Consider the following 72089-nt stretch of genomic DNA (forward strand, 5'->3'; position numbering starts at 1 on the left):
TGTCTACTGAGAAATGTCATCCAGCTACGTTGAAGCGGGTTTACTCAAGGATCATGAGGACAGTGCCTCATGATCCCATATTGGCCTAGCTTATACAATTGAGTCACAATTAGTTGGTAAGGCACTACCTTTTGAATAAGGCATCGTGCTCTATCCCGATTGAGGGGTCTCTCCTAGGGAAAGCCATTAGCTAAAAAATGGGCTATCTCTTTGGCCCACTCTAGAACAACATAGAGTTTAAAAAGCAAGGAATTGGGTAGTTCATCCTCCACTCTAACCATTGCACGATTCTCCATTGGGGATGCACGGTAAGTGATCGGCATGCACATGCTGTGACCTTTCTACATGCTCCATTGTGAAATCAAACTCTAGAAGGATTGGGAGCCATCGGGTTATCCTTCTTGTAGCACAAGGCTTATTAACCAAGTAGAGAAGTGCCTGATGGTCTATGAAAAATATGAATTTATTTACTAATAATGATGGTACTTCTTTATAACATAGACCATTAAAAGTACTTCTCTTTCCATGGTGGTGTAATTTTGTTCAGCATCATTCAATTGGCAGCTTGGCAAAGCTAACAAGGAAATCCATGTTATGCTCTTTTAGTTGTGCTAAAACAAAGCAAATTATGAAAGATGAGGCATCTATGTGCACGTGGAAAATAATATCCCAGTTGTTTGGGAAATCTTAGAATTGGTATGCTTGTTTCTAGCGCTTTCTTGAGAGTGTCATAAGTCTTTTGATACTCATCCATCCACTCAAAGATGATAAGTAGCTTGCACAAGGGTCTTGCCATGTCAGCATATAGGATTATAAATCGTTTATAGTATCTGATATGTATCATGAAACACTAGACACCTTTGAAGTTAAGTGCCCCACTTTGTGGCAAATGTAGTCTTATGTTGATCACTTGGGTCTATTTCCACTTAGTTATAGCCTGAGAACTTATTAAGTAAGCTATAGGCCTCCTTGCCTACTACTCATTCTTCCAGCACATGCTCGGTGTGAATGGTAACAAGTAACGGTCCTTTACCGTGGCTACATTGTTAACATAAACCTAGATCTTCTCATTTTTTGGGTGCTATGACTATTAGGGATAGCCATTCCATGTGCTTTATCTCAATAATGATTCTTGCTTCAATGAGTTTGTCAATTTTATGCTTGACCATTCTAGAGTATTTTGGATTCATTTGGTAGGCCCTATGCCTTGATGGCCATGCTCCTTCCACAATGGGAATAGTGTGCTTAAAACCACGGTACTCTCTTCATGTCAGTATATTTCCAAGCAAAGAAGCCTTGGAATTATGTGACCATGATAATGAGGTATTTTTCTTCTTCTTGAGAAGAAGTGGGTGACCGTATGGTACATCTGAGAAAGCAAAGTGTACCATACAAAGTGGGTGATCATATGGTACACTTTGAGAAATCAAAGAAAACCCCTGATGGGAAGCTTGGAACATCTTATGATGGGGACCAATTGAGGTTAAGGAGGTCAACCTAGTAGGACTTGATGAGGATCTCAAACCTATATACATTGGGAAGCACCTATCTACGTTCTTCAGCACACATGCACTCTCTTTGCTTTCTCAAAGTGTACCATATGGTCACCCACTTTGTATGTTTTGAAATGCTCAGGCACCTATCTAAGTTCTTTAGCACACGCACTCTCTTGTAGGGTGTGCTTAGCTTATTTCCTTGCCCTCTACCATGTCATATCTTGTACATATTCTTGTTGGGAGGATGTCCATAGCTACAAGAATGTGCATCCAATTTTTTATGTCTTCCAGCTCAGAAAGTAGGCAAACTCCGAGCTTTTGTATTCCTCATCCAACGTTTTGTGACAGGTTTAGCACATGTTTAGCTCAATGGTGTTATTGGTGGTTATGGAGTCTTTGAAAAAAGCTCCACCACTCATAGGATGAGTTTTCCATGTATGTAGGTCTACTTTGATAGTTTCATTCTTTTTCAAAACGTAGATGTGGTATGTGTCCCAATCATGGACCATTCGGGCCTCTCTCCATGAAGGGTCAGCCTAGAATGCAGTCATAGAAATTAGGCTGATGGGAGAAGTTCATCACCACAAAAGAGTGGCAAAAACTTAGGTTAAAAGTTTTAATTCTTAGATTTTGCAATAGTCCCATGGGCTTTGTTGGGGCTCTGTCAGCAAGCTTGACCATTAGGTTGGTATTGTCAAGTGATGGTTGCCTTCACTTTTCCTAGCACTGCTTGGTAATGATGGTGACCACAGCCCCTCCATCTAGGATGGTGTGACTTGGCTGTCCTTGTATTTTATAGGGACAACATTCATGTCGTCACTTTCAAAGTAGTGGCCTAGATTATTCTTCATTGATACCTTTGGAAAGGCTTGGTGAACTGCCTCTTTCTTGGTGGGTGAGTCCAAAAATCCTACTTGACCTCATGTTCATGTAAGGGTGATCAGCTTAGAGCATTCTTCCTACTAACAAACACAAGTCCAACAGTTGTCCTACATAATCTAGATTCAGCTGAATTTTTTAAGTTTTTATCTTTGTTAGACTTGTGAACCTGTGTTTCCAATTGAGAACGTGTATGGCTAGTGGGTGCATGTTCATGTAAGGGTAATTAGCTTAGAGCACTCTCCCTACTAACACAAGTCCAACAGTTGTCCTACATATTCTAGATTCAGTTGAATTTTTTAAGTTTTTGTCTCTGTTAGACTTATGAACGCGTGTTCCCAACTGAGAGCGTACCCATAACCAAAAGCATCCCTATTAGACTTGATTTTTGATGGACGTCATGCACATTTTTGGGTATTTTGGATTTAAAAAACTTGCAAAAATAATTCTAAACCTTCAAAAACTACGTAACTATGAAAAACTTGCAATTTCCTATCCCTTCCATCAAATTTGGTGGACAAGGGTGCCTGTCAAAAGGTAACCCTGAGATTTTCTACAATCCTAAGATCACGAAAACAATGTCTAAAAGTTTCAGCCCCACCAATACCCTTCTAGTTCCAACATTTCTACAAAGCACATACATGGAAGAAGTGTTAGCCTTAAGTCCTAACTATCATCGTTAATCCCAATCCAAATATTGTGGTAGCATTAATTCTTGTGTCACTATCTTTGAAAGACCCAATCTATTTTTCTCTCTATTTGATCTCATTCTCTCTTTAGACACACACAAGAAAACTCTCTCTCTCTCTCTCTCTCTCTCTCTCTCTCCTTGCCTCTTCACTTCTCATAGTTCATCTAGCACAAGTCACTAGTCCCATCCCTTCTGATGTCATATTCCACTTCACTCAAGAATGCAAGTTAAGCAAGACAAGAATCTCCTTTAATCAAAACTCTCCCTATGCACCTACCTCACACATAGACTACTGGTATATAGGATCACACGTATGCAGCTATGTAGGATGAAAGATATCCATGCTACGTGTGTAGGAGTAGAGTGCAAGTGGAGATGGAATCTCAAGCCATGACCATGGTGCAAGGGAGGAGAGAGAGTGAGAGGGAGCACAATGGAGAGAGATTGCACAACATAACGATGAAAGAATTATGATAATATTTCTACCATGTACATTGCTTTTGTAGGCACAAGCCTCATCTTTTGACCTAGACCTTAATAAGTGCTATTCACACCCTGATGGGGTGTTCACACCAATGGACACACAAGTAGACTCCGAAAATATCCAACAAATGCCCCTTTGGAGTGAAGGAGTGCCATCTAAGAGAGAAACCTTTGGTATGATGATTTGGGCTCTTAGACAGCAACAAAAGAACTGCATGATGCCAACACCTGAAACTCTCATGTCATGCCTAATACAAGAGCTTGACCATACATAATGCCTATAGTAGTCTATCTATAGACAATCCCATGGCTCTTAGTAGGGAAAGTAAGATAAAAAGAAGTCGAGATATTTATAGAAACAAGGCTTACAAGAAGAAACCCAAAAGATTCAGATTTTGGGAAACATCCCAAGCAGAGAACCCATGACTACAAAATATTCAGATTTTGGGGGACATCGCAGGCAGAGAACCCTTACCTCATAACTAGAAACAGATAAATTGTTGGAAGTAAAGAAGCTTCCCGGTGCTTTGCTAATGAAGATTTGCTTTCTTGTAAACGAGGTTTCCATGCCAATGTGACTCAAGGTCCATGCATGGTTTCTGAGGTAGATGCGCTTGTTGATGAAGACCATATGAATAGCTCCATGAAGGAAGGATAGGATGTAGCCCATGTGATTGTCCCAACAACAAAGACCAAACAACTTTTTTGACCTTTCTGAATGTCATGATTGAGTAACAAACTTTCTATCGCATCGAGCATGCTCATGGCTGAGTCTAACATAGCACTTAATGTAGAGAATATGTTCTCTTCTCTTACCAAGCCACCAGTTGAGAGATCACTAAAGATTTCAACGACATTGAACGAAGCACCTCTTTGTGCAATTTGTGCCTCCTCGTTTAAGAAAGGAAAATAGGAAGGAAAACATAGATAAAACTTATGATCCATGTGAATTGCTTACCAGTGAACCATGATACGATGTCAAAGGTGTTAGGCGAGGACTTTTCAAGGGCGTTATAAGCTGCTGGCCCGCTTGTGGGTGACATGACCATTGCAAAGGAGGCTACATTATGTCAAAAAAAATACAAAGGTGCTACCAGTTGTGGACTATTCTAATACCTTGGTGATGGTAACAGAATTAGCAGTAGTGTGATGTTTTGTGAAGAAGACTTTAGCATCAGCATTAGCAAGATCGTCAAAAGCAGTAGAGCATGGTAGCATCAAAATTAGTAGTAGTGACAAGGTGGTGAAGACATTGACATCATTAGCTTCAAGAGTGGACAAAAGTAGCAAAAGTGCACCCTTAATGATGATGATGATGATAGCTCAGTTCAAAAAATATCAATGCTAAATGGAAGAAATAACGCAAGTATGATGGTGGGGCATTCCAACAGAAAACACGAATGCCCTAAAAATGCAAAAACCCTAAAAATGCAAAACCCTAAAAATGCAAAAACCCTAAAAACGCAAAACCCTAAAAATGCAAATGTGGTTTAGCCTAGCTTTGATACCATATTGGCATATAGGATCACACATATGCAACTATGGAGGATGAAAAATATCTATGATATGAATGTACTAGTAGAGTGTAAGCAAAGAGAGAAGATGGAAGCTCAAGCCATGACAATGGTCCAAGGGAGAGAGAGAGAGAGAGAGAGAGGGGAGCACCATGGAAAGAGATTGCACAACACAATGATAAATGAATATGATAATACTTTCACCATGTACATTGCTTTTAAAAGGCATCAAACCTCATCTTTTGACCTAGACCTTAACAAGGGTTGTTCACACCCTAAGGGACTAGACTCCGAAAATAGACCATCATCAAGCTTAATCTTTACATTCTCATGTAGATCGAACACTACTGGGTTCCTGTCGGAGCTAACACACACAAGCATAGTGACACTTGTAAACCCATGGAAGCATTTGACCATGAGAGCATAGGATCGAGCAATAGCAAGAAAGAAATAAGAGTACACCACATTGTTTAAGTTAGGGCATGATTAGTCCAATAAAAGGCTAACAAAATAACCCATATAGAAGTTGATAAGTTAATACCTATATATAAGTTGAAGAGTTATATATGGTTCATATTATCCTTCGCCCATAACTCAAGTGAACCTTAGTCTAGTCACTCATTCTTTTTTCTTTAGCATTCTATATACATTAACGATTGCATAGGCACATCACGGAGCATAAATAGTGTTGTCATAGGTGCCTGAATTGATGATTGCCATTACAATGAAGATCCATTCTAGTAGAGGGGACAGGCAAGGCTAGGGGAGCCTCTTTTTTTTTTTTTGGGGGGGGGGGGGGATTGCTTACAAGGATACGGGAAGCCCCAGCTCGATGTAGAGATTGCTTTTCTCATGTCTCGTATCAAGTAAAAGCCGCATTTTATCATGTAGGAGCGGTTGCATGGCTTATGTTTATCAATCAATTTCACGATTGTCTTCCGGTTTTCAGACAATCCACGGGATTGCTGAACTCGTACACCACGTGCAGTCCACCTTACAGGCTTACTAGCCTCCATTTATCACACTTTCAGGAAAGCATTAAAATATTATACTTTACACCACACAAAAAAAACTTGCCCTGACATGCCTATAATAGAAGCATGAAATTGAAACTACGCATTAATTAATGCAGAGTGTTAAAGATGAAGCTCATCCTTTCCTTATGATTTTGCATATATTTAGTCCAAGCCTAAGTTAAATGGAGGCTCCCCACTTATTTGAAGCTCGCCGTAAACACCAGAAAAATTTTACTCATCCACACAAATTTCACAAAACAACTAATAAGATGAGCTGGGCGGCTCATGGAAGTGTTCGATTGTAGGGCATCTCTGACCCCAAAGCTTCTCTTTCCTTCCTTTCTGCTTTTACCTGCAAGGGAAAATCACCTGAATAACTAGACAGTACAAGAACTCAAAAAATTCATCCTTGTCCGTCCAACAAACTGGCAAATTTCCCGTCCATGCCTCATGGCGGGTCACCATGGTTTCCCCCCACAGGCCTAATTATCCTGAAAATTATCCCCGAACAAATAAAAAAGCAGCAAAGATTTGTGTAAACTCACCAATTTGAGCATATCTTGAAGATAGGATTTAAATGGGGTTTGCTTTTCCTGCAAAAGCATGTTTGTCAATATGTATGCAGACGCCCTTGCTAGAGGGACACTTATCCAAGACACCACAAAACAAGGTGCATGCACAATTTACAATAAAAGAAACCATCCTCAGGCAACAAGCATGTGTATGTGTGCATGCATGCGTGCATGGGTACATGTGCATGTGTCCATGCGCACACTTGGCCACTCACACATGCATGTTTCCATCCTCAAGAAAAGGATACTGTGCGTAGCTGTGTATGCAGGAATGCATACACGCATTTTGTGTGTGCAAGTCCGCACACATGAGCGTGGGCTTGCGTGTGGATGCATGCATGTGTGTTTCACTAGCTAAACATGCATGTATGTTCTGCCATGGTTCACTTGTTTAAAGTGTATGTGCAAGTGGGCATGCACGAGCGCAGGCATGTGTGTGGATGCATGCATGTGTGTTTCACTAGCTAAACATGCATCTATGTTCTGCCATGGTTCACACATTTATTTTTACACATGCCATATAAACGAACAGAAGTTCAATTTTCACACCTGCAGATCTTTTGAAAGGTAAGTATGCTTAAGTGAAAGGTCTATAGCACGTTTGAGACGTTGGTTGCGTGAGTCAACTACAGGCTGTGGCAGGCGTGTCAATGCTTCCTTTACATCTAAGTCATGGAGGTCATCGTAGAGATCATCGTAGCGCAGCCCTACAACGAAAAGAGCAGAACACAAATCTATTAGTGCAAAAAGGACATCTCTCTATGTGCACACATGCATCAATGCCTGCACGCTACAGAATGGAAGCCAATGTTTTTCAGAAAACTGCCAGGTTAGAGAACAATGTGTTTTAGCCAGGGTAAGGTGCACTGCTGCTGCCGTTTCAGCTGAATACAACTATGCAACAAATTAACTTGATTTGGAGCTCCCAACAATACAAGAGAAATGGCCAGTGTGTAAGTAAACGACCACTCCCTTTTCCAGCAATGTGGAAACACTGTTTCTCTCGAGACGTCGTTTCTGTTTCTGTTTCCACTTACCAATTCCTAATCTCCTCTCAAGATTTGCCCTTCTCTCTAAGTGCTGATTTCCTCGTCCTCTCCTTCAAATTGTAACCACCCTACATTTATCCTCTATTTCTATCAACATTTTCCCTCGTTCTTTGATTTTACAAGTTTAGCTCTCATGTATACTAAATAAACTTTAATGGCTTGCTGTTTCCTACCTGTTCTCGTTTCCTAGTTACTGGCCATATCTGTTGTGTATATATCCACTGTCACGACCCTGAGAATTTTGGCAAGATGGTCATGTAAGATGTATCCCTGGCTCTGTGCTGGAAAACCCTAACCCTAACCTTAGAGGACCTGGAGGGTGTGGGCAGAGCTAGTGAATACCGGGCATGGTGGTCGGAGTGCAGGACATGTGATAAAGTCCACCCTTGGGGTCAAGGTGACCCCAGGGGCATGAACTTTGATTAAAATAATCCCATGTGTGGAAGGGACCAAGGTTTTATTAAAAACCTTTTCATGGGGACTAAGGTCCCATGTAAATAAAGGGGGCAACTTCTTTTGGAGTTTAAAAAAACGTGGGCCTCTAGTTTTTTTTGGCCACGGGTGTGCTTTTTCTGAAGGAGGGCTGGCGGGCTGAAGCGACAGCATATGTTCTCTTTCTCTCCCTCTTTCGCTTGGCACACGGAGGACTGGACTGCTCATACACGCTGGCTTCCTCTTTTGCACAAAGTCAGGCTGCAGCTTAGAGGCTGGTTTCTCTGGACACACAGGCGGCCAGAGTACGCTTTTTGGAGGGTGGCGTGATTTTGCAGAAGGGAAGGGCTGGTTTCTCTGGACACACAGGCGGCCAGGACTGCAGAGATGGACATAGGGCTGGTCCGCAGGAGGATAACACTGCAGAAGACCATGCAGGCCTTTGGCAGCGCATAGTGTACAGCTCCTTTCACCCATAGGTGCACAAGTGTGCTGGTCCTCCTAGCAACAGGGTTGTTTTGAGACCCGTTGAGGACTGTTTATGGGCTGTTTTGCTTGGCTGCAAGTACACTGTGTACATGGGTTATTGGCTGCAAAGTACAAGGTCACCTGGTTATGTTTCTTGGCATGGAAGCGACGCAAGCTCTCATGGGTGCATACCCATGGAGCAGATTGCTTTCTTCCTGCTTGGAAGCAAGAGAGGGACTTGCAGTTTTGGGCATACCTATGTAACATGGTTGTGGGGCAGAAATACAGCCAAACATATTCAGTAAGAATTTGAGTATGTGCCGAGAATGTTTTCACGTGGAAACAGGACATGGGTTTCATGCTAGGCCAGACCAGATGTTTAATGGGGAAACAGGTCACCCGATGTTTGCTGACACAGGTCTTTGTTTCATGTGGAAACATGTTTTTGGGTTTCTCCAGGAGATAGGTCACATGCAAGCAGCGGTCACGGGAGTGGACACATGTTTGGTACAGCCTTACTATTGATTGGACAGGGGACAAGAAATCCATGACTGAGATGGATAGTACCCTTGGAAGGTAGAGAGGGAGTGTACAGGTGTGTCTACTGTATGGTATGCTATGCTGTGATGCGAGTTCTCTTTTGGGAAACAGTTTGGAGTCGTCGTCATGATGCATGAGCACTGGATGTGTCAGGGTGTGATGTTGTTCATAGGGTGAAAGGCTATGGATGGTTGAGGCAGCCCTGATCATGGGAGAAAGCTTCGGTATGCAGACTCAATGTGTGGGAGTTTTTTGATGTGAACAATGGCTGGACTTGTTTGTGGATGCCGAGTGGATATGAAGCCATGACGCAGAGTCTTTGCAGGCTTCACGAGTTCTACTGTGACGGCTGAGTTTCCAGCCTTATTGTAATCAAAGCTCTTATAATCAATTAAAGAAATCCTGCAAAGGGCGCCACCGCATTTTGGGTCCAATCGGTGTCCTTGTACTCTTTGCAGGAGCACTCTAGTTCCCCCTATTTGTTTTCCTTTTCTTGGTCCTCAAAGGTGTTGAAGTGTTTTGTGTGCAAGTTTGTTTTTGCACTGTCCTTTGGTTTTGTCTGAAGACCGAGGCCGGTTTACAAGGTTCCGTTGCTGGGTCATCGTCGACTTTCTCAAGTAGGCGAGCCCGTGGTTACTCTAGTCGGGACAATCGCCAACTTTCCTAAGGGGGCAAGCTCGTGGTTGTCTCACGAGAGTCACATCAAAAGCTTCAACATGTGGAGAGTGAAAGGAAGTGCATGAGGCAATTCAGGACTGTGTGTCTTTGCCTGTATGAGGTGAAAAGAAAAAGCTAAAGATAAAGCTCAGGAGAAAAGACACCGAGGACAAGAAGTAGTCGGCCAAGAACAAGAAACAGTTTTTAAGTGTTATGGTGCAAAAGATGGTTTGAAGGCTATGGCTTTCGACACATTGTCACCGGTGGTATCTTCACGGAGGCTTCATGGGTTCGGAAGGCAGCTTCTTTCTATGTTTAGCAGTGGTGATCTACTATGCTTCATCGAGGACTTGTGCTTACCACTTGGGTGGAGTGCAAGCAGGTTTTGGGTGCCTGAGGATCTATCAGATGAGGCTCAGACGGAAGCAGAGGAAATTGATGAGGTTCTTATTCCCGAGTAGATACCGGCACATAAGGAAAGAAAGGTACATGGTAAAGTTTCCCGTCGCTATCCTGTGAAGTTCAAGAACTGTTCACCAATGGATGCGAAGTGGATGGAGGAGGGTGACCTGGAAGATTCACCTCAGGTATTGCAGCTTTATCTTAATGCCTTTGAATTGGAGCCGACTCTTGCTACGGCTCACTCAGGTTCAGCAGAGCTGGGGTCTGGAGAATTGCCTGATGTTCAAGAGAGGGGTAGCACCTCCGCTCCCTTGTTACAGACACGCTCAGTTGTCATCTAGGAGGACATCTTTGTATTCACCCGAAGGTACTGATAGCTGGCAGTACATCTACTTATGGAACTTCTATGATATTGTGTACTAGTCACATGAGATGGTACAGTTGGGTATGGTTCACAGTCGGCCGCACCATCAACTATAACTCCAACTATGGATAACTCTGTTTACATCTATGGTTAACAGAGATGGTTTTTGCCTTTGGAACTAAGGTATGACTGAGGAAGATTGGGACATTGATCTTTGTCATATGGTTCTGGCTGTTCTTGACCACAAGATCGATCAATTGGATATTGAGATGATGCTATTTGTGGAGTTGGTCTCCTTTGGAATGGCATGGGTTGGTTGAGCTCAAAGTCTGCAGCAACTTGAGCTAACACTTCGAGACTCTATGGAGAGCATAAGTCTTGCGAGTAATCCTAGAGTTGGTTTGGTTCATAGATATATGGATCGATCTCTATTTGTGCATGTAAGCATACACTTTTTGAGGTATTATTGTATTCTGGTGCCATTGGATCCTAGTACCCTTGAGAATACATTGGGAATACTTTGGATTGTGTCGTGTGAGGCATGTATGTTGGTATGATACATCAAGTACTTTATCATGTTCATGGATGAACCATTGGGTGTGGCTCCTGCGGGATGGCCATGAGTAGAGTGGGTAAAGCATCAAGAGGGACATATGTGGAATGAAACCGGCCTCTGGTAGAAACCAAAGTGCGGTAGACTAGCAGTCACCCTTCCACTTGTAGTCCAAATATAAAAACAAATTTAATTGGAGCTAGAGTGCCCCAAAAACTGTAATGAGAACGACACTTGTTGGCCCCAAAGCTTGGCGCCCCTTTCGGTATTTCTTTATTCAAATTCAAAAAAAATGTAAAGCTGAGTACAACAAAGCCAGCCAGGAGAATACACCTGTACGTCCAATCTGGCAGCCCACAAGACCTCTTAGCACAGAGGATTCACACACAGATCTGTGTCCCACAAAAGCAACACTCTGTGTTTCCCTCTGATCAGCCAAGACCATTCAACAGGGCAACCATGAGCATACATCTGGCATATCCCATGAACATGGTTCCACAACTCAGCACAAACATACATCCACTGTCCAATCTCTGTTTCCACCCTTTCAATATGCCATACCCCTCCTCTCACAAGGGGCCAGATAACACAACTCTGCAACAGACATAAGCCAATGGAAAGAAAGAAACATGGACAAGTTCAGAGCTTACCAAATCAGCACGTGATTCTGCACTCGTGAGGCCAATCGTACCAGCCTGTACTTTCCTCCTTGCAATCACTTGACTGATACACCAACTAAGCTCTGAGAAAGCTTTGCCTGCAACTGGAGATGCACTACCTGCTACTGCTCAAAAAACTGAACAGATCTGAAACAGGCTGTACCTGTCCGTACAGGTCAGTAAAACTCTACTGTACTTATCTGTACAGCCTCTGCAGCCACCTGTACCGTACAGGACAGCACTTGCACACCAACCGCCTGCTGTATATTCCTGCCAGCGCAGACTGTACCAGCGCCGCCAGACCCTGCACCTGTCCGTACACCTGTACCAGTTGTCCGTACAACTATACCTGCAGCACAGCCGCCGCCAAAGCCTGCAGCACAGCATGCACCTGCTTTCAGCCCCTGTCAGCGCCGCCTGTACCTGCAGCAGCCGTACCCTGTACGGGCAGCCACATGGACTGTACTTGCAGCTGTACAGGCACTTCTGTACGGAAAACAGCAGTCAGCACTCTTCTATGCAGTCGACCAGCTTCTCCTCTTCTCCACGCTTGAGACTTGCACGTAGTTTGCACGCCTTCCCAAAAAAAAAGCGAGAGAGAGAGAGAGAGAGAGAGAGAGATGAGAGAGGCGTGTAACTCCAAAAGTGGAGTGGCCTCTCTCCAAAATTATCCTAGGCCCCCAACTTTAATATTTATTAAAGTTCCCTAGGGGCCACCCATGAATAAAACATTAAAATTCATTAATGTTCTGGTCCCCCTTCACACCTTAAGATGTCCACACATCATTCTCTTTGTCCGGGCACCCCAAATGTGAATCATTTAATATTTTTGCTCAGTAACCACCATGCCCACACTTGTGCTGTTCCATTTTCACAGGGTCATGACATACCCCCCTCTTGAAAAATGGCAAGCGTCCTCGATTGCATTCTAGTGATACAGTAAAATAGCCAAAGTGAAATATACAATATGGCAAGATCAGCGTCCCAATCTCTCTAAGCCATGCACATGTAACATCATTCACTGCAAACCAATGGAGTAGTAGTAGTCCAAGTTGTATACCACTGTGAACCATACACAACCACAACATCCAATGTGACTAGTACACATATATCATAGAAGTCCCATAAACAGATGTATTGTCAGCCATCAGTACCTTCGGGTGAGACAAAAACTGCACCAAGTGACCTCTAGATGTCATCTGAGCCTGTCTGTATCAAGGGAGTGGAGGTGCTACCCCCCTCTTGAGCATCAGGAAATTCTCCAGACCCATGCTCTGCTGAACCTGAATGAGCCATAACAAGAGTTGGCTCCAACTCAAAGGCATCGAGATAAAGCTGCAAAACCTAAGGTGAATCTGTTAAGTCACCTTCCTCCATCCACTTCGCATCCATCGGTGAATAGTTCTTGAACTTCACAAGATAGCGACGGGAAACTTTACCTCGTACCTTTCTTTCCTTATGTGCCAGTATTTGCTCTGGAATAAGAAACTCATCAAGTTCCTCAACTTCCGGCTGAGCCTCATCTGATACATCCTCAGGCACATCCCCACCGAAAGGTCTAAGGAGACTCACGTGAAAAGCATTGTGAATCCTCCAGTGATCTGGTAGCTTCAAACGATAGGCCACCTCACCAATCTTTTCCATTATCTGAAAAGGCCCATAACAGCGCATGCTCAACTTAGGGAATAAGCGCTCTTTACCCTTCATCTTCTTGAGCCTAGCCTTTTCAAAGCGCAAAAGAACCCAATCACCCAATGCAAACTCTAAAGCACGTCCGTGACGGTCTGCGGCTTTCTTTTGCTTCTGCTGAGTTTTCTGGAGAGCCAACTTAACTCTCCGATAAGCTTCATCCATATTCTCCACATACTGATCAACCTCAAAGATCTTATCCTTTGTGTGCAAAATGGGTGGTACCTTCTTCCCTCCTTCCACAATCTCAAAAGGCACCTTGCCCGTCGAGGTATGGACAGTGTTGTTATATGCAAACTCCACCAAAGGAAGATACTTTTCCCATTGTTGCTTGTGCTCTGACACATAACACTTAAGAAGATCTAACACTGTAGAGTTAGCCTCTTCCAATTGACCATCTGTTTGTGGATGAAATGAAGATGAAAACTTGAGAGTTGTACCCATGTTGTCAAACAACCCTCTCCAGAACAAACTCGTCATCCGTGGATCACGGTCACTAATGATAGACGTAGGCAAGCCATGATACTTGAAGATGTTCGCCATGAACAACTTCACCATATGATCCACTTTGATCGTCTTACGCACGGGAATGAAATGAGCCTGCTTACTGAACCTGCAAATGATAGTCCAAATGCCATCATTACTCGTTTGTGTCCGTGGAAGATCAAATATAAAATCCATGGCAATGCTCTCCCAAGGTCTATCTGGAATAGGTAAAGGCTGTAATAACCCTGGTGTCTTTTGACGGTCAAACTTTACCTTTTGACAAACGATGCATTGCCTAACAAAGGCATCAACATCTCTTCTCAAGGTTGGCCAATAAAAGAAAGTCTCCACTGCTTTTACCGTGGCGTCAATACCTCTATGACCTGCATACGGTGGAGCATGACTTTCAATCATAACCTTGAGCCGCAATTTCCTGGTAACACACAGTCTACCATGCATCAACAACGCATGAAGGGACGAAGCAATTTCAGCAAAATACCGTATGTACCGCCTGTAATAGGAACACAATCCCAAAAAGCTGCGTACATCATGCACGGTCCTCAAATCTGGCCAATTAAGAATTGCTTCCACCTTCGATGGATCCATACGGACTCCATGCTTAGACACAATATGCCCCAAGAAGTGTATCTCTTGCAAGAACTCACTCTTCTTACCATTAATAACCAGCCTATGGTTCCTGAGTTCTGCAAACACAATGGCCAAATGCCTTCTATGCTCCTCCTCAGTTTGTGAATGCACAATCATATCATCAAAGAATGTGCCCACAAACGCTCTATGAGGCTTGAAAATCCTGTCCATCATTCTGTTAAATGTGGCAGGTGCATTTGTCAAACCAAAAGGCATAACCAAAAACTCATACAACCCAAACGTGGTTCGAAATGCTGTCTTATGCACATCCTCGGGTCTAATACGTATCTGATGATACCCGCTTTTCAAGTCAATCCGACTAAAAACTGTGGAGCCCTGTAAGCGGTCCAAAATGTCATCGATCCTCGGAATGGGGAATCGATTCTTGATGGTATTCTTGTTCAGCGCCCTGTAGTCAATACACATGCGCCAAGAACCATCCTTCTTTTGCACTAAGCGTACAGGTGAGCAAAAGGGTGATGAGCTAGGCTGTATCAACCCTTTATTCAACAGCTCCTGTACCTGACTCATAATTTCTTCCTGTTGGGCTGCACTAACACGGTACGGCGGTCTATTTGGTGGAGTACTACCAGGAATTAGATCAATGGCATGATCTTCTGGCCTCTCCGGAGGAAGTTCCCTTGGCAATGACTCGGAAAAACAATCTTGGAACCCACATAAGAAATCAATCCTGTCCTTATCTAACATAGACAAATTAGACTTAGACTCGTCATCTTTTGCATCCTTTACATAAATCAAGTACGCGGAAAGATGCTTTTTCATTACTGATGAAATTGCCGAAGCTGATACAATAGGAACAGATTCCCCTTTAAGTTTTACATCCAAAACATGTTCTTTCCCTCTATGAGTCAAAGTGATCGTCCTATTGTATGTATCCACCACCGCATGTACTCTGTGGCACCATGGCATACCCAACAAAACATCACATCCATCAAGTGGCATGATGAAAAACTCTTCGCTGTCCACATAACCCTGCAAATGAAGCTTGAGCTTTCCAATAATAGGAGTGACGGGTTCTGCATACCCTGGACAAGCCATGTTAGCCTCATATAACGGCCCCATCTCCTCTGCACGAATCCCCAATCGGCCAGCCAAATCCGGTGAAATAAAGTTGGCTCTAGCACCTGTGTCAAAGAATATCAAGGCATTTTGATCTCTCACTTTGCCCCATGCCCTGCACAACTCAGACTCTTCACCACCTGGCTGTTCCCCAACAAGATCAGGAACTAACCCTGCAGAAGGTTTTGGTTTCTTTGACTTGGGCTCCCCTTTATTGTCAGAGTCCTTTTGGGACTTTCTCTTGGGACAATTAAAAGACATATGTCCCTCTTCTGTACAGTAAAAACATTTCCGAGCATCCCTCAAAGCCTGTCTCTCCTCAGAAGTTCTCTTGGGCATTGGCAACTTCTTATACCGCGTCTCTGTAGACCCTTTTGCATCACGCGAAGCATGCCCTAACTTTTCAAATTTCTTGCTCGAGTTTTTACTCCCTTTAAATCCAGATGAGACTCCAGTGAGTAACGCATTAGCTGTCATAGCATTCTCTATCATCTGTGACATGTTCGTTACTCGAGTCTTGATGCAATAGTCACGCACTTCCTTGGGCAGCCCACAACAATACTTCTCTACCTGCTCAGACAAAGGCACTGCACGGTAAGAAGTAACTGGGAGTAAAGCTTCCCAAAATTTCTTATTGTAATCTTCCAGATTTTCACACTTTGATGCATCCAACTTGTGCCATGCTGTCATTACATCCACCTCAAAAGTAGATGTGAGCCATATGGAAGAGAACACCTGTTTAAATTGTACCCAAGTAGATGGTGCTATGCCCTGCAGAAGAAGAGTAGACCACCACTGCAATGCATTGCCTTTGAGAAAAGTTGCAGCTTTTCTCACCTTAGAGGACTCCGTGTAATTACCACCAGAAAAAGCAGCATCAAACTGCTGTAAAAAGGTAAGTGCTTTTAACTTATCTTTGGCTCCACTGAATGTATCAAATTTCACAGCAGCTCCCCCTTCCTTATAATCCTTCGCCTTACCCATAGGTGTTAGATTATCGTAAGGAAGTGGCTTCACAAGATTGCTACCCCCAGCATTCATGCCCATCATAGGGTCAACATTTCCAATTCCCACACCTGGCATGCCATACATTCCAACCATGTTTCCAAACATACCATTATGCATACCGGGCTGCATGCCCCCATACATATTTGCTTGCATTCCAGGTTGCACCCAAACATGTTTCCTTGCATTCCGGACTGCATACCACCATACATATTCCCCTGCATACCAGGCTGAAAATTAGCTCCAAAAGTCCCTGGCATACCCATGCCTCCCTGAGGATAACCCCCAATCATAGATTGGAACACAGAGCCACCACCAAAATAACCTGGATGCATAGTCTGCTGAGGAATAGATACTCTGTGAGTTAGCACCAAAAGCATGCTCCATGTTCGGAAACTGTCCAAAAGATGGAGCCTGTGGGAAGGCAGCACTATGACCCTGAGGAAGGTTCTTAGAACACACCTTCTTCTTCTTCTTTTTGGGCTCAGAACGGGATTTCATAAATTCAGCAAACTTCTCACTTTGTGTGAGCTACATAAACACATCCATAACACCAGCCAAACGATTTTTAAACTGAGCATCATCTTCCTCTTTACTAGGCATATCTTCTGGCTGTGTTACATCCTCATATTGCTCATCATCTGCAGCCTGTTCTCCTGCAAGATTATCCTCAGATTCATTTCTCTCAGGAGAGGTCTCTTGCTCTTCCTCTTCATGATAAAAATACTCATCTTCTGTATCAGACATGTTGCTGAATTTTTCAGCAATGACTTTCCTCGAGTCAACCACGAGCTCACCCCCTTAAGAAAGTTGATGATGGGTCCCGGCAAACGGAACCTTGAAACCAGCCTCTGGTAGAAACCAAAGTGCGGTAGACTGGCAGTCACCCTTCCACTTGTAGTCCAAATATAAAAACAAATTTAATTGGAGCTAGAGTGCCCCAAAAACTGTAATGAGAACGACACCTATTGGCCCCAAAGCTTGGCGCCCCTTTCGGTATTTCTTTATTCAAAGTCAAAAGAGATGTAAAGCTGAGTACAACAAAGCCAGCCAAGAGAATACACCTGTACGTCCAATCTGGCAGCCCACAAGACCTCTTAGCACAGAGGATTCACACACAGATCTGTGTCCCACAAAAGCAACACTCTGCGTTTCCCTTTGATCAGCCAAGACCATTCACAGTAGGGCAGCCATGAGCATACATCTGGCATATCCCATGAACATGGTTCCACAACTCAGCACAAACATACATCCACTGTTCTCTGTTTCCACCCTTTCAATTTGCCATACCCCTCCTCTCACAAGGGGCCAGATAACACAACTCTGGAGCAGACATAAGCCAATGGAAAGAAAGAAACATGGACAAGTTCAGAGCTTACCAAATCAGCACGTGATTCTGCACTCGTGAGGCCAATCGTACCAGCCTATACTTTCCTCCTTGCAATCACTTGACTGATACACCAACTAAGCTCTGAGAAAGCTTTGCCTGCAACTGGAGATGCACTGCCTGCTACTGCTCAGAACTGAACACATCTGAAACAGGCTGTACCTGTCCGTACATGTCAGTAAAACTCTACTGTACTTGTCTGTACAGCCTCTGCAGCCACCTGTACCGTACAGGACAGCACTTGCACACCAACCGCCTGCTGTATATTCCTGCCGGCGCAGACTGTACCAACGCCGCCAGACCCTGCACCTGTCCGTACACCTGTACCAGCTGTCCGTACAACTATACCTGTAGCACAGCCGCCGCCAAAGCCTGCAGCACAGCATGCACCTGCTTTCAGCCCCTATCAGCGCTGCCTGTACTTGCAGCAGCCGTACCCTGTACGAGCAGCCACGTGGACTGTACCTGCAGCACAGCATGCACCTGCTTTCAGCCCCTGTACCAGCTGTCCGTACAACTATACCTGTAGCACAGCCGCCGCCAAAGCCTGCAGCACAACATGCACCTGCTTTCAGCCCCTGTCAGCGTTGCCTGTACTTGCAGCAGCCGTACCCTGTACGGGCAGCCACGTGGACTGTACCTGCAGCTGTACGGGCATTTCTGTACGGAAAACAGCAGTCAGCACTCTTCTATGCAATTGACCAGCTTCTCCTCTTCTCCACGCTTGAGACTTGCACGTTGTTTGCACGCCTCCCCAAAAAAAAGCAAGAGAGAGAGAGAGAGATGAGAGAGGCGTGTAACTCCAAAAGTGGAGTGGCCTCTCTCCAAAATTATCCTAGGCCCCCAACTTTAATATTTATTAAAGTTCCCTAGGGGCCACCCATGAATAAAACATTAAAATTCATTAATGTTTTGGTCCCCCTTCACACCTGAAGATGTCCACACATCATTCTCTTTGTCCAGGCACCCCAAATGTGAATCATTTAATATTTTTGCTCAGCAACCACCATGCCCACACTTGTGCTGTTCCATTTTCACAGGGTCATGACATGGAAAGTACTTAGTGGATGTATTGTTTGGATGCATTGAGTGCTTTCATATGCTCATGATGTATCACTAGTCGTGGGTCCTGTGGGATGTCCATGGGCGTAAGGCTTGCGAGCAACCCTTAAGAGTGTTACTTTAGAGTAGGTAGAGCATCTCGAGGAGCATATTGCTTGCGAATGCATATGTGTGTCATATCTGGAATGACGCATGGTTTCGTTTTTGGCTAACACAAGTTACGTGTTTCCACTTGGTTTTAGACTTTTGCTGCAAATTCTCAAGGAACAAGCAAGCGTTGTTTCACTTTCACGTGACGGTGTGGCCATATTGTGGAGGATGATTGTTTTATCACCCAGATGCACTGGAGGGCCATTGCTTTTGTCATATGGGGCCTCTTTGCTCATAAGATGCTTTATTGTGCCATTGAGTGCAATCGAGGACGCTTGCCATTTTTCCAACAGGGGGGTATGTCACGACCCTGAGAATTTTTGGAAAGATAGTCATGTAAGATGTATCCCTGGCTCTGTGCTGGAAAATCCTAACCCTAACCTTAGAGGACCTGGAGGGTGTGGGCAGAGCTAGTGAATACCGAGCATGGTGGTCAGAGTGCAGGACATGTGTTAAAGTCCACCCTTGGGGTCAAGGTGACCCTAGGGGCATGGAATTCAATTAAAATAATCCCATGTGTGGAAGGGACCAAGGTTTTATTAAAATCCTTTTCATGGGGACTAAGGTTCCAAGGGGGCAACTTCTTTTGGAGTTTTAAAAAAACGTGGGCCTCTAGTTTTTTTTGGCCACGGGTGTGCTTTTTCTAAAGGAGGGCTGGCGGGTTGAAGCGACAACATATGTTCTCTCTCTCTCTCTCTCTCTCTCTCTCTCTCTCTCTCTCTCTCTCTCTCTCTCTTTCGCTTGGCACACGGAGGACTAGACTGCTCATACACGCTGGCTTGCTCTTTTGCACAGAGTCAGGCTGCAGCTTAGGGGTTGGTTTCTTTGGACACACAAGCGGCCAAGTGTGTGCTTTTTGGAGGACAAGGTGTTTTTGCAAAAGGGAGGGGCTGGTTTCTCTGGACACATAGGCGGCCATGACTGCAGAGATGGTCATAGGGCTGGTCCGAAGAGGATAACACTGCAAAAGACCATTCAGGCCTTTGGCAGCGCATAGGAGACTCCAGTTGGACTGTAGTGTACAGCTAGCTCCTTTCACCCATAGGTGCACAAGTCTGCTGGTCCTCCTTGCAACAGGGTTGTTTTGAGACCCGTTGAGGACTGTTTTGCTTGGCTGCAAGTACACTGTGTACAAGGTCACCTGGTTATGTTTCTTGGCATGGGAGCGACGCAAGCTCTCATGGGTGCATACCCATGGAGCACATTGCTTTCTTCCTACCTAGAAGGAACAGAGGGACCTGCAGTTTTGGGCATACCTATGTAACATAGTTGTGGGGCAGAAATACAGCCAGACATATTCAGTAAGCTCTCTCTCTTTTGTTTGTATGTTATGGTAGCACTACATTTGAGTATGTGCCGAGAATGTTTTCACGTGGAATCATCCAACTTTCCATATTTCTTGGCTCAAGAAGTTTGTGGACGATGATTTTCCAGTTTTAGATATTTTGGATTATGTTCTAGAAATCGAAGATGAATTCATACTCTTAATTCCAGAGACAATTCTTGATGTCAGACAGAAAGAAACACGACATAAGCTCACTACAGAATTTTTGGTTAAATGGAGAGATCTTGATGATTCCGACTCTACTTGGCAAAGTGATGAAGACTTATAAGAATATCCAGAACTTCTTCGAGAATTCTTTCAAAGACAACCATCTCTTCTTAGCCGGAGTCTTATTTTAAGTGGGAGAGAATGTCACGATTGTGACTAACTCTCTTAATCTCTCCTTAATTACTCCTTAATCTCTTATTAACTGAAAGGACACCTGTGAAGGATCACACCCTTACACATGGGTCACTATCAAAGGACATGTCTATTCATTAAAAGACACACCCCTAAGTCCAAAGGACATAACCATTGATTCAAGAGCCACACCCCTTCCCAAGGATGTGTCTCTTCACTCATACCCTTTCGGCCTCTATTTAAGAAAGGCCCCTGTCTCAATGCAAACAACTCAGTCTTTTCTTGCAGTGTTTGTCTTATGTTCATTAATTAAGTCTTAATCATGTTAATAAAGCTATAAAAGCTTTACATTGATGCTTTTGCAAAAGCATCATATAGTTGATAATATGCCGCCTCTTGAGTCTCCAACAAGACGTGTCATGTGCATCATAGATGCCATGGACATTCTGAGGGCTAAATCCAGAAGAGGCAGCCAGATAAAGAGTAGAACCAGGTAGAACCAAGATGATAGAGCACAGAGCACTCTTGGCAAGGTAGACTGGAGAAAGACGTGAAGAGCAAACTGAAGTTCAGATGACTGTCGGCTGCACAGGTGGCTGTCGGCTGATCATGGACGTGGTCGGCTGAAAGAGAAAGCAAGGGCAGCAGCAGGCGCAAGGACGAGGAGTCGGATGTATTAAATAGCATTTTATGCATTTATTACTGGCCGACCAGCAGTCGGCCAGAGTTTACCAAGTGTCCAAGGGGGGCTATAAACAGGCCCACTTGCTCATTGTGTTAGCCATTCACTCCCTCTAGGGGTTTGAGTCAGTAGGAGTCCCATAGGGGACAGATTTTTGGTGTGTTACCACCTTTTATGTAAGGCAGCCCATGGCTGCAGAATTAGGTACCTTTTTGTACCATAGAATATACTGAATTTTCCAGCACCTCTCTCTCTACTCTCTCTCTCTATGCCTGCGTTTTTGCATCATAAGGTTTCCAAGAGTGTTTAGGGCCGAAAGAAGACTCCCAGAGCTTCCGTGTGTTACATTGTAACACGCGGAAGCTCTGGGAGTCTACAACAATGTAACACGCGGAAGCTCTGGGAGTCTTCTTTCAGCCCTAAACACTCTTGGAAACCTTCTGATGCAAAAACGCAGGTATAGAGAGAGAGTAGAGAGAGAGAGGTGCTGGAAAATTCAGTATATTCTATGGTACAAAAAGGTACCTAATTCTGCAGCCATGGGCTGCCTTACATAAAAGGTGGTAACACACCAAAAATCTGTCCCCTATGGGACTCCTACTGACTCAAATCCCTAGAGGGAGTGAATGGCTAACACAATGAGCAAGTGGGCCTATTTATAGCCCCTTGGACACTAGGTAAACTGGCCGACTGCTGGTCGACCGGTAATAAATGCATAAAATGCTATTTAATACATCCGACGACTCCTCCTCCTTGCACCTGCTGCTGCCCTTGTTTTCTCTTTCAGCCGACCACGTCCATGATCAGCCGACAGCCACCTGTGCAACCTGCAGCCGACAATCATCTGAACTTCAATTTGCTCTTCACGTCTTTCTCCAGTCTACCCTGCCAAGAGTGCTCTGTGCTCTATCATCCTGGTTCTACCTGGTTCTACTCTTTATCTGGCTGCCTCTTCTGGATTTAGCCCTCAGAATGTCCATGGCATCTATGATGCACATGACATCCCCCTCTGCTAAACTTGATGACGGGCTTCCAACCTGCTCTTGGATGACTATCATCATCCCAATCCTGTCCCAAAGTTCCTATGTCATCATCCATCCCTGGCAACCCTTTTTCTCGCTGAAAACCCGGCCTGTTCTCCAAACCACTCTGTCTCTGACGAAGATCTAAGCATCTGGTTTTCCTCTAGTCCACAATCCATTCCTGCCCTGACTCTGAACACTGTCTTGGTCTTCTTTCCTAAGAAATGAGTCTAGCACTCTCACATCACCCTTGGAGGATCAACCTCCCTTGGGACCGTTACCTGAGAACCTATCTGGCTCACGGAACTGCCATCCCCATTTGGCACTGTGGAACACAACCAACAAACCTCCTGGGAGTTCTTCCCGATCTGTGTTCTTGCCTTGGGCTTCGAATCCGTGTACTTTCCTGTACCTTGGACCTGTACACCATCATCTGGGACTGAATCAGTGTTTAGCTTTGCTGAGCCTGATGCTCTGATACCAATGTAACACGCGGAAGCTCTGGAAGTCTTCTTTCAGCCCTAAACACTCTTGAAAACGTTCTGATGCAAAAACGCAGGCATAGAGAGAGAGAGTAGAGAGAGAGGTGCTGGAAAATTCAATATATTCTATGGTACAAAAAGGTACCTAATTCTGCAGCCATGGGCTGCCTTACATAAAAGGTGGTAACACACCAAAAATCTGTCCCCTATGGGACTCCTACTGACTCAAACCCCTAGAGGGAGTGAATGGCTAACACAATGATCAAGTGGGCCTATTTATAGCCCCTTCGACACTTGGTAAACTGGCCGACTGCTGGTCGGCCAGTAATAAATGCATAAAATGCTATTTAATACATCCGACGACTCCTCCTCCTTGCACCTGCTGCTGCCCTTGTTTTCTCTTTCAGCCAACCACGTCTATGATCAGCCGACAGCCACCTGTGCAGCCTGCAGCCGACAGTCATCTGAACTTCAGTTTGCTCTTCACGTCTTTCTCCAGTCTACCCTGCCAAGAGTGCTCTATGCTCTATCATCCTGGTTCTACTCTTTATCTGGCTGCCTCTTCTGGATTTAGCCCTCGGAATGTCCATGGCATCTATGATGCACATGACATCCCCCTCTGCTAAACTTGATGACGGGCTTCCAACCTGCTCTTGGATGACTGTCATCATCCCAATCCTGTCCCGAAGTTCCTATGTCATCATCCATCCCTGGCAACCCTTTTTCTCGCTGAAAACCCGGCCTGTTCTCCAAACCACTCTGTCTCTGACGAAGATCTAAGCATCTGGTTTTCCTCTAGTCCACAATCCATTCCTGCCCTGACTCTGAACACCGTCTTGGTCTTCTTTCCTAAGAAATGAGTCTGGCACTCTCACATCACCCTTGGAGGATCAACCTCCCTTGGGACCGTTACCTGAGAACCTATCTGGCTCACGGAATTGCCATCCGCATTTGGCACTGTGGAACACCACTAACAAACCTCCTGGGAGTTCTTCCCGATCTGTGTTCTTGCCTTGGGCTTCGAATCCGTGTACTTTCCTGTACCTTGGACCTGTACACCATCATCTGGGACTGAATCAGTGTTTAGCTTTGCTGAGCCTGATGCTCTGATACCAATGTAACACGCGGAAGCTTTGGGAGTCTTCTTTTAGCCCTAAACACTCTTGGAAACCTTCTGATGCAAAAACGCAGGTATAGAGAGAGAGTAGAGAGAGAGAGAGGTGCTGGAAAATTCAGTATATTCTATGGTACAAAAAGGTACCTAATTCTGCAGCCGTGGGCTGCCTTACATAAAAGGTGGTAACACACCAAAAATCTGTCCCCTATGGGACTCCTACTGACTCAAACCCCTAGAGGGAGTGAATGGCTAACACAATGAGCAAGTGGGCCTATTTATAAACCCCTTGGACATTTGGTAAACTGGCCGACTGCTGGTCGGCCAGTAATAAATGCATAAAATGCTATTTAATACATCCAACTCCTCCTCCTCCTTGCACCTGCTGCTGCCCTTGTTTTCTCTTTCAGTCGACCACGTCCATGATCAGCCGACAACCATGAAACCGATCCCGTCAAGTGGGAAAGACTCCGCTGGACACCCACACGCTTAATAGCACAACTTTAAAACCACAAATTTGAAATGGACAACTTTAAAACAACTTGAATTTAAATGAACAGAAATGGAAAAATGGACACCAGCACTGGGGCCGGAACGGGCCGACCCCCCCCTCAATATATGATATATTTATTGGGAGTATTTAATGAATACAATGCTCCATGGGTTCTGAGAACCAGATAATGTCCATGTACATATGAAAACAGTACCAAACAAGTAGGCTCGGATTTCGATGTAGAAACTCGAAGCAGAACGACCACTAGTGTGGTCCAATCACTACGGTCCTGTGCTTTCACTGGACTCCGCGGAGAGCGCCTCACTGGTGTTCCGAGACCACGCACAAACAGGCGCTCTCGTACTAACGCCTGGCTCTCCCGATCTCAGCACCTTTGGACCGTGGTTCTCCAATAGAGCTTGGACAACCCGGCACCGAACGGGTGTGGCCGTAGAGGGATGAATCCCTTATCAGATTTAAACATTAAATGCTTTACTCAAATCTGGAAATCACTTACTTGTAGATGGTTGATAGGAAACCAATACTTGTGGTTTGCTGAGGATGAAACCACCCTTGTTGAAGAAGGAGTAGTCTCGTGTAGAACTATCAGAACAAGCACCACCACGAGAGACCACAGCCGCCTGTGAGAGCAGCCACAACAGTCCTGGTGGAAGTGGCCACGTCTGAAAACAGTGAAGAAGGGTAGCGCAGCCTGATAATATTCAGCCGCCTGGGGAAACAGTTGCAGCTGTGTGGCCTTGTGGAGGTGACAGCCGCCTGCAGGAGAAAGACAGCCGCCTGCAGCAGCAGGTTCAGTCGCCTGTAGAGGGGCAGGCGCAGCAGTAAGGAGGAGATGGAAGACAGCCGCCTGCAAATGGAAGACAGCCGCCTGCAGCAGCAGGTTCAGTCGCCTGTAGAGGGGCAGGCGCAGCAGGCTGAGTAGTGGGTGCTGCCGTCTTTGTGCAGGGCAGGCAGCCGCCTATTGGATGAGCAACCGTACAGCAGCAAGCGTAGCAAACTCCAGCCGCCAGGAAGCTTACGAAGGGTGATGAAGCAACGCCAGGAAGAAGCGATGGGATTTTTACGCTTGAAGGGGTAAACCTTTTTAATAAAATTTAATGTGAAGATACAACTCAAGATTTCCACGCTTGCATGAAGGGGGACTAGTGGGGGTTGGTGACCATGCCCACCCCCACACTCACTTAAAAGTGAGGCTCCCCACCTTGGCCCCTAAGTGGGTGCCCAAAGGGGGTGCCCACTTTTAAATGAGTGTGAACCCCTAACCTTATAAAACAAAGGGGTTAGAATTAAATAACATTAAACAACATGTACCATATACTTACCACCTGTTCACATGCACTGAAACTCGTCAGAATACAGAGCAGACTTCACGACTCACTGGCAGGCGTCCCCGCTCAGTAAGTAACACGTCAAGCAGGCAAACACACGAATACATGTCATGCGAAAACAGTTTCAAACATGCAAAATATGTGTGCATGTGCAAAAAGTAACATGGACATATCTCCCGTTCATGGAACATGTACAAAATATCTGTCGGCACAGAACTGGCACGACATAAAACATAAAAACCTGGTCTTCCTATGGAGTGACAGTCCCATAGGTAAGACACAGTTCCAGGCACGAGTTTCCCTATGGTGTGACAGTCCCATAGGCAAAACACGGCACGAATACTGGCTCTTCCATGGCGTGACAGTCCCATGGATCGAGCACAGTCCAGGTCATACACGGGTGGCACTGATCTGGCTCCCGTCCATACGACACCATCCTGCTAACACACGGGTGGCACCAGTCTGGCTCCCATCCATGTCAGCAAAATACTGGCCTCTTCACACGAGACACCGGCCTGGCCTCAAGTGAACGAGACGCAAAAACTAGGAATGGACCAAATGGTCGGCCAATTGGTGACATCCCCCCGGTCTTCTAAAGAGTTGACCTCAACTGAAAAGCCTCAAGATATGCCTGCAACAACTGCGGATAATCTGCAAAATAATCCTCATTTACCCATTTGGCATCAATAGGCAAATAATTCTTAAACTTCACAAGGTATCTCCTGGAAAGCTTTCCTGCAGGTAGCTTTCTCTCCTTGTGAAAAACAATCTGTTCTGGCTGGAGGATCTCCTCAAGCTCTTCAATTTCTGGCGGATCTTCTGTGACAGGCTCATCAGGATCTGGCCCCACATATTTCCGAAATAGACTCACATGAAAAGCATTGTGAATCTTCCAATGACTAGGTAAAGCAAGCCTGTAGGACACTTCATTGATCTTGTGAATCACCTTGAAGGGTCCATAATAGCGAGGAGAAAGCTTAGGATATGATCCTTCTCGTCCTGGCCTCTTCCGAAGCCTAGCCTTCTCAAATTTCAGCAATACCCAATCACCTTCTTTGACTTCCATGTCCCTTCTATGCTTGTCAGCAGCCTTTTTATGCTTATCCTGAGATCTTGCAATGGCTGTCCGTACCTGACCAAAGGCAACATCCAAGTCACGAACATATTCATCAGCTGCAAAAATCTCATCCTTTGTACGAAGGATGGGTGGCAAGACCACTCTGCCATAAATAATCTCAAACGGAGCCTTTCCTGTGGAAGCATGGATTGTATTGTTGTAGGCAAACTCAACAAGTGGAAGATACTTCTCCCATGCACTCTTTTGATCTGCCACATAACATTTCAATAAATCCAACACAGCTGAATTTGCAGCTTCACTTTGGCCATCCGTTTGGGGATGATAAGCTGATGAAAACTCAAGCTTAGTACCCATATTATCAAATAGAGCCCTCCAAAATAGGCTTGTAGTCCTGGGATCTCTATCCCCAACAATGAATTTAGGCATACCATGATGCTTGAAAATATTAGCAAGAAAAAGCTTTACCATATGATCAGCTTTAATGGTTTTCTTGACGGGCAAGAAGTGAGCTTGCTTGCTAAACCTGTCCACAATAGTCCAAATAGCATCATTCCCATGCTGGGATCTAGGCAAATCCATAATAAAATCCATCGTGATACTTTCCCAAGGTTGCGAGGGAATAGGCAATGGCTGAAGCAAACCTGGAGGCTTTTGTCTGTCAAATTTCACCTTTTGGCAAGTAATACATGCACGCACATAAGCCTCAATGTCTTTACGCATGCTCGGCCAAAAGAAGTACCTCTCAATCATGCGAGTAGTAGGCATAATACCTCTATGACCAGCATATGGTGGAGCGTGACATTCATCCATAACCTTTGGACGCAAATCCTTCACCACACATAGACAATTATCCTTCATGAGATAACCTCATTGATTACATAAGAGGCATGTGAATGACCAGCCATCAAATCAGTCCATATATGGCAAAAATCAGCACCCAAATGATACAAATCTCTCATAGCAGATAGATCTCCATGAGAGGCCACTGAGACTGCAGCAATATAAGGCCTCCTAGAAAGTGCATCGGCCACCACATTTTTCTTTCCTGGAGTATGCACAATCTGAAAATGAAACATGGAAAGAAAATTTGCCATTCTCATCTGCTTCTCTGAAAGCTTGGTTTGAGATAGAAAGTATCTCAAGCTTTGATGATCTGTCTTGACTACAAATTCAGCCCCAAGAAGGTAATGTTTCCAAATCTTTAAGGCGTGAATTACAGCCAAGAGCTCTTTCTCATAGATATCCATATGAAGCTCAGCATCATGCAAACGACGGCTCTCGTATGCAACTGCATGCCCTTCTTGATTTAGGACAGCTCCTATGCAATCACCACAAGCATCACATTCAACCACGAATGACTTGTGCAAGTCAGGAACAATCAATACTGGACCACATATGATCGCTTGCTTGAGCTGGAAGAAAGCATCCTGTTCCTTTGAAGTCCATTTGAAAGCAGTTTTCTTCTTCGTAAGATCATGTAGAGGAGTGGCAATCATAGCAAAATGCCTTATGAAACGCCTGTAGTATGAACATAATCCCAGAAAACTACGTACTTGATGTACGTTTTGCAATTCGGGCCAATTCCGAATAGTCTCTATCTTTGCAGGATCCATTGTAACTCCATCCTTGGATACAATATGTCCCAGATAATGAATCTCTGAAAGGAAAAACTCACTTTTCTTAGCATTGACGAAAAGTTTATGCTTCCGCAACTCTTCGAACACTGTGACCAAATGAGTTCTGTGTTCCTGCTCATTCTTGGAGAAAACCAAGATATCATCAAAGAAGACTCCTGTAAACTTGCGATGGGGTCGGAATATCCTATCCATCATACGATTAAAAGTAGCAGGAGCATTGGTGAGACCAAAAGGCATTACCAAGAATTCATATAATCCGAAGGCTGTCCTGAATGCAGTCTTATGGACATCTTGTGGCACCACGCGTATCTGGTGATAACCACTCTTCAAATCAAGTCTGCTAAAGCAAGCTGAGCCATCAAGCTTATCCAAGATATCATCAATACGTGGAATTGGGAATCTGTTCTTGATGGTAAGCTTGTTCAAAGCTCTATAGTCCACACACATACGGAATGATCCGTCCTTCTTTTGAACAAGAAGCACAGGAGAGCAGTAAGGTGAGGAACTGGGCTGAACCAAACCTTTCTCTAAAAGCTCGTTTACCTGCTTCATAATTTCTTCTTGTTGTGCAGCACTCACTCGGTATGCGGGTTTGTTAGGAGGAGAACTACCTGGCACAAGATCTATGCGGTGATCTTCGGGCCTTTGGGGAGGTAATTCACCTGGCAACGAGTCAGCAAAACAGTCTTTGAATGCATTAAGAAAATTCAGCCTATCATTAGACATAGCATCCACATTTTGTTGATTTGGCACAAGACTATCACGAACAAAAACCAAGTACGCTGAAAGACTCTTTTTCATTGCTTTATTAATTTGGATGTGTGATACAACTGGGATGGAATCCCCTTCTTTGCCAACATCAATAAAATGCATGCGGCCTTTATGCATAAAAGAAATCATATTGGACTTGTAGTCTTTGCGGGGCTCAAGCCTATGGTGCCACGGCTTGCCCAACAATACATCACATCCATTCAGTGGAGCAACTAAGAAATGCTCATTATCAAGATAGCCCTGTATATGGATACGCAACTTCCCAACCAAAGGGGTAACCTGCACCTCTTTACCAATAAATGCAGCTTCGGCTTCAATCTGAGGTCCCATGTTTTCAACCTCAATACCCAATGCAGCTGCCATTTGCATAGAGATGAAATTGTCAGTTGCACAGTCATCAAACATAAAGAGTGCGGGCTGATCCTTGACTTGCCCCCAAGCCTTGCAAACCATACGCTCTTTTGCATCATGACCTGTATTACCTTGCACATCAGGAACTGCATGAACATTTGCTTTGGTGTGCTTGTCCTCGTGCTTTGGTTTGCGATCTGGGCATTGCCGAAACATGTGGTCTTTGCTACCACAAGAAAAGCATTTTCCATCCTTAGCATATTGCTCTCTTTGCTCCGGGGTTAGTCCAAATTTGTTCTTCCTTGGGCCCTGTTCTTTTGATGTGTTATTTTCAGCTTTACCACCCTTGTAGGGTTCCCGGAAGTTCTTTTTAGATGGCTGTCCGCCCTTTTGCTGGTTTGGGGCAGCCTTGTCCTTCGCCTTGGAACCTCCTTGATCCTGCTTGATCTTAAGCACCAATTGCTCTGTAGCAAGGGCAGAAGCTGTGAGTTGTTGCAACGTATGTTTCGGGTGCAATTCAATACCCGATCTATAAGCAGGTTGCAATCCAGAACGAAACTTCCTCTTTCTTTCCTCCTCCGAGATTAGCATGAAGGGAGTCACTTCCAGCAACACTTTCCAAAATTTGTTAACATACTGTTGCACACTCTCATTATCTTTTTGTTCCAGCCTGTCCCACTTTTGAGTGAGAGTTTGCTCCGCGTTGGGTGGCAAGAACTGAGCATAAAATCTATCTTTGAATTCCTTCCAAGTAGAGATGGGATCCTTGGTGATCTTTTCGGTGATCCACCAATGGGCAGCAGTCCCTTTCAGAAACATGCTAGCATGGCGCACCTTCGACTTTTCTGTAAAGTCCTCATCGCTAAAAGCAATGTCGAACTGTGCCACAAACGCTAACACCTTAGAAGCATCATGTTCACCATGAAAGACATCAAATTTGACAGATTTATCACCTGCTTTGAACTCCTTGAGCTTCCTGGCATGAGGCTCATGGTCTTCTCTTTTTCTTTTCCCCTTATCCAACGGGGTAGCCCTGTCTGCATGGGCTCCATGGGCCGTCAAAGAAGCTTCATGGGGCACGGTGGCATGTGCTCCACGAACTCGAAGCTCAGATGCGTGTGACTTACCTGCATATGGCATAGTCTCTCCATGAGACAACTCATAAGGCAAAATTTTTCTGGAAGCAGACCTGTCACCATGAGATACATATCTTGCATGCATGTGACTTTGATGCCCTCCATGAGCACTGGCATACATAAATCTATCAGGCTTAGTGCCTTGGGGAGAGGATGCATGACGAGAGGTGACCGTCACCTCTTCCTTTTGCATAAAAGATTTCAGCCTCTGGGATGCGGGATCTCCATGCTTCAAACGAGGTGGATTTCTGAAAATCAGCTCCCCGTCATCCCCCTCTTTGATATCACCTTTGCGAAGGAGATAGGCAAGTGCCAACTCCCTTGGTTTCTTGCCCACTTCACGAGCCATTGATTCAAAGGTTACATCAACCATAGCATCAGCCTTCCTGGCTTCAATAGCACTTTGTAGATGAGGATCTTCATGCAAAAACTTCAATTCTTGCTCTTGAGCCTGCAAAAGTTTTCTCATATGTTCCATTTCAGCTTTCATAGCATCAGGGTCTTGTTCAAGCATAACTGTCTTTCCTGGAGACAGTTGATCCTTGGATTCACTATCAAGAACCCTTTCAAGGGGCTTGTGCCTACCATGCAGGGCATCAGACCCACGAGAAGCACTAGAAGGTGTCTCAACTTTTGGATGGAAGCTATAATGTGTGCAATTCATGTGTTGAACAGGTGTCCAACGAAAGCTTTGAAAACCATAACACCATTTGAGGCTTGGTATAGCCGAAAGCCAAAATTGGATTATATGCGTACATTTGGGTGTTTGGCATATGCACATGTGCCAGAACAACTCAGAACAAGGCTAGATGATAAAACAATAAAATGCATTTTGTGGGCTGCAATGAGAGAAAAGGAAACCATCTTTATAATCCAACAACGCGCCGGATTTTTGTCAGTAGAGATGTGGTATTTGCTGAAAATTCAGTTCAGCCCATGTACAACTTGTATAAAAGTCATGATACAGGCATCCAGGACATGGGCTATTACCCATTACAATTAGGGGGGATTCAGATCAGCCAGCACCTACACAAGAAAATCCTCAAGTAGAACACGCGGAACAGCCAGCAATTCAGCCCCCTTCGATGGAAGAAGTTGAAGATCTTGTCAGGGAAGAGCAAACAGCCATAGACACAGCCAAGTCGGTGCCAAGATGGTTGCTAAAAACTTTGCAAGATAGCAAACTTACAACTCCACTGACAGGTAGAACAAGGGCTAGTTCCAGCCATGCATTGAATTTGCATCATGGGGAGTCTGCATTAGCCATGGGTGGTCTCTTTGATTTAGAAGAGTCTTCTTCTTATGAAGAAGCACTAGACAATGAGCACTGGGTGCAAGCCATGCAGGATGAAATCTCTTCTATCATGAAGAACAATACTTGGGATCTTGTGGACTTGTCGAAAGGCAAGAATGTCATTGGAACAAAGTGGGTGTACAAAGTCAAAAGGAAGTCTGATGGTCCAGTTGACAGGTACAAAGCAAGACTTGTGACTAAAGGCTATTCTCAGAAAAAGGGAATAGATTATGAGGAGACTTTTGCTCCTACTTTGAGGATGACTACAATCCAATCAGTGATTGCATTGGTTGCACATAAAGGATGGAAAGTGCATCAGTTGGACATCAAAACCGCATTCTTAAATGGGGATTTATAGAAGGAAGTATACGTAAATCAGCCCATTGGTTTTGTAGTTCCTGGTGAGGAACATAAAGTATGCAAGTTACACAAAGCATTGTATGGGCTAAAGCAAGCTCCAAGAGCTTGGTATGATAAAATACATGCTCATCTAACCAGCCAAGGTTATGTGAATAGTCCAGCTGAAAGCACATTGTTTGTGAAGAAAACTGGTGCCGATATTCTCATAGTCATCTTGTATGTAGATGACATGCTCATAACAAGGACTAGCAAAGAACAAATTCCAGATTTCAAGGCTGATTTGAAAGCTGAATTTGATATGTCAGATTTGGGGCCTTTACACTACTATCTTGGCATACAGTTTATGCATAGAGATGATGGCATTGTTATGCAGCAAACTAAGTACATAAAAAGTTTGCTAAAAAGGTTTCACATCGAAGAATGTGAGCCAATTTCTACTCTAGTAGAACCAGGTGCGGCTTAATATGCATGATATTGGTGAGCCTTTTGAGGCCGACATTTACAACTAGGCAGTGGGATGCCTCATTTACTTGTGTAACACAAGGCCTGACATATCTTTTTGGGTGTCTCTATTGGGCAAATTCATGCACAGCCCAGGCACAAAGCATTGGCAAGCAGACAAACGCATTTTCCATTATCTTCAAGGTACCCTGGATCTTGGTTTACTCTATCCCGAGGGAAAGCTTGCAGCTTTATGCATACAGTGATTTAGATTAGGCTAGTGATTATGATACTGGGCAATCCACCAGTGGGAATTGTTTTTTTCTTGGGAGTTCATGCATATCTTGGATGAGCAAGAAGCAACCCATTGTTTCCACATCTACTTGCGAGACTGAGTACAGGGCAGTCTTCACAGCAACAGTAGATTGTGTATGGTTGAGGAGATTATTGGTTGATCTTCGTGAGTGTCCGTAGACACCCACCACCATTCTCAATATAGCCAGAGTGCTATGGCCGTGGCACGAAATCCCGTATTTCATGCACGTACCAAGCACATTGAGATTCATTATCACTATGTAAACAACCTAGCAACATCCTCAGTAGTCACGTTAACCCTACAAAGAATAAGCATGACAAATTTGCTAAAACGGTCAACAATCGTCAAGCACTACATATTATGCTTATGTGGACTGGGAGGCAGGTTCGTCACAAAATCCATCAAGATACCTTGGAATGGTCCTTTGGAAATGGGTAAAGGCATAACCACCCTATCTTCTTCCCACAAGGAGCTTTCACTTTTTGACAAACCAAACATTGTTGCACATGAGTGAACGTGTCTCGCCTCATTCTTGGACAATAAAACTACCACTCTAACTTCTCCAGAGTCGCATTCATGCCCCTATGACCACCGATGACAGTATCATGGGCATCGTGGAGAAGAGTTGCTTGGAAATGTTTCAACATGCAAAGTCGACCTTTGTAGAAACGCCACCATCACACATCAAGAAATGGCATGATCATGTGGCGTCTAATGCTTGTTTCCATTGAATACCGAATTCCATGGAATTCATGTACTTGTGCTTCATGTCATCTAGTCCTGTACCAGCAAATTCCATCCAAGTGGAGTGGATGTGGGAAACGCTTCCTTTCTTGCTCAAGGCGCCAGCCACTGGGTTGGCCTTGCCCGAAAGATACTCGATCATACCACCAAATTACTGAAAAATTTGGCTCCAGTGGTGTTGACGATCACTCTAATTTGCACTTGGCATTATCTAAAACCCACCGCAAAGCCTGGTGATCTGTGCAAACCTCAAAGTCACGCCCATAGACAAATTGTTTTCAATGCTTCAAGACCTGTATCACCGCGAGCTGTTCTCGGTCATAAATGAGTAGTTCTTCTTTGGAGGGATCACCTTATGGGACGAGTAAGCGACTGGATGCCCATTTTGTTGCAAGACCGCTCCCATAGAGATGTTACTCGCATCGGTAATCACCTGAAATGGGTCGTCCCAGGAGGCTAACACTAAACAAGGAGCCTTAAATAATGCAACCTTGAGGTCCTTGAAAGCCTGTAAAACCCGAGGGGTCATCTTAATCTTTTGCCTCCGAGTCTTGACGCCTTTAAGCAGATCAGTCAGAGCTATTAAGACGTCGAAAAACTTGTCGATATGGATGGAATATGCTTGGCAAATACCCAAAAATGACCTAACATCATATGCTATTTCCGGAATCTCCTAGTTAAGGATCTCCACCACCTTTGCAAGGTCTAATTAGATACCTACGGCACTGATTATATATTCGAGGTAGTGAACCTCGTATAAAGAAAACTTCGATTTCTTCTCATTGACATAAAACTCTTTGCTTTCTAGCAATTTCAACACTTTTTCAACGTCAATGTCGTGTTGCTCTTCCATAGTTTAGAAAATCAATATGTCATCCAAAAAGATGAAGACACACTTTCCTATCAAGTCCCTAAAAACCCGCATCATCATGTAGTTAAATATAGCTAGGCGTTTGTTAATCCAAAAGGTATGACCACGAACTCGTTGTCACGTAAACCCTGCACTTGGGTACACACTGACACATTGGCATGATCATCAGTGCAACATTTTGTGCAGAAGTAGTACCTTTTATAGGAATATCTGGCATATGCCATGTGAGCCCTTAGTCCAGTGACAGTCAGGCATGAGCTATGTAGGTCAGTCTTCCAGCCATAGAGGTCAGCCAAGAGTCAGTCCTCTTAACCCACTTGGAGAATTCATTAGATAGTGCATGTGGCAGTCAGCCCTAGCCTAGGTTTTGCACTAGAAGCATGTAAATAGCATATTAGTTCAAAGATGACCAGCCCATGGCTGGTGTTCCATTGGACAGGCAGGTTAAGGGCCCTGAACCTCTTCTAGAGGCAGCCGAAAGCCCTATGGACCCTGTCGGCCAGTACTAGGTTATGCCCAGGCAACAGGTCAAGGCGTGATGCAGTCGGCCAACAGCAAAAAGGGACAGCAGTCTCTGCGCAGCTTTTAATGCTGGCTGCACAACATTTAATGCTGAATTTTGGCATTATTTGTCCAGTTGAACTAACTAACAGTATAAGGACTGGCCGACCAGCAGCCTGAAGGCAAATATAAGCAATCGCCTGAAACCCTCATTAATCATTCAGTCTTCAGCAAAGTTTAGCAGCAGTACAAGCTTTAGATAATCATCCTACTTCTTCCAAGGCAAATCATTGAAGTCCTCTTCAGCATTCAACCGGCATATGTATAGTCCTACAGCTATCTGGACTTATATATGTGGCCCTAAGTGTCACCAGCCTGGACATTTCCCAGTATGAAAGGAGTCTGGTGGACTCCAAGATGTCTAAATATTTGGAAAGTACAAGCTTTGGGAATGGGGGATTTGTTAGAAGTCATCTCCTGTCTATATTTATACACCAGGGCCTCTGTTGTGGGTGTGCCCGCCCTGTATAAGGTGTTTTATCATTTTTCCTCACTCCCCGTATTTTTCCCATTTTTTCTAGTGGTGGGGAGGGATGCCAGAGGTTGGCAGGAGCACTTCATGCCCCCACCACTTCCTCATTCAGTTTTCTCGGGATCTTGTGTATAGAGAAGAGTTTACACACCTATCTCTCTGTGTTTCTTGTGCTATCTATTTTCTACATTCTACTTGCTCTTGTCTACCCAAGTTTGGTTATCATTTCCGCTGTATATTCTGACATGGTATCAGAGCCCTAGGCTCGAGATAGATCTTGGGAGTTTTTCTGAGCAAGAGGGGGAGCGTTAGGCTGCTGATTGGTGGACTGTTTTGAACTGTTTGGGAAGAGAAGGTGCAAGAGGAAGGCGGGCTAAGGTGCTGGACAGCCACTTGCAGGTTTTCAGATTTATTTATTTTTTCCCACCCACCCACCCTTTCAGGTTACTCCCCGCGATGGTAGATTTACTACAGATGGCTGAGAAGCATGTGAAGATTCCGACTCTCCCCACGTTCCCAGTGGATCGTCAGTTGGACGGGTCCAATTACGGCATCTGGAAGGTAATGATGGAGTCGGTGCTGGAGTCATATGACCTTGCTGATTTTATCATCATTGGAGTTCCACGGCCGGAAGCAAAGGAAGGGGAGTTACTGCAACGAGGAAGGACCGCGAGGCACAGGCACACATGTGGGATCGTGTCAACGCTAGGGTCCGGTCATTTATTTTCCTCAACTACACACCACAAGTGATCAATCATGTGAAGCACATGACGCTGGCGAGAGGCATATGGGAGCACTTGGCTTCTTTGTATAACAGGGTATCACCCATGAAACGGATCTCCTTGGAAGTGCAGATGCGGGTTATGAACCCTGCAAAGTCTTCGACGATGCGGGAACACATTAACAAGCTGCAGGCCCTTCAGCAAGAAGTCCTACAAGCTGGGAAAGAGATATCATCTGAAGACATGGCCATCACTTTACTGTCCCACTTGCCTGCTCAGTATTCTGCTTTCTATTCCTCGTTGATTACGAGTGGCAGGCTCAGCACCATAACATGGGAGGAGCTTGTGCCAATGGTCTTGGACCAGGAGGAACGTTTTACGAACCCTCCTCATAGCGGCGGTTCGGAGGCCTTAACTGGCCAACGGTCGAAAGGCCGGAATAACAACAAGGGCAAAGGGAAGGCTTCACCGGAGAAGTCTTCTGAGAAGAAGCCTGATTCAGAACGAGAGAAGCTGAAGGCCGAAAGATCTTGTAATGATTGTGGCGAGAAAGGCCACTATTGGAGGAAGTGTCCTAAGCGGACAGGGAAGAGTGTTGATTCATCAGCCTCAGCTGCAAAGACTCTGGCGCTTCATCATCTTCGAGCGAGGAGGCAGTTGGCTTCACCGCGAAGGATACCCGGGAATGGATTCTTGATAGTGGTGCTTCCAGGCACATGACTCCATCCCGTGATTTCTTTCTGGATCTGAAACGACAGTCAGGTCGCATCTTTATTGGCGATAACTCCACTATTCCGATACATAGTGAGGGCCGGATGGAGATTATTCCCGACGGCAAGGGAGGCAAGCATGCTTCCCGTCTTCTTTATGTCCCTGCTCTGGGTTTTCATCTTCTGTCAGTGCACGAGGTATGCAAGACTGGCTTTCGGGTGGAATTTGAGGAGCATTCAGTTGCTCTAAGGAACCGTGAGACTGGCCAGGTTGTTTGGGAAGGCGGTGTGGAGAATGGTATCTACAAGCTCTCTGCACTCTCCTCATGTCGGAGATTTGTGGCAGTTTCGTTTTGGCCACTTAAATGTGGATGCATTGAGGCGTGCTTTCCGGGACCAGATGGTGGTTGGCTTGCCAGATGTTGGTAGTAGGCAACGGCGTTGCACTTCTTGCATACGTGGTAAGCAGCACAGGGAATCCTTTCCGAAGTAGGCTTCCAAGCGGGCTTCGAAACCATTGGAGTTGATTCACACTGACTTGTGTGGACCTCAACAGATACCATCTTTGGGAGGATCTCTCTACTTTATGCTGCTTGTTGATGATTGTACCACATTCACGTGGGTCTACTTTCTTTCCCAGAAGGACCAAGCTTTTGCACGGTTCAAGGATTGGCACGTGATGGTGGAGAAAGAGTCTGGATTTCAGGTTAAGACTCTTAGGGCTGATAAAGGAGGTGAATTCTCCTGGACTGTATTTCTCAGATTTTGTGCAGATCATGGCATCAAAAGGGAACTGGCCAATATTGGATCGCCTTCGGAGAATGGAGTTGTTGAACGCAAGAACAGGACTGTGGTGGAGATGGCGAGGACCATGCTGGAGCATCGTGATCTTCCTCGTCCACTTTGGGGTGAGACTGTGGCAACAGCTGTCCATACCATCAACCGATCTCCGACGACTTCAGTACCCCATATGACTCCCCATTTGAGGCATACTTTGGCAGGAAACCCGATGTCTCGCACTTCCGTGTCTTTGGGAGTGACGCGTATGTACATATTCCGAAGAAGCAGAGGGGGAAGCTTGACTCCAAGTCCCGCAAGCTGGTATTTGTGGGGTATAACTCTCTTTCCAAGGGATACAGGTTGTATGATCCAGACAGAAACAAGATTGTTGTCAGCCGGGATGTGGTCTTTGACGAGCATGTTCCAGCATCCACTGTCGAGAAGCTGCCACTTCTTGGAGATCCAGAGGAGTCCGATGATGATTCCTAGACTATCATTCCAGTTGATCCACCTCAGTCATCACAGGAGGTTGAGTCCGTAGCTGGAGTAGAGCCCCCGCGACCACAGGAGGCTCCACGATCTGTTCGAGTACCTAGGTGGTTGTTAGACACCCTTCGGGAGTCAGGTGTCACGGAGCTACCCTCCGAGTGGACCACAGAGGACGGCCCTCGAAGATCACATAGAGTCCGAGATAAAAGCAACACAGCGAAGCTTCTTCAGGTGAACTATGCTTTGATGTCTCGTATCATGCGGGATAAAGAGCCCACTTCCGTAAAGGAAGCCCTTTCACAAGATACTTGGAGGAAAGCCATGCAGGTGAAACTTGATGCCATCGAGAAGAACAACACTTGGGAGTTGGTACGGAGGCCGTTGAAGCGGTCAGTCATTGGTGTCAAATGGATCTTTAAGACCAAATACGCGTCTGATGGGTCGGTGGACAAACACAAAGCCAGACTTGTGGCTAAAGGTTGCGCGGATGTCCACGATTCGGACCGTCCTTGCCCTTGCTTCTTCTCAGAGGTGGCCCGTGTATCAAATGGATGTAAAATCTGCGTTCCTGAATGGTGACCTGCAAGAGGAGGTGTACGTTGAGCAGCCTCCAGACTTTATTGTTCCAGGATCTGAAGGGATGGTTTACAGGTTACGTAAGGCCTTGTATGGTCTTAAGCAGGCTCCCAGGGCTTGGAATCAGAAGATTGACATTGGGTCAACCATTCCCCCGTTCCCCATTTGGCAGAGGAGAATGGTCTCCTCAAGTTCATTCCCTGTCTGATGTCTCGTCAAGGCTGTTCGAAAGATTGACATTGGGTCAACCATTCCCCCGTTCCCCATTTTGCAGAGGAGAATGGTCTCCTCAAGTTCATTCCCTGTTTGATGTCTCGTCAAGGCTGTTTGACTGGTACAGGTTCTTCCAGTCGGGCATTCCCTATGATATTGACTTAGCGAATGATAGAGTCACTGCCTGTCACCATCAGTCTCAGAATGCGATCCGCATGTTGCAATCGTGAAGGGGAAACGACCTTGATAGCCGGGAATGCACAAGTGTCAGCCAGTTTTTAGGAATGGCGATCCCCACTCTACACCGTCGTGGCCTCCAATCGATGGAAGGCATGGCAAGCACTATTTTTCAAAATGTTGCTCAGATCCATTGCAGAGTCGATTTTCTTCCTTTCTGCATCTCAAAATTGCCGGTTGTCGCCGTCTCTTTCATTTTCATTTCTGCCGTTCCGGCTCCCCATTTTCCAAGGGAGGTCCAAGAAACGAGAGAGAGAAGAAAAGAATGAAAGAAGAAATCCCAAAACAGACAGAAACCCTAATCCTGAATACAGATCATTTTGGCACTTCGAAATGAATCGCTTACCGTAGCCCCTTAGCTTGGCGTCCAGTGCCGCGGTGTAGCGCCGGGAAGCCCAGTTCCACATGGGCGCAAAAACCTTGCTTACCGCCTTCGCCATAGCCACAACCAGGGAAGCGAAACTGTTCTGTTTGTGCTGTACTTAGTATCTGAAAATGCCGACACTGCTTGCAAAGTTGCAACATATAAGCACCCCCAACCTTTTTTATAATTAATTAATTAATATAGGTTGGTATCAATAACGTCGTTGAGTGGGAAAGGACTTCTGATAGACGTGGCATGTGCCTTTGCAACACGTGTCACCTCATTGCAATTATATCCGTAACATGCAACAAACGACCTGCATGCGCCGTTATCTCCGTTCCCTCGTTCTGGAAGGTCCTAACTACCAACTGCATGCGTTTCTTCTCCCTCGGTCCGCACCTTCCGTCGTTTTGGAAGCTTGTGGTTACCGACAGCTGCCTACGTTGCCGAGTATGGTATGGTGATGCATTTTGCTTCTTATGCATAACAACCTGCATGCGCCGTTGTTACCTGCGCTTCTCCCTTGTTCTCCACCTTCCATCGTTCTAGAAGCTCCTACGTTGCCAAGTATGGTATGGTGCTGCGTTTTGCATCTTATGCGTAACAAACCTGCATGCGCTTACCTTTGTTTTGCAGGTTTGTTACCTTTGTTTTGCAGGTTGTTACCTGCGCTTCTCCCTCGTTACCTGCGTTGTGCATGTTGTTACCTGCGTTTCTCCCTCGTTCTCCACCTTCTGTCGTTTTGGAAGCTCCTGGTTACCGAGATAGCTGCCTACGTTTCAACCCTTCTCCCACCTTTATGGATTCACGACAGGTGCATCCCGTTCTCCCACCTTCCGTTGTTCTGGAAGCTCCTGGTTTTGCTATTCTCAGTATGTTATGGTTCGTGTTATTTTCAGTATGGTATGACCATGTCAATACCATGTCTGTGCATGATTGGTGTAGTGTAGTATTTAAGAACCTGCTCCGTCTGGTGTCTCTCAGTATTCCGCCATGCCTCCAAAACGAAAGGCTTTTGATGATATTAGCAATATTATGATGGTAGATCGGCATCCATCTTCTGCCCTTATTTGTGATGAAGGGGTACCGTCCTCCTCCACTGTACCCCGTGCTTTTCCTCGAATAATCACCTCTTCCGAAGGTCCCCATACTGTGCGTAGCCTCCGCACAGTGAAGAGCAAAGCACGATCATCCGGTAATTTTGAACATATTTTTCTCTGATTTTTGTTATGTCAATGTTGGCTTGCTTATTTGGACATATACATACTGAATGATTGTTGGATTCATGCAGATTATCTTTTCTTATAGTTGTAATCTCTAATTACATAAAAGGGACATTTGCCGTGTTTATTTGATTATATTATATTATATTCATGCTGCTCTCTACGTGTTTACTGTAAAAAACAATAAACGTGTTTTCATGCTACTCTCTGCGTGTTTATTATATTCATGCTACTCTCTTTGTGTGTTTACTGTAAAATTTTCATTTTTTTTTATTGTACGATGTACTTGTTCATTTTTCCCTTTTTTTAATCAGAATTATTTTGGTTAGTTTTTAATTTTTTAATCGTGCAAGTCTCTTATATCTAAGCTTAATATAACCAATAAAAAAATTACTACTAAGACGTTGAAATTTAGACTTTCGTCGTGTTTATTTTGATTGACTGTTTTAACGTTTTTTGTTAATTTTATGATAAACATAGGGCATGCTTCATTCAAACGAAACAAAACGAAACGTTAAAACAATTGATTTTGCATGTCTAATAGTCTGTTTTTAATGATTTTTAAAGTTCATTTTTAAACACCATCAAGAAAAAAAATGCAAAGGTGAAGCTAGCTTTTAATAAATTTTTTTGGTAATGCTATATTTTTAAAATTATAATCAATTCGTGGACTTTTTTTATTTGAAAGAATTACCTTACAAGATTTGATTTTTCCTGTCTACAAGTAATAGTCTTTTTTTAATGGAATTATAAAAAAGATGATGCAGTTTCAAAGAATTATTCGGTATATTTCTTTAGGATCTACCATACTGAAACAAAATAATGATAAGCAATTTAGGCAATATAAGCACCCCCAACCTTTTTTTTAATTAATTAATTCATATAGGTTGGTATCAATAAGGTCGTTGATTAATTAATTCATATAGGTTGGTATCAATAAGGTCGTTGAGTGGAAAATGACTTGTGATTAGGCAATCGGTTCAAAAAACAAATTCAAGTTTTGACTTTTCAAATGTTTATTTTCTTTTATTTATGATTCAAATAAACATCGCAAATGTTGGGTGTGCTTATTTTCTTCATGTACATAGCCAGAAAATTGTTATTTTTAAAATATATTTGAAGTTTGTATTTTTACTCTCTTATATTCTGTATCTTTTTTTGAAGGTTTAAGCAAACTAGATGACAAAGGAAAAAAACCAATACAGAATGACAGAAATGCAGATTCAGAACCTTCGGTGCACAAAATCCCATCTTTCCCAAGAAAAAAACAAGACTCTTTGAAGTGTTTGTAACGATTGATATAGGGAGCAGAGATATCAATCTATCCTCCTAGGAACCCTTAGAAAAATTTGTGAGGATGGAGTGTTTAAAAGGTCTTTTTGCCTTAGAGAAAGGAGGGACATTAAATCATCTGCACTTTCAAATGGTGGCTAGTTTAATGGCGTCGTCTCTCCATAAGCATAGGGAAAACAATAAAAAGATATTTAGGGTGGGATACGTTTAAACCTGAGGGAGCACTTGTCATGTGTAGAGGCCTTAGACAGGTTAAGATGCATACCCTAGAAGGAATGGTGGGTTACTGCATGAAAGATTTGCATAAGCCACACTTTAGATTTTTCTGTTATAATATATCTGCAGAAGAGATTACTAGAGGAAGACAGCTTTATGCATTATATGGGCAGGCAGACTTGAAGAATAAAGTGTGCTTATCACTGTCAATCTTTTTGAAAGAGCATATGTCTACATGGATAATTATGTGGCTAATAAAATAGGTGCATCTTTGCAAAACACTCTTCTTAATATGATTCGTACTGGAAAGTACTACCCGTCAGTCTCTTGGATAATTTCCAAAACAGGGTCGGGTATGAACAAAAAAAGGGCTGCAACGATCTGGAAAGTCATGAAACTGATATAGAAGAGATCTTTTTTCTTGACGCTCCTCCTGCCAGGTACTTTAAGCCTATGAATGCAAGACAGAGTGGAGATTACGAAGAAGAGGACAATACCGATGCCGATGATATTGAAGACAATGATACACAGCCGAGAACCAGATCAAACCCAATAGTTGTTCATGATGATCAACAACCACTATCACCACAGCCCGGTGTCCCATGTGGACCATCGCATTGGGACACGTGGTGCTTCACAAGCAAATGGTGGCTCACAAACCGGCCTAGATTGACCACCACGTTGGTTTTTGACGAGACATGTGGAGCTATCTCATAGTTATTTTAGATTTTTAGATCTTTTGTATAGCTATTTTGGCATGCTCATGATCATTAACACTTAACATAGCATCATTCACTACTAACCGCTTTCTTAAGTGGGTCACACATGGACCAGAATGGTGTCCCATGTGGGCCACCACGCTGGTTCCTGACATGGGACACGTGGTGCTTCACAAGCTCATAGTGGCACACATGGACCACCATGTGGACCACCGCGCAGGCTCATGTCCACATCCCTGGCTGTAGTTCAAACGATGGCTGGACAACTGATAGTTACAGGAGATTCATTCTACCAAACCTTCCAGCTCCAACTGATAGTGTTTGGATAGAGCAAGATTTGGTCCCGATGGCTGGACAAGCATGGACTACAATGGGGAGCTAGCCACCGAAAAGTAAAGAGAAATGAAGTTTCTAAAGAAATCATGATAACACCCCCTCCAAGTGTATCGAAATACTCGTGGACATCACAGATCAGCCAATTAATTAATTTTTCCCTTCTCATTCTTTTTGGGTGGAGCATGCCCTTTTCTTAGACACATGTCTTGATTCTCCATATCCTATCTTTCTGTTGATCTTCACGTCTCTTTTGCATGGGCAATGGATCCTCCCCTCTGCTCGCATGTGGGCTCTTCCGGCAGTTGTCCGTGCTCGTCGATTCTTCACTATATGTGGCCTTGTCATCTTCGTCTCACTGTTGTGCACTTGCATGTTCCTCTTCACGTGTCCGTTGTGGTCAGTGTTGTGCTCGTCGATCGTCGTTGATGGTCGATCTATCATCTGCTTTGCTCACTTGAATCCTCGACAATTGTTCGTGTTTGTCGACATGATTTGCTTCTTCACCGGCTGGCCTTGTCATCTTCGTTTCCTCTTCGATCGACTAAGAACCTTTGCACACCACTGTCCTTCTAGTCTTCTTCTGCAGAACCTTCGGGATGCGTGCTTATGGAGTTGTTCTGTCTACGTCATCTTCGTTGTCACTATACTTGGGGTCCTTTTCTGGCTTCTACAACATGCATATCCTTTTGGTAGGTTCTACATGTGCGTGCATGTCCTCTTGTGATTGGTATGCGTCTCTCTCCACCGTACTGTATTGTTTTCTTCTTTTTTTTATTCGTATCCTTTCTTCACATGCCATGTTCTACAACGTCATGCATGTCTGTGTTGTTGTTTGCCACACTCTATTGTATCTTTCTCATTATGGACTATGTCTCGCTTATTTAACAAGCTATACTGCTTCTCTGTTGCTTATTTAATGTCGTTAAATCCTCGTTTGTTGTCGTTGTCATGCCTCCTAGAAGGAAACCTCTTGATGACATTAGCAACCTCATGAAAGTGGACCGCCGTCCATGTTTTTCCTCATTGCTTTGTCGTCAGGGACATCATCGTCCCTCTTCTTCCTCCTTGCTCTGTGACAAAGGCAAACTTTCCACATCCACTGTACCTAGGGGTCAGTGCACTCAAGTTTGTTCTTGAATTGTTACACCTCCGGAAGGCTTGTATATAGTTTGTAGTCTTTGTGTGCAATGAAGCAAAAAGTGTGCACGTCTGGTATGCATATGTTCCTTCAAAGTTCTCTGATTCATATTCTTCATGTATAATTCTTATGGTGCTTTTGTCAGACATTTGTTTGCTTACTTCACTCGTGACCTTCCTCATGCCAGGGTCCTCAAAGGATGCCATCAAAGGTAAATAGCCTGCATCGGATCCATGTGTGTAGACAAATGATAAGCACACTGAGTTAGAGCCATTTGTGCACAAGACACTTCTCTTTCCAGTAGAGAAGAGGACCAAACTATTTGAAGTGTCCATCTCACTGTTGCCACAATACATCTTATTTATCTGTATGTGAGAGAGCGTACAAATTCAAAAAAGCTATTGCAGAAGGTGATGAATTTGTGCCTCTGTCTCAGATATTTGCAAGTATGTTGGCTTGACAGAAGAAGAAGCCTGTTTTGGATAGAGTCAATCTTATCTTTGAAGCCTTTGTTGGTTTGATAGAGGATATAGCCTTTTTCGCTTTGCTACATATTTTTTTCCCAAATGTAAATACAACTTTTTTTTTCTTCAGATGTTTTGTAATCAAGCATGTACACTTTTGACAATTTCAACACTTGGTGGTTTGGCTTTTGAAGAGCCAAGAAAATCTTTTTTTTTTCATTATATATATATATATATATATATATATATATATATATATCCCAATTAAAAATTTCCTTCCCACCCTTTTCTCCACAATTTGGCGACATCGCTCTCCATGACGGCGTCAACAAGACAATAGGCCACGTTCTCCTCTGTGCGCAGTCTACCGAGTTCTCCTTTGTGCATAGTTTACATGCCATCAGTTGTGTGCCATTCGTTTTGTTGTTGTGAAGATTTTTACAAAGCTTTCATAAGCTTACTAAAGCTTTAATTAAAAGCTTAGTTTTAAGGCTTTTGCCTTTTTTTAAAAAGGCTTAAACTCAAAAGACTTACAAAAGCTTTAAAGTAAAGCTTCTTCATATCTCTTCATATCTTTAAAGAGGGTTTCAAAGTGCACTTTTTGTAGATATAAAATTTCAATAAATTTTTAAATTTTTGGGGAAAAGAAATTCAATAAGTGATCAACTGAGTTTTCTTCGACTCTTTTGAAGACTCTTCCAACAAGTTAATTCTTGGGCTTATACGACATCAAGGCATTATTGGATTATTATTCTTATTGTTCGTTATTAGGACGCAATTGACTTCAAGTGCTTCAACAAACCTTCTTTTGAAATACATGGGAGTTAGATAAGCTTCTTATTTTTCTATTTTATTTATGCACTTTCATATTATTTTGCTTACTTCTTCTACAATGGCAACCTATCCTCAATCGCCAACTATCCAAGATCAATTACATGCACTTCAAGCTTAACTTGACACTAAGCGTAATCAAAGAGAAGATCTTGAGCAAAAATTTACTCGCAAGAAGTGAAGACGTGCATATTCCAAATCTAATTCGTTAGATTCTGAGGAGGACCCTATCCAAAGGACTGTGTTAGCTACTCTCAAAGCTCAAGAATCTCGAAAAAGACACAAGAAAGGCTTTTACTTTTCAGGATTATGATGGCAAAAAGGATGCACAGGTCATACTCACATGGTTAAGCCAGCTTGATGATTATTTTTTTGGAGAATTTTTTTCTAAGAAGGATAAGGTTAAATGTGCTACTAATCATTTAATAGGTAGTGCAGCTCTTTGGTGGAATGTTTTTAGATAGGGAAAATGCAAACCAAAGTGATGGAAAGAATTCCAGAAGCTGATCAAGAAGGATTTCTTACCTCTGTCATATAAGAGTACATACATACAACAATGGGGGATATTTTTATACAGCTCGAAAAGGAGAACATATCAGTGTATGTCGATAGATTTTGGTAAACTTTATTGCAACTTCAAGCTATGGAGAAAGTGCGTGAAAAAGAGCAAAGGAGGAAGTTCATAGCAGATTTGAATACAATTATTAGAGTGAAAGTGAACATGTTTCATCCTCGTTCTCTTAGCAATGCCATCTCTCTAGCAACAAACTGCGAGAAGAAAAATGGATTTTGAGGAACACTACAGATTCTCATATTCCTCAATTTTCTCAATCTAAACATTTTGAGAAGTTTTAAAACAAAGTTGAAGTAGGGAAGGAAAATGGTTCACAAGTGAATGGGAAGAAAACTCAAGCTGTAAAGAAGACTAACAATGGAGACCGCAAGCCTTGTGCGATTACATGCTACACGTGCGACAAAGAGGGCCATTATGCATACAAGTGTCCATAAAAGAGGGGCATTATGCATACGAGTGTCCATAAAAGACAAAGAATTGAGTTGCTATCATGAACGTGATTGAAGACGAAGACAACGGCAGCCAACCTAAGAAAGAGGGTAATTTAAATCACAACTTTTGCGACTAAGAAGGTAAGCTTAAAACTCATACTTATGCATTGTTCAACATAAAAAGAAATTTAGAGTCCTTAGGTGACCTTCTTGCCAAGAAAGAGGAGAAAAACTATGATTAAATTCAAATATATTGGTCAAGATAGTTCAATGATTGATATGTACTTTCTACACGACGCGGAAGAAAATACATATTAGACCATTCCACTATCAAGACTTGAGTGAACTAACAATGATGCACATATGTTTTCGAATGATCACTGAAGAATATATGTAACTTATTGTTATTTCACATTCAACCTTTAAACTTTAACACGTCATTTAAAATACTTCCTTCAAATTATTCTCCTTTCTATTTCACACATGTGTTTGTGTCTGAAAGATACTTGTGTTGGTGTCTGTTGAGAGGTACTCATATTGGTGTATGTGAAGGATACTCTTTTGATGTCTGTGATGACGAATAATCTAAGTGATATTTATCTATGACAGATATCTTATCACAATCAAGAGGGAATGCTATGAAATTAAATATTGACTATTTATCTTGGGTGACCCAAGTGTGATTAAATTTGGCTGTGAGTGAATCCAACCAATTGTGAGTGAATCCAACCAGTTGTGACATGTGTGACACATGTAAGAAATGTGTGAGTTTGAATCTGAGTGAATCCGATCAACTCTTTTGAATTAATGAAGGTGACCCTAGTTGGTTGTGAGTGAATCCAACTAGCTGTGACACATGTGAAACATGTGGTATACTTTGTGAATACGTGTGACGTGAATCCAAACATTGTGAGGACTGAATCCAATGTAGGAGTTTGATTTTGTGAGTGAATTCGATCAACTCTAAGACACGTGTAATCCATGTAAAGGTTCTGTGAGTTTGATTCTGAGTGAATTTGATCAACTCTAAGACATGTGTGACACATGTAAAGATTATGGGAGTTTGTTTGTGAGTGAATCTAATCAACTCTAAGGCACGTGCAACGCGTATGAGGACATTGGGAGTGAATCCCAATGTGGGAACAATTAATGGGTTTGATCACTCATGTGTGCTGATAATTACAACCAAGGATGGTTGTCTTCTCAAACAGGAGGACTATCACAGGAGTGATATTTTTCAGAATATTTTATCATGGGAGTGAATCCAATTAATTATGTGTGATGCATGGTTTATGTGTGAAGCATGGTAGTAAATGATTTCCATTTGTTAGAATTATTTTTGTGAGTGATTCCAAAGTAATTGTGATCTAACATTGTGAACTATGTTGAGTATAGATCATGAGTTCGGAACAACCAAGGTGGGCATTGGACGAGATTATCTAGTCGAGCACATGTGTGTTAAATATTTGATTTTGTATGGTTTGGCCCATTGTACATATGTTGGGTAAGGTTTATATACTTTAAAAGTATTTTACTATGGTTCAATTTTATAAAAACCCAATTTTGAAAAATCTATGCTATTTATGGCTCCAAGGGCTAAATTTATGATAATATGATTTAAATACTGCATGTGGGAGTGGATCCACACACGTGGGAGGGGGGAGATTGCACCCAATCTTGTGTTCTTTGATCTTTATGCTCTTGAATTATGCTATGGTGCTTATGGTTTATTTATTCTATTATTCAATTTGTGGAATATTCAAATCTCCATGTACCATGGTCCTGTAACAATTTAATCAATGCACGTATAATAACTTCAGGTAAAGTTGTGCATGTGGCTACCTGTGTACATGAAAAAAATAAGTACGAGGGAGGTACAAAGATTTAAGAATACATTAACGTGCTTTTTAAGGCATAATGTGGCCAGCCTAGTCAATGAAATCACATTTTCATAAAATAACATAAGATTACATAAGAAAAAATAGTTCTAATTACTCACATCATCAACACAAAAACAAGGAAGTACAGTAGTTATAATATAGAGAATATTTATCCAAATAATGTTGATATTGGTGATCATTATTAGTAGAAGAAGCCTCTCATGAAATCCTTGAACGTCAACACTCTTCTTTTGTATATGTGTGTGTGTGTGTGTGTGTGTGTGTGTGTGTGTGTGTGTGTGTGTGTGTGTGTATGTGAGACTGGGAGAAAAAAATAAAGAAAAAGACCATACACAAGGTATGACAGAGAGGTGGCACAAGTCTCCCCTTAATGTTATAATCATACAGGAATATGCCATTCCCCCATTCAAATGAGCACTTTCTTTGATGAAAGTGGAGGATACCAAAATGCTACATGGCCGTATAGTACATGACAATGTACTTACATGCAGCCACCATTAGTTTTGAAAACTCAATGTTATCTTAGACAAAGGCAACTTAATAGCAAACAAATTATAGTTTAGGGAGATGAGTGGGAAGCACATGGCTTAGAATAAACAACAATAGACATAATTAATAAATCCTTGAGTGCTAGACTATCTACAATAACTCCTTATGTGGGTATTGGCTGCTAGTCTAAGACTATCAAATGAAAAGTCCTTATCTGGGTATTGTGACCCAGGAGGAAGAAGCCTAAAACCTAGTATAGAGCAGGAACATGGATTGTACCATTGATTGTACTAGACTCACTAGGAACCACTACAGAGTCTATTATAAGGACCTATTGTGAATTAGGGAAATGTCAACTCAAACCTTAAAGAAGTCATTGATTATTAATGTGGGAAGAGCTACAAAGAACAATCAAATATGGAGTAAAAGAGACCCCAAGAGTGGCAAAAACAAGGCATACCACAATGTTACATCTTTGAGTACCTATATTAATGTGAGGGTTTAGACTTGGAATGACGATACGACTCTAACAAGATGACCTATAGTGAGAACTTGAGGAGCTAGAGTCACTCCTATGCTTCCACCTTATGTGCTAATAGAACTATATTATGGAATGTTAAAAGGTAGATACATACCACCAAATTTACCAATACCCCCAATTGTAATCCCAGTTGCAGTAGATATATTGAGATTATTAGTACAAGAAATATTAAGGGGGGTAGTGATAGGTTGGAAGAGGTCCAAATCAAGCCAATTTAAGTGGCTAAATTAATGTATAAATTTTAAGGAGATTTTCGTCCTAGACAACACTTGGAGAATTTTGCACAAATATGTGAACTAGACAACTTACTAAGGTCTCGTCATTTTGTTTTATACCAAATGGAAGAGCAGGTGAAAGGTTTAAAACTCTAAACGCTAATGAGAAAAAGTAACCTTTGAAATTTTAAAAATAGTATCATTTATGGTTGGATTTCTCAAACTAGAGCAATGTGGAGTGTAACCACATTTGAGAAATATCATTTAGAATGAGAATGAGAGAGCGTGTTTATTTGTTGAACCAAATTTGTGAAGGAAGGGAAAGAAAGAGTGATGACCAATTTATGTCACAATTCTTATTAGATTGCTTAGTTTGTCCTCGTGATACTGTGATTGTGCTAGTGGATTACAAACATGGGATGCTTCGTGTCTAGCCATTTGACTCTTTTGATAATATGAAAGATAAAGGTGGGAAAGATTTGGCGATAAAAAATCCCTAAATTGTTTCTAGCCACTAATCCAGTTTCCAAAGAGAAACCCATTTCTTAGATTTTAGCTGAGGAGCTTAGTATAACATTGTTGAAAAAGTTTGGATTGAACCTTAAAATTGGAGATGTTGAAGATAATACGGATATGCTCATTTATCTCCTTATAGAGATCTAGTGGGGTGTATAACCTACTACCAAAATCACAAGTACAAAATGTCAATCAAGGAAAAGGCTAGCATTATACTATGCACATTATATGTGAACCATGAAAACAATTCATGTCGTTATTCCAGACTATCAAATGCCTTACCATACCAACAAAGAGCACCACTTGATCTACTTGCACCATTGTAAACCAAACTGAAACACCATTAGTGCATGTAATAATAAGTAATTAAAGGCAAGTATATAGAGTATTAGAGGTTCTCTTATCTCAAACACCAATAATTCATGTAGTGAAAGGGAAAGGGAAGTATATAGGTTGTCTCAAACACTAGCAGCTCGTGTAATTAAAGGGAAGCATACAAAGTACCAAAGCTTTGCTTATCTCCACCTATATTACGATCATAGTCTCTAGCACTAAGAGCTACTCCCCAATCAAGTGTTCATTGAAGAACCTATAGTGAAGAACCTATAGAAAATTTTGGTATGAAGCTGATTTTAAACCAAATCTGTTATATACGGATGAATCCTAAGGTTTGAATCCATCATATATGAATGAATACTAAGATTTTCCAAGCTATTATCGGGATGATCAAGGAATTCTTATTTTGTTTTTCTATGCAAAGGTTTGAGTCTTGAGGAGGAACATATATTAACCCAACTACTTATAGATCTCTCCTTTTAAGTGCTATCATTATCAAGATTCGCATAGAGTTGCGAGTTTCCTATGAAAAGTGTTGTAATACAGAAAGTGCTGCCTCAATAACTTTGACTTGTAACAAGTGTGTCGTGAAACATTTGTTCAAAGATTGTCCATGTGGGAATCCACAATGATCTAACCACTAGCATCAATATTCGTACTATGGAACATAGTACGAATATTGTCCAATGTGAGCATCCATAGTGAGGTTCATTGATCCAACCACTAGTATTAATATTTTTAGTGTGCAAAAGGAAAAGTTTTTATAATACCTATACTTGTGATCACAAGATTACAAGTAAAAAGCATAAAGAAAAAACATTTGTTCAAAGATTGTCTGATGTGGGCATCCATTGTGAGTTTCATTGATCCAACCACTACTATCAATATTATTAGTGTGCAAAAAGGAAAAGTTATTGTAATACCTCTGCTTGTGATACAAGTAAAAAGCATAAAGGAGCTATTGTTTTTCTAGGCAAAGATACACCAAAGCCAATGAGAAGAAGAGGGAAGAAAGTGGGAAAAGGAGAAGATCAAGCCTTTGTCCAAATAGGACTACCACTTCTTTAACTAATTTTTTTCAAAGAGAGATCCATTGGTGGAATATGCCAAGTAGACTATAGCTAAGGCAAAGCCTACTACAACACTAAAAGAGCCTTAAACTAGAGGATCTAAAGGGAAAAGAAAGATTATACTAATTCTAAACAAGAGACTAGTTAGTTGGAAGAAGCTACAAATTTGGTCTATGAGTGTTGCAACTTTAAGGCTAAGTTGAAGGCTAGCAAGGGTTCCAAGACAATTTACCCAAATGGGTTACTAGCTCAACAACTTGCAAAAGATTTGTCTATTTTGAGCCAAATTGCATAACTTTCTAAAGAGAAATTAAAAGGAGGTTTGAAATTTTACTTGATGTCCAAAATGTTTGATGATCTTTAAGAGGTAATCATGCCTCAATAATTATTCAGCAAACAACATGCCAGAATATACCCAAGAGATTGTTGGATGACTAACTTCATTTCTATCTTTATGTATACTAGGTTAGAAATTCAAGCCTTTGGAATAGATCTCAAAGACTATAGATGGAAGGCAACTTATAAACAAAGTTGTTATAGAATAGCTATAACTACCTACATAAGACGTCTTGAGAAGCTTGAAGGATAAAAATTAGCCATTAGACTGGTCTATAATTTAGGTGACTATTATGAAAAAGATGGAAACATTTCTAGTTTGTTTTGGGAGCCACAACTATCTTAGATGGCAGTGTTGATGTTACATCTATATCGAAGCATTGTTGGGAAAAGGAAAGATGGGAAAAAGTTGGGAAAGAATTGATCTCATAGTCAAAATGGAAGATTGTACGGTGATGACCAGACCAATGGGGATCCTCCATGATTTGAAAATCAAGATCTTCTCATTTACTTATTATCACACATGTGGTGATGAACTTCCTAAAGCAATCATAGTTATATGATGTTATTTTAGATCAATTCTCTATGCGAGAATCTAAAATTATACATGATTGGTTTATGGATCATGTGGATTGGGAGGTATCAAATAGGACCACTACCCACAAACATTATGTCTTACACTACGATCACCATCGTGAGCTCCACCTCACTAGGATTTGATAAGTTTTATAGTGGTGCACAATGAAAAAGTGATGAAGCCAACAAGGAAACACATGATGTTTTGCACTATGATCACCATTGTGAGCTCCACCTCACTAGGATATGATAAGTTTTATATTGGTGCACATTGCAAAGTGACTATCCAATGCCATTTGGGCACAGTAGTGGACAAAGTTGGTGGCAGCTTGGGAGTGACTATCTTTGCGTTTGTACCATCATTTACTTGGAAGGTTGGTGGCAAGTATTGGTATGGGCTTTTTAATGATGGATGCTCTCGTGTTATGCAATAAAGCTAGCATTGGAATGGTTATGGGGCTACCAATAGAGATTTTCATCAATGTGGGCATCTCTCTCTCTCTCTCTCTCTCTCTCTCTCTCTCTCTCACACACACACACACACACACACACACACACACACACACACACAAACACACACACTTTTGCAGATAACCTAAGTTAATCCTAGGGTCCAACCACTTCCATTTATGTTGCTTCCTTTACCCATCTCGGTTCTGCCCCCTCCTCACCTATTAGTGCCATGATGACACCCCCACTTGGTTCTATGCCAACAACCACCTCAAATCGTGATGGTTACAATCATGTGTTGCTCAACCATCTCCTCAATTACATTGCTAATTGCCTCCTTATGGGCCTAAGCCTACACCTCTTTTTTTTCGGGAAAAATATCCTTCTATTAGTTAATGAAAAATAGCCACAAAGGTCTAATACAAACTCGCCTAGTTTGAGGGCAGGAATTAAACGATCATAAGGGGAACAGACACTTCTCCTCCGGCTGGCCGCTCTATGAGGAGAAGACTATCCCATACATGGGAGGGGGGGAACAACCACATAGGTGATCTGTAATGCAAAGTGGGGTCACCACTTGTCTCACTTTGATCCACTTTCTAACAAGTGTCAGCCACTTGTCTCACTTTGGTCCACTTTCTTGCTACATGTCCCAATCTAAGAGATGGGTCCTTCCATAAACTTTATCTCTAAAAATATCCCAACTGGTAGACATTCTATCATAGACACTTTGCCAACTCTTGGTATCTGCTCAATTCCAAATGTAATGACGCAAACAGAATTTCCATCGGAGTCGGGCCAAAAATAGCAACTCTCCTAAATTTTAGGAGTGTGGTCCTTTGTATTCTAGGATAATCCCCCATTCCCAAAGCTTGTACTTTCCAAATATTCAGATATCCTAAAGTCCACCAGACCCCTTTCATACTCGGAAATGTCCAGGTTGGTGACATACTCCCCAGCTTCTTAAAAGTTGTCCGCGCAACTTTAAGCTTGAAACCATATATCCAAGATATAATCATGTCCCATCAAAGTGAGCGAGACGAGACAATCTCAAAAATCCAATATAACTGAAGAATCTGTGTCCCAAAGAAATGGACGAGAATTTGATGGAAGATATGCTAGACACAGGCACAAGAGCCAATTGTGTCTCAATCACCAATATCAATGAAATAATCATATACCAATGAAAATCACCAACCATGTGCTAAGACACTTAAATAAGTGCCATGCACAAGAAACTAGTGCCTCGCACAGAAACATATGTTATGCACACAAACTGGTGCCATTCAAGAGCACAAACCATGGTGACAGAAAAGCTAGTTCTCCATAGTTCTGGCAATCCTTTCTCCCAATCCCAATGGTTCCCATATTCTCCCATACAATCCCAACTCAGATCAACAAGCATGGTGTGGAAACAATGAAACACTCACTCCATAATCGCAACACGAATCCATGTGTATGGTAGAGTGTTCATTGAATTGCCCTCTCACAATCCCAACATGAATCCACATGCATGGTGAGATGAACAATGAACCTCTTGGCCTCTGTATGGGGAGATAGTGATTCTAATATGGCATAAAGATGGGGAGATAGTGATTCTAATATGGCATAAAGATAAATAAATCTAGGTCCCAAATAAATGGGCGAGACAAAACAGTCCCATAAGTCCAGATATCATAATCCAAGCTCAAAGCACACAAACATGTGCCAATCCACATGACCCTTGGCGTACACATAAGTCCCTTGCTAGCCAGGTATCATGTCCATTTTATTACTTGCACTTCGTGTTGGTACTCTAACCACACACCTTGGATGAGAGGTGGGCTCAAGTAACAAGATAAATCAATCACTCGCAGGCATAGATAAATCAATCACTCGTCGCAGGCATAGATAACCTCGTGTTCCATAAGCATTTCTACTACACATAGTTTATAGGCATTTTCGGCCCCACCAATAGTTTGTAGGCATTTCGGCCACCAACTCACATTACCCTCTCAAGTGCCCATGTTCCCTTCCATCTACTCTCTATTGTTCCACCCAGATATGGTAGAAACAATCTTCAAGAGAGCACGTAGGACAAGAGAACACTATACACGGCATGTTGTGCTCGACACTACCCCCTGAAGTGCCCATGATCCCTTCCATATGCTCTCTATTGTTCCACCCACACATGGTAGAAACAATATTCAAGAGAGCACGTAGGACAAGAGAACACTACACAGGGTATGTGAACCATGAGTTTGAGTCATAAACATAATTCATAAACCTGAGGATGGATCCAAATCCCTAGAAAAGAAGTCCAGGAATCCATAGACCTGTATACCATAATCCTTGTATACCATAACTCTTACCACATACTCCGTGCTAACCACACACCTTGGAGTAGAGGTGGACTTTATCCATAAAATCCATGAGATATCCAAAGATTTTCTTCTCTATAAACTTGGACAAATTCGTCCATAGAAATTTCTTGTGAAGCCCAACATCTATATAAATCTCGTCCAAGAAAGAAATCTCCATAGATATAGTCCATGCCAATAAAGGGAGCCATGAAAAGAATTCATCCCATTAAAGGGAGCTATAAACAATGTTTCCCTGAAACCATCTCAAGGCAAACAACATCTTTCTCCTTGCACAGCTATACAAGGGTTAGTGAACATCAAAAACACTTCATAGCAAAAGCACTAACTTTGCAAACTCAAAGTATACTTAGCTTTTGTTTGCCAGGTTGGTCATGAAGCCAAAAGAAATATCTCGTCACCATATACTTAAGATATCCTAAGATATATCTCCATATAGCTTGCTTGTAAGCTTGATAATATAATCCACAATATCCATATGGAAAGAGTGCTAAATGTGTGTACATAAAGTCGACTCCATACTTCCAAGATAAATTTTGTGAATTCATAAATCCTTAGACCAACAAGCTGTCTACTGCTCATGCTCATGCTCATGCTCATGCTCTTGCTTCATAAGCTATGAAGTGGCTGGCCATGCTTAACAGCAATGATGGTAAGTGTGGTCCCCACTTGAGATCTTTTCTCTTCCTTATTGATAGAAGGAAGCCTCCGCTTCCAAGAAAGCCTATGCTCTGATACCAATGTAACTCGTGGTGCTCGGGGGACTAGGGCCTTTGACACACTTATTGATACCATCAATGCATATTAAAACATTTAAACATGGCCACAACCTTATCCATCATCACTTTGCATAAAACATAAAGCTGGACAAAACATCCACAAATGCTGAAATAAGAGTTTGCACGTGTGACACCACAGAGAGGCCGGAATGACCGATCCCCCCCCCCCTTGGAGTATTTTATTACCCAAGGAGAATAATATCATGTACAAGCTTTGAGGGCCTTACTCTCACCACAGAGAGGCCGGAATGACCGATCCCCCCCCCTTGGAGTATTTTATTACCCAAGGAGAATAATATCATGTACAAGCTTTGAGGGCCTTACTCTCCCCACGGGAGATGCCGGATTATCCATATTGTGAGGATTATGTTGTTAATCCCTCATTGTGTACTAATTACTACTTAAGTACTTAACTTAGAGAACAAGAACCTTCAGGAGAACACTTGAGCGAAGATTGAATTTACTTGAATTTACTTTAATTGATTAAACTGAGTACAATAGGTCTCTTATATAGGAGATGAAGAGACACATTTGAAGAGGCATGTCCTTTGACGAAAGGACATGACCATAGACGAAAGGATACAACTTTAGGCCAAGGGATGTGTCTATTCGATGTAGAGGCACAACCATTCATCAAGGGATACAACCATTCGTCGAAGGGATGTGGCTATTTGATGAAGAGGTACATCCTTTGGCGAAGAGTCGCAACCAATTGAGGGTAGGGGTTCCCTTGGCTGGTTACTCTTTGCAGGATGAAGAGAGTATTTGATACATACATACGTCACAATCCCTCCCATTTAAAATAAAACCCATGTGCAAATGATAGACATCCGTTTCTCAAAGAACTTCTGAAGAAGATTAGGGTACTGCTGCATTTCTTCATCTGTTTGCCAAGTGGAATCAGACTCATCCAAATCCATCCACTTCACAAGAAATTCTGTAGTCAACTTTCTTCTTGTCTCCTTCTGTCGCACGTCAAGAATTACTTCTGGAACAAGGATCATATGGTCATCTTCAATTTTTGGTACATATGAAGATAAGTCTGGAACAGGCGAATCTCCTTGAATATACTATTTGAGCCCAGAAATGTGAAAAGTCGGATGAGCCTCCCCCCATGAAGGTGGAAGTTCCAACTTGTAATTGACAAGTGAATTTTTCTTAAGAATCTTGAAAGGCCCATAGAAGCGAGGTCGCAACTTTGGAAAAACTAACTTCACTGTTTATTAGCGATGAGGTGCCACATATAACAAGACCAAATCTCCTTCTTGAAAATCTGCATGTCGACGATGCTTGTTGGCTTGTTTTTGATATGTTTGTTGCACATGGACCAATTTATCTCGAACTTGCACAAGCACATCTTGTATCTCATGAACCAACTGATCTGCCAACGCCACTTTGTGTTGTAAAACAAAGTTTGTAGGCACAAGAGGAGTATGCCCATATGCTGCTTGAAATGGAGTTAATCCAATTGCTGAATGATGGGAATTATTATAAGCAAATTCCACAAGTGGCAAATAATCTTTCCATGATACCAAACGGGATTGAATGTAATGTCGAATCATTTCTTCCAAAATCTGATTAACTCTTTCAGTCTGTCCATCTGTTTGAGGATGATAGGCTGAACTGAACAACAAATTCGTGCCAAGAGATTTGAACAAAGACATCCAAAAATGTCCAGTGAATTTTGGATCTCTGTCAGAGATGATGGTCTTTGGCAAACCATGCAATTTGAAGACATGTTGCACGAACAATGACGCCACATCTGGGGCTGAAGCAGCTTTCTTGTAAGGAATGAAATGCGCCATTTTGGAAAATCGATCAACCACCACAAGAATCTAAGCATTGCCTTTGGATGAACGAGGCAAAGTGGTAATAAAATCCATACTAATACTTTCCCATCTCTCATTGGGAACTGGCAACGGTTGAAGTAACCCTTGAGGAAGTTGTCGAGAGGCTTTCATTATCTGACATGAATGACAAGCTTTGACAAATTTGATAACATCTTGCTGCATCTGAGGCCAGAAGTATGTAGCAGCAGACAAAAGCAGATATGTCTTGTTGATACCAGGATGAGCAGCATAAGGAACTTCATGATGCTCTTGAATGAGAATCTTCCGCAATGAAGTATTATGAGGCACACAAATGCGATCAGAAAAAAGAACAGCAACTCATCTATGATGGTGTAGGCTACAAACATGTTCATTTCTGCAGGACTGGGATTAGAAGATTTGAGAGCACAGAACGCATCTCCAAAATCTCTATCAGTCAAATACTCATTTTTAAAACAAGCAAGAATTTCCATTTGGACTCTGTGATGGCAAAATTAGTGGCTCGAGGCATGCGCTCAAAGCATTTGCAACCACATTCTGAAGACCAGGAACATACTGGGATAATCATGTGGAAATTAGCCAAGAATTCAACCCATCGGCCTTGTCGAGAGTTCATAATAGGTTGAGTGAAAATGTACGTCAGAGATTGATGATCTGTACGTACAACTGAATCTGCTCCAAGAAGATAATGTCTCCAAGTCCGATAAGCATGCATGATTGCCAAAACTCCTTATCATACACAGGATACCTGCTTTGAATGGCTGAAAGCTTCCTACTGTCAAAAGCAATGACACGATCATTTTGCATCAAAACTCCACCGGCGGAAGCACGATCTAAGGCATCTGTCATTACATCAAAGGGTTGGGTGGGATTTGCAATGGCCATGACTGGGGTTGTCGTCAAGGCATGCTTGAGATCATTGAAGGATTGTTCAGCTTCAGAAGACCACTGAAGTTTGTCCAGCTTTCTCAATTCTGTCAAAGGGGCAGCAATCTCCGAAAACTTATGCACCTTGTTGTGATAAAAGTTAGCAAGTCCCAAGAAAGATCAAACATCTGAAATGGTGAGAGGCAAAGGCCAATCCATAATCGCCGAAATCTTCTTAGGATCTACTGCAATCCCATTAGCAGAAATGATATGACCAAGATATTCCACATGGTTCTTGAAAAATTCACTCTTCTTCTTGTTGATGTATAGCATATTGGTGCATAGTACTTCAAAGACAATCTGTAAAATGCTCTTTGTGATTGACCATAGATCGGCTAAAAACCAGAATATCATCGAGATAAACGATCACAAACTTGTCCAAGTACGGCCCAAAAATTTCATTCATCAGGGTCATGAAAGTGGCCGGGGCATTGGTTAACCCAAAAGGTATGACCAAGAATTCATAATGGCCATATTTTGTCCGAAAGGCTGTCTTGTATTCATCACCATTACGGATACGAATTTGATGATAGCCGGACTTCAAATCAATCTTGGAAAATACCTTTGCACCAAGAAGTTGGTCGAACAACTCATCGATGCGAGGCAAAGGGAATTTGTTCTTGATTGTCAGCTTGTTGAGAGCATGGCAATCAATGCAAAGCTGCATTGATCCATCCTTCTTTTTGACAAGCAAAACCGGGGCTCCGAAAGGGACTTTTGTTGGGATAGATGTGACCTTTGTCCAGCAACTCCTGTAATTGCTTTTGTATCTCCTGAGATTCAGAGTAAGAAATACGATATGGAACTCGGGTTGGAGGAGGTTGACCTGGGATAAGATCAATCGGGTGATCCACAGGACGACGAGGAGGCAATGTCGTCGAAAGATCATTCGGAAACAGATCCTGAAAAGGCCTAAAGAAGGGTTGCTCCAAGTAAGCAGTTGTTGATGACGAGGCTTGAGATTGCTCACTAGTTTCTGCTTCAATCTCCCATAACATGACCAAGGATGTTGTACAGTCACGTTTGCGCACGAGACGTTTAACTTGCAGTGCAGAAATAACAGTGATGGGTTTGGCACTGAAAAGGCCACGAAGTTCCAGCTCTTGACCATCATGGTATAACTGGATTGAATGAGAACGAAAGAAGCTGATCACTGGATCATATCGATACAGCCAAGATTGTCCCAGTATCATGTCATAACGTGACAACGACATCACTAAAAAGTTAAGGTGATCTTGGTAATCTTGAATTTGGAACTGAAGCTGTTGCACCTTTTTGTTATAATTAAGGAAGGAACCATCAACAAGCTCTACTTGAAAAGCATCCACAAAATGTCAGGTCTGTAGGCGAAGCTTGTGAACCAAAGAAGTGCCCACAAAATTAGTGGAATAGCCACTGTCCACCAGCAACCAGCACATTGATGGGATGGTCGCCAATGAAACCCAGAAGACTAAGGACCTGCTTGGAAAGATTTACCGGAATAGGGTTGGTACTTTGGCCATTAAGCATCAGGGTACTGTCAACTTCAGAAACGTGAACAGAACAAGCTATTTGTTTGTTTTTGTCTTTCACAGGAGGCGGGTCATGATCAGCATGGTGGCAACTGTCCACTTGAGAATTGCACCGAGTGTTGGAGGGTTTAGGGCACTGAGGACATTCATACCACCGGTGATCGCCAGAATAAATTGTACAGAGGCTTGGATGACTAGGTTGGGATGAAGTGCCAGTTGATGAAGAGGTTTGCTGTCCTGAAGAGGTTTCTCGCTTAAAGTTGCGCCGATCTGCGACGGTCTTGTCAGTCTCGATTTCTGCTCTGCCAGAGGATTCGGTCTGAGAGGATCTTGTGTTTGATGCGGGAGTTTGCCTGGAGAAGCACGACCGAAAGGATGGTTGTCCAGAATATGGTCTCGCCGAGAGTTGGGTTGTCCAAGATTGGGATGCTGGGGTTGGCTAGTCCCATTGGGTCGATTCCGCTGGTAAGAACGTGCGCTGGAGGAAAAGTTCCTGGGAGGACACCTGTAATCACTAATGCGCTTGACATACGAGATTGCTTCATCCAGGGTGGTAGGATTGTACTTATGGACTTCGTCTTGGATTGTGGGTTCAAGCCCGTCAATGAAGTTGTGAAGCTGGTCAGAGGGGCTGAGTGTCTCTATCTCGAGAGCCAGTTTTTGAAACTCTGAGATGTACGCGGCCACGGAGCCAATTTGACTCAGGCGGCGGAGAGAAGACCTGGCATGAAAGTTTGCATTTGCAGGCTCAAAAGCCTTGCAAAGAGCATGCCAGAATTTATCCCACGTTGGAGTAGACTTGCCACATCTGAAATCTTACATCGCCACCAAAGAAAGGCGGTATCTTTCAAGAGGGTACTGGCCAATGCCACCTTTTTATTTTCAGGCAATTTGGTATCTGAGAAATAAACCTCCATCTTGTAGAGCCAGTGATGCCATTGTAGGGCTCAGGTAACTTGATATCCATCTTTCTTGTTTGTGCTGTGGTCATTAATTTATACAAAAGTTTGAGTTCAACATTGTCTACCTCGGCGGTCGGATCGGGAGGAGTTGAAGGATCATCCTGCTGGCCCACCGAGGATGATGATGATGATGTTGGAGAACGTGAACGACGCGCTCGATGACTTCGTGGATCCCTCGCACTGGTGTTGGTGCCGTTGTTGCATGTCTCGATGCAATTCTCCTTGTAGAATTCATGATCTAAACTTTGAGGGTAGCGAAACAAGTGGAATGAACTAGCCATGAGTTGTTATGAATGACTCATTGAACTTGAAAAACTAGATGAGGCCAGGTTACACTCATTGGTGGGGGCATGCATACTAAAAAAAGAGAAGAAAAAGATGGTTTCGATTTAACATCAAGACTAAGAGGTTCAATGTAGGGGACTTGGTCTTGCTTTATACCCTTAAGAAAACAAAAAAAAAACTCAACCTTAGAGGAATGGGTCCTTTTAGGATCTATGAACCAAATTTAGGAGAAGATATCTGCTTAGAGACATTAGATGGATTGACTTTAGGAGGGGCTATCTGCTTCTTAGAGACATTGGATGGAGTCTAAATGGAAGAATTCATCGATGGGAGTAAACTTAGAAAATTTTATAGACCTCTCTCTTATGAAAATTTCAACAAAACTTAGAAAATTCTACGGATCTCTCTCCTATGAACAATTTGAAGCAATCCATCTGGCTAAGGACATGAAACAAGAAGGAAATAGAAAAAAGGAATGATTCCTCAATGGGACTAAACTTAGAAAATTCTAGGACCTCTCTCCTATGAACAACTCAAAGGACACCAAAAAGAAGGAAATACAAAGGAAAAAACAAGCTTAACAAGAAGCCAAGGCTTGCAAGGAGAGAGCTAAACAATGAAGAGACATCATGCACGTCCACATGGATATCGTAGACATTGATGACGGAGTTTGCAAGGCTTTACTTGGACTTCCCCACCACCATAAATGGTATAGCCAAACTTGCCCTATTGGATAGCTCTATTGGACATTGGAGTAGTAGGAAGAAACAAAATGTCCTATGAGACATGTGTTAATCCAATTCTAGGATTAACAAGAGCTACCACCATTATCTTACATCAAGGAGTCACAGTAGATACACCAAAGGGGCATACATTCAAGATATAAAGCAATAGTGTCCAAAGCTACAACTTGGACGGGCAACCGTAATGGTGTGACGGAGTATTTATGGCGATTCCCGCTTCAAGAGCGTGTGGTAGCAAGATAGAATGAAGTCCTAAATGATGTACTTCATGGATACATTATGAGAGTAGTCATTGTAATAGCATTAGGCCTCTTATGAGCCTAAAGTGCCCAGTTGGTGAGTGTGAACACTTATGGCCATGTATATAAGTGAATTTCTCTTATAATACAAGATACTCTCCCATTGTGCAATTGAGTCTTGCTCTTGCTAATCTCTCTCCCTAATGCATGTTAGTGAGTGTGTGTGAGTGAAGTGAGGTGAGAGGAGGGACGAGGACCCGTAGTGCAATGGAGCGGTGTGACAACGCTTGCACAGCGGGAGACACGGTGGAATTGCATCTCAAGGAGTTGTAGAGCTTGGAGACCTCAAGGGTTACGAGCTCGGCCATTGGAAATATCCCCCATGACAGTTGCGGGTCACCAGGTAATCTCTTTTTGGATGTGTTTCTAGGAGGGTTAGGGTGAGCCATAACAATATGGATTGTATTAGGAAAGTCTTCGAGCCTACAAAGGCTTTAGTGTAAATTGTTTTGGGATTATACAATGATTGTGAAGGTGTTGTAAAGCTTAAATTCCATTTAAACTCTTATCCTTTGGAAGGTGATTTATTTATCAGCTCATGACTATACTAGGGACTACGCCAAAAGAAATCATCCTTGAAAGAGGGTGGTTTTTCAAAATCCACGTAGGAAACTTTACAGAATGCATAAAGGTAATTTTTTTTCCATAATCCACTAATATAATATTCCTATGTATGACCACCTAATTCACTATACGAGTTGTATTATTATTAAATATCAGAGCAGATAAATCATATACAAGCCTACCAAACTATCAAAAGCAGTTAAAAATCACAACCACCATATATTCTGTCATAATTCTATCATTCTTCTATAACGTGTACACATGTTCTAACCATGATTATTATATTTAATGAAAAACTTTAATAGTTCTGACAAGCCTAGATGACACTCATTTTTTTAATATTTTAACATATATCTCATCTAGACATTTTTTTCTAATATTTTATCATTTAATATTTAACATTTAGCTTTTTGTTACTCGTTTAACATTTTATCTAATAGTTTAAAATTTCTCTAAGCCTAGACACCTCATCTAGTTGGGGCGCTAATGACTTTGAGCCTATGGCCTCCGGATTTTGCCTACTTTGAGCCAGCGTGATTCAAAAATTTGTGATATAGCTTAAGCTCATTTCCAACTTCACTTACCCTAGCTCTGTGTCCGGATTAGAGATAAACACGTACAGGGCTCGGCCTAACCAAAGGTTCGCTAATCGACGTCCTCCCAACAACCCCACCGGCCTATTATATGCTACCGTTGTGGGGGGAGTGGCCACATGCAAGCTCAATGCACTATACCAAAGGGCTTGCCCCCATGCCTTCTTTGCCCAAAGAGTCGAGACCACTACACTCGAGATTATCCTAGAGCCCCACTAAAGAGAAAAGGTGGAAATCACCCTTCCTCAATATGTGGATTGAGCCATAAAATAGGAGAGAAACTGCTAGGCTTGGTCCAGCATTGGGTGGATTTGAAGGCAACTAGGGGTGAAGCCACATCTAGTAGTAGTGGGAGATGGCCCAGGCACCACAAGCAAGGGTATGCCTCACTATGCCAAGAGTGGTCGATCACCAAAGCCCGAGGGTGACAGTCTCCGTGGGTGGAACTCAAATTATAGGGGCCATTATGGATGGTGGTTTTGGTGTTAACATCATGCCTAAAGCTACTAGGCAAGTCTTGGGTCTCTGAATTACCAAGCCAGCTCCCTTCGCCATTCGAGTGGCAGACTAGAGAGAAGTGATGCCCTTGGGACTAGTTAGGAAAATTCCAATCCCTTTTGAGGGATTAGTATTTGAAGTGAATTTTGTGGTGTTAGACATCCCACTAGCTAGAGGGGCCTATAGCTTGCTCATCGGAAGGCCTTGGTTGAGGGCAGCCCAGATGATCCATGATTGGGGCCGAGACAACTTGCATATCTCTAACCCGGGGAGGGGACAATGACCTTACCCTTGGAAAAAGGTCTCGTTGAGAGTAGTGCAAGGGGCATTGCCCTGCATGACATGATTCCCTTTCGGGAAGGAAGGACCCAATGACAAGGAAGAGTAAGAGGAATGGCAACAAGGATTACCAGTGGAGATGAGGCTTGATATCCATTCGGCTTAGAAGGAGAGGTGACAGAACCTCTATGGAATTGGTTAAATTACTATATGAGGTGTTCTAATGCAATATGGTGGACAGAGTGGAGTGGACCCAAACCCCATTCAAGAGGTGTCCCAAGAAGAAGAGCTCTTAGAAGAAGCAATACTCATACGGGATTGGATAGAATTCTTGCTCACTCTAGCCTCCTCTTATGCACCAGTACCTCAACAGGAAGACATATGTTGAGAGATGTAATCACGGGTGATGTGTGTATGTGGTAAAGCACCCTAAAGGTGCAAGATATTGTGGTAAGATAAGAATGCCACATGTGATATTGTATGGTGTGTGTGTTGACCAAAAGACTGGAAAAGGGTGCCACATGGATGATGATGTGTAAAGTGGGATAAGGCTAGAAGGCCTATATCATTGTATGGTTCATTATGTATGCAATAGAAGAAATAGAATTGAGTGCTGAGTATGAAATCTCTCTCTCTCTCTCTCTCTCTCTCTCTCTCTCTCTTATGGAGTTCTTAGTGTGGTTTAATCCACCCTAATTATGTTGCTGAATCTATGTCTATCACCATGATCAATCCCATTTTAGGATTGTTTAACATGGTATCAAAGCTTGGGTGGGCTCTTGGTGAATATTTATGTATAGATTTCTTGGTTATGTGTTTATTTGATTAAGCATTTTTTTGAGTTTATTATGAAAAAAAGAACAAAAAGTTGGAAACGACCGATTACAGTCGAACGAGGTCACCCAACAGATGCTAGAGAGATCATAGAGCGCAGCTCCAAATTGGACGCAACTGAGAGAATGGCATCCAACAAACATTAGCAAACTACATCGGCAAGAAAGTAAGCAGAGATTTTAGCATGGCTATGGCGAAAAGCTGTAGAAGCACTCCATGAAGAGCAATGAAAAGAAGGTCGTGGGGCAGGACACGTGGAGCAGTCAGCAGCAGCAGGTAACTTAGAGATAAGGAGAGTCGAAGGAGAAGACCTTGTGATGATGGGCCCATGTGTAGAAAAGTAAAGTCTACTTTATGGACATTTGGCATGTAGTAATCATATCTCCAACTAATCATGCAGATGCAACCACCTAAAATGGCTAGAAGACCAACTTACAAAGAATTCAAAACTCCTCTCCACATTTTTTTGGTAAATATAACTTATAAAGTTTAAGGGTCTATTTACACACACATTCCAAACTTAAATCTTGTTGATATGGTGTTGAAAATTAAATGTAATTGTCCTTAAGGAGATCAAATCCACACATCAAGGGTCCCTTGCCTGGTTGTGGCCAAAATGGTTTGTAAATCATCTTCACCCATTGGTATGAGGATTGCCCTGCCCGAGCTCGCCGCGCTGAGAAGCTCAAAATGGTTATTGTGATGTGTGCATGAGCGATGCACATGAGGTGCATGCGCATGGGTTGGTTCCACCCAAACTTCTATGTTCAAATCGAACTCAGTGGTTTCGCTATGAGTGAGTCGGCTCAAAATGGACTAGGTGGACACTCTAATGTATCATTGAGGAGGAGGGCACTGGCGTGACGGCAGTTGGAGCGGTCGGATGGCATCGACTGTGATGGCAGTTGGAGATGTCAAAAATGTCAAAGGGCACCGGCGGTGATGGCGGTCAGAGGGCACTAGTGGTGAACGATCGTGGGAATGCTCGAAGGTCTCCAATGGTTGGACGGCAATTGAAAAGCGGTCGGAGGGCTCCGGGTGGTGTCAGCGGTCGGAGATGTCGAAGGTGATGGTGGGAAGATCTTGGTTGAGTGTGGAGGACCTGGCTTTCTATCCACAGGCTCGCCCACTACTACTTAATTCAGTGTCCTACGGTGAATGGCAATGAAAAGACATAGGTGGTTCTCTGGCAAGCTAGCCTCCGGGAAAAACATCCAGCAAGTAGGCTCCTAAGCATACCTCATACAATAATCCTTCCACAGGTAAATCTTCTGGAGAGATACAGAATAAATAAAAATGATTCAACTAGGCTCGTGGGCAACTTCATCCAACCAATAAGCGAGCTATGGAAAATTGATCAAACTAAGAGCTTTTGGGCACTTCATCCAACAAGCTATTTCTAAGAGCTCCTGGGCACTTCATCTAGTAAGCTATCACTAACTGTATTACCACTGTCATCCCCCGGGGGGCAAGCTATCACTAACTGTATTACCACTGTCATCCCCCGGGGGGCAAAGCATTTGGCAAGAAGGTTAACACCAATAAAAGAACAAAACCAAGCTAAACAATAATCACTTGCCGGGCAAAATATCTTGCATGAAGTCCAGGCATACAAAGATACAAAAAGATAAAAGATACTGGCCAATACATAAAAGATCCGCTTCTCCCAAGCATCATTAGCATGTGCCAAGGTAGCCTCCAACAGAACTTTTCTTCAGGGTCAAGACTGCTCATAAACTATCAATCAATGGAGATGGCCATACCAAGGGCTTGGTAGCCAAAGGGTTGAGAAGAGTTGCACATGCTGTGTGGTGGTGCTTCATATAGCAATGAAAAAAGGAGTGTGCCCTTGAGAGGTTCATGGAGTTCTATCTGCATCCCATGCTAGAAGCTTTGTTACACATTCAGTTGACCCATCTCAGTCTGCAAAATGCAAAAGGCGTGCTCCCAAATCTAAGGCTACTTCAAGATTATCCAAAGGCAGTGGAGGTGCCCACTATTTGTAGTGTAGTGGCTGCAAGTCCTCCCATGGGATGCATCAAAACCTAAGGACATTAGCTCCCCCTTCCACCACAACTCAATGCAAGCTATTGCCATGCTTGCAAACAAACATCAAGGGTGTTTGGTTGTGATGAATCAAGGCCTCCACCATAGCCCCATTCTCCAAAAATAGCAAGAGGACATTAGGTTGGCCATGGGAAGTTGCATAATAGTTTTGTGTGGTTTGATGAGTTCTTGTGCCATGGTGCTTTATTTGTGTTGTTTTGGCTGAGATGATGCAAGAGGAAACCCCTATGAGGACAAATCTATTGTTTGCTAGTCAGTCATCTTCCAAGGTGAGGATGGTCAGATTGAATCAGTTAAGCATCAGAAATCTCAACTGTGGGTATAGAGGGCTTGCCTTGATCTGTCTGAGTGGGTGTGAAGTGCTTGTGAGCCTAGTTTGGGGGTTATCACAACAGGCAATCAAAAGTCAAAAGGGTTGTTTTGATGGTGTTTCTGGGGGTTATCAGATTGAATCAGTTAAGCATCAGAACTCTTAGCTGTGGGTATAGAGGGATTTCCCTGATCTATCTGAGTGGGTGTGAAGTACTTGTGAGCCTAGTCTGGGGGTTCAGAAGTCAGAAGGGTTGTTTTGATGGTGTTTCTATGGCAGCCAAGAGTCAGCTATTGTCAATTGAGTGCTTATAATGTTGGATCCTTATGTGATGAGAGAGGTTTGAGCATCTAGAGGTGTTAACTAACACAGAGGAAGGAAGTCTTCTTCAGCTGTGTCAATTTAGTTAGTTGGTTGGGGGCAGTCAATTTGGAGGCAGCTGTGTGTCGGTTGCAGTCTATTGACTACTTCAGTTGTGTCAATTTATTTAGTTGGTCGAGGATAGTCAGTTTAGTTAGTTGGTGAGGGACAGTCAGTTTGGAGGCACCTGTGCATTAGTTGCAGTCTGTTGAGTGCTTATAAGGTTGGATCCTTGTGTGGTGAGAGTGGTCTGAGCATCTAGAGGCATTAACTCTCTGACAGAGGAAGGATATATGCTTCAGCTATGTCAATTTAGTTACTTGGTCGGGGATAGCTTCTTGGAGGCAGTTGTGTGATGAATATAGTGTGTTGAGGTTTAGTTCTGTGTGGTTTGATGAGTTCTTGTGCCATGGAGCTTTATTTGTGTTGTTTTGGCTAAGATGATGGAGGAGGAAACCCATGTGAGGATAAATCTATTGTTTGCTGTGTCAGAACTAAGTGAGTCATCTTCAAAGGTGAGGATAGAGTCAAACCAAATCAGTTAAGCATCAGAACTATTAGCTATGGGTATAGAGGGCTTGCCTTAATTTGTTTGAGTGGGTGTGAAGTGCTTGTGAGCCTGGTCTAGGGGTTGTCACAGTCAGGAGTTAGAAGAGTTGTTCTGATGGTATTTCTGTGTGGTAGAGCTAAGAGTCAGTTGTTGTCAGCTATTTCTTATAATGTTGGATCCTTATGTGGTGAGAGTGGTCTAAGCATCTAGAGGTGTCAATTGACATAGAGGAAGGAAGTCTGCCTTCAACTGTGTCAGTTTAGTTAGTTGGTCGGGGACAGTCAGTTTAGTTAGTTGGTTGGGGACAGTCAGTTCGGAGGCAGCAGTTGTGTGTGCAGTGTGCTTGTAAGGTTGGATCCTTGTGTGGTGAGAGTGGTCTAAGTATCTAGAGGTGTCAGTCTGCTGACAGAGAAGAATGAAGTCTACTTTAGCTGTGTTAGTTTAGTTAGTTGGTCGGGGACAGTCAGCCGGAAGCAATTGTGTGTGTGCAGTCAGCTGAGTGCTTATAAGATTTGATCCTTGTGTGTGTCGTAAGAGTGGTCTAAGCATCTAGAGATATTAGCTAACATAGGAAGGGTGTTTGCTTCAATTGTGTCAGTTTAGTTAGTTGGTCGTCGAGGACAGTCAGTTCAGCTGTGTAGTCAATAGGATTCCTGTAATGTGAATCCCTTCAAGTTTAGAGGTGCCTTCGGAGGCAGTTGTGTGTCAGTTGTGTAGTCAGTAGGGTGCCTCTAATATGAGATCCCTTCAAGTTTAGAGGTGCCTGAGGACCTCTGAGTTGTCAGAGGACATTTGGAGTGGTTTCTATGTTAGACAAAGGTTGTGAGTCAGCTGGGTTTGGGTCAGATTGCTGAGACACAACTCAGCTAGTTCAGCTAGAGGAGGGTCAAAAGTCGGTCGACAGAGTGTCGAAAGAGTTCTTGGGGTTATGGGTATAAGGTCAGCTATCATAGGAGGAGATTCTGGAGGTCTAGAGGATAGGATTCTGACTAGGAATAAGTGAAGCCATTTGAAGGCAAAAACAGGCGGTTTTATGTCAATTGAGAGTGGATTTGGTCAGATGGTTGTCATCTGTGGTTAGGAGGGGCTTTAAGTGAGTGATCAAAGCTTTTAGAGGTGAGAGTTTACCTAAGAGGACAACTGGAGGTGGCAGTTGGATTAGATAGGGAGGCTACATGTGTATGATTTATCTCTTGCATAGAGAATTTACATACATGAGACAATGCAAGGGAGGATAATGCAATGTGAGGGTTGTGAAAATAGACTTGTTCCATATGAAGGGTGTTTGCATTTGCAGGTTTCCTAGAGATTTTTTTCATTCCACCTTGCCTATATAGCAACACAAGCATCTAATAATGGTTCCACCTCCTCCTAGCAAGAGTCTTTGGAGAGTAAGTGATGATTTTTATTGTTGTTACATTCATAAGGTTTTTCATGCATGAAATAATTTTGAATATAATTTGGGTTTTCTTGTACACCATATAGGCCACTACAAGCTATGTTCTCAGATCAAATGGACATGCCGTAGGCATCTTGCCCACCATGAGTCGATGGGCTCATCCACCTCAAGTAAAAGATGTAAGTGCAGTGGTTTGATGCCTATTATTTCAGAGGGAAATAATGCAAAGAATCAAGAGAATGAGGGGGATGATGTGAGTCATGAGGTGGAGGTGAATCATGATGTTGCACCTATAGTGGAGAATAGTGTCACTGTTGTTGATCGACCTCCAAATCATCCAGTTGTCAATAAAGAGATTCTCGAAAGGCTATTGGAAGAGGTGATAGAAGGGTTCATAGAGAAGCGTCAAAGTGATCCCCCCCCCCCGCGAGAATTCCTTTGTGTAGGCTTCTACCAAATGAGGCAATTAGAGCAATGGGGGTTGTGTCGATGCCTTGGCAGCTAAGTTTAGAAGATATGAATATTCTATTTTGTCTACCCTATTTCTACTATCATTGAAAAAGCCAGGAGAAGATCAACAATTGGTTACTAATGATGACCTTGAAGAATGGGTCCCGCTATGGAGAGAGGTTAATGATGAGTTTGAAAGAGAGCTCTCTCCAGCGTGGGAGGATCTTCGCGGCAAGAATTTCATAGTGTGGGATGGAAATCATTCTCTTTTTTGAGAAACAAATGATGGGTGTTATAATAGTATTGGTCGACGGACCACGGTGGCCACAAATTTCTCTCAAGATATCTTCCTGTTTCAAAAATTTAGCACGGCCAATAAAGAGTCCCTATTAAGGGGTATATTAGTAGAAGATTGACATTGGATTAAGGTTGAGCTTGCATGTGAGCAGAAGACATGTGGATCAAAGGGCTCATGGTACAATGCCCCAGCAGCTACATTGGCCTAGCTGGAAGGTAATCTTCATGTTTTTAAACTTTGAAAGGTTTCTTTGAGAGTGAGTTTGATGCTTCTGTGGAGAAAGAGCTTGAGGAGATTGCTAGAGAC

At 42.9% G+C, this 72089-nt stretch overlaps 1 protein-coding gene across 1 annotated transcript; it reads right to left on the minus strand.

The window, feature by feature from the left end:
- Positions 1–6092: 6092 nt before the first annotated feature.
- Positions 6093–40383, minus strand: LOC147627530 (cytochrome b-c1 complex subunit 7-1, mitochondrial-like). The gene is made up of 4 exons (XM_086814453.1): positions 40214–40383; positions 7201–7358; positions 6625–6672; positions 6093–6431 (listed from the first exon to the last, which is right to left on the minus strand). The coding sequence occupies exons 1-4, from the start codon at positions 40305–40307 to the stop codon at positions 6363–6365; spliced, it is 369 nt and encodes a 122-aa protein (XP_086670579.1). The 5' UTR covers positions 40308–40383; the 3' UTR covers positions 6093–6362.
- Between the last annotated feature and the right edge of the window lie 31706 nt (positions 40384–72089).

Source organism: Cibotium barometz, chromosome 20 (genome assembly GCF_041138505.1).
Source record: "Cibotium barometz isolate CiBa-2024 chromosome 20, ASM4113850v1, whole genome shotgun sequence".
Taxonomy (NCBI): domain Eukaryota; kingdom Viridiplantae; phylum Streptophyta; class Polypodiopsida; order Cyatheales; family Cibotiaceae; genus Cibotium; species Cibotium barometz.

Bases quoted from the DNA above. Each gene is read 5' to 3' on its own strand.
- LOC147627530 (XM_086814453.1), bottom strand. From the start codon at position 40,307: ATGGCGAAGGCGGTAAGCAAGGTTTTTGCGCCCATGTGGAACTGGGCT. The intron at 7,359-40,213 runs GTAAGCGATTCA...TTTTCGTTGTAG, and splicing joins CGCCAAGCTAAGGGGCTACG to GGCTGCGCTACGATGATCTC. The intron at 6,673-7,200 runs GTGTGAAAATTG...ATGCTTTTGCAG, and splicing joins ACCTTTCAAAAGATCTGCAG to GAAAAGCAAACCCCATTTAA.